Genomic DNA, 54,508 nt, shown 5'->3' with positions numbered 1-54,508 from the left:
CAGCCCTTTAAATCCCTTCCAGAGCCCTGCCCTCGCTACCCCAGGGCTTCAGCAGCAGGGCTCCAGCGGGGATTTAAAGGCCTGGGTCGGTAGCGGCGGCTGGAGTTCTGGGGCCCTTTAAATACCCGCCAGAGCCGCGCTGCCGCTACCCCAAGGCTATGGCAGCAGGGTTCAGGCAGAGATTTAAAGGGCCCCGGAGCTCCAGCAGCTGCTACTGCCCTTTAAATCCCCTCCGGAGCCCCGCCGCTGCTACTCCAGGGCTTCAGCAGCAGGGCTCCAGTGGGGATTTAAAGGGCTGGGGCAGTAGCGGCTGGAGCTCTGGGGCCCTTTAAATCCCCGCTGGAGTCCCGCCGCCACTACCCCAGGGCTTTAAATTGCTGTCTGGGAAAGCCAGTCCTGGTACGGCGCACCAGCTCTTACTGGTACACCGTACCAGTGCATACCGGCTTACTTTCACCTCTGGACATATCCCAAACAGTAACTTTATCCTGGACAGATACCTGCCATCTGTGTCTCTTTTTTACACTTTGGCCACACTTATATAGCTTGCCACGCCAGTAAAGTACCACTGAATTGAAATTATTTCAGTTATATATGTTCTGGATTTATTTGGTCTTAAACTTGAAGGGCTTTGCCTATTTCTCGGTTGGGAGTCTGATGAACAGGATGGAAATTAAGGTCAGTGTTTGGGACAGGATAGGTCAAAGATTGCTCTTCAGCTTGCAGGACTCTGTGTTTGGAATACAGACATAGTAGAGAGGCTGAAGGAAACAGTTATTCTGGCATTCTTCACATGTAATAATATGACAAGACCAATTCTTCATAAATAGACTTTATTTCTTTACATCTGTATAGCTTAATTTATTGTATAGTTTTGAATGTGTATCTCACATTATAATGAATCTGGCTTCTCTTTCCATATGCTGTTCCAAGATCAGAAAATGTTGGAATGACACACATTTTAATAGAGCAAATTAGTTGAGTAAGTGTCAGACCAGATCCCCATGTGACACTACTGTAGGGTCTAAAAGGATGAAGGAGCAGCTACCATGTCAAACAGAAACCTGTTGTTTTACAGGTAGTTCTCCTATGAACCGCTGCATCTTTGAATTTACCTAATTGTGGGTGTGTAGTAGTCACAGAAAATAGGACTTCTTGAATCTGAAAAGTTAGACTACCAACTGAGAAAGAAGTTGTACCGGTTAGTTAATTAATTAATTAATGCTGTTGAATGTTAAATCATTTCTTGCAAACAAAACCAGACTCTTTCCCACTTATACTAAAAGACAAGGTAGATAAACAGATCAACAGCACATATTAGCACTTTTCTTGTCATGGTTATGATTTTTTTAATTAAATAAAATGTTGGATAAGATCGTTATGTTCCAGTGCTAATAAATGTTAATAGAAATCTTGATCAGCTCTCAGAAGAAAGTAAGATCATTTCCAAGTTGTGTTTTTCCCAGAATATATTTAAAGATTTTGTTGTACTGTCAACCCAAAGTGCATCTATTACACCTCGATGAAGGCTACTATTTACAAAACATATAATAAACCAACACAATTATCAGGATAATCTCATTGTAATTTTCTGCATTACATGTTTATGTACCTAATAAAAATATTCCAAGGTATTAGATAATCCAATATGCAATCAAGTCAGATAACCTCAAAGCCTGAGACATAAGAGTACCACTCCTATGTATAAAAAACAGTTGTGAAAATACTCTAACGGACATTACAACCTGGCCTAGTACCTCTCTGGTCACCAGCTTAGTGCAAGTCGGTCCTATCGCAGGATGCCACCTGCTTCCAAGCCAAAATTTATGACCCCAGATTGCAATTTTGATGGCTTCTCAGTGATAGTTTTTCAATGAGGTATCTGCTACAGCAGGTGCATACTTGGGGGAGGTTTAATTAGGAGCAGTGGAGGCTTGATTCTCCTCTCCAGGAGTAACATGGAAGTCAGTGGAACTACCCCAATATAAGACTGATGTCAGGGCCTGAATTACACCTCATTGTACTCAATGGAAAACACCCACTGACTGATCAGGCCCTAAACAAGTGCAGAATCAGGCCAAGGAAATTTAGACTGAATATCAGAAAAACATACTAACAGTGAACTCAGACTGGAATAATCTCCATAGAGAAGAACTGAAAGGCCCAATCCTAGGGACATTTCAACTAGGATTCTACGGTGAAATCCTTGCTCTTATTGAAGTCTGTTGCAAAAAAGGGCCATTTACTTCAGTAGGCTCAAGATGTTACCCTACTTATTAAATATATAAAATATAGACACTTATGCCTATGAACTGACATAAGCACAATGTACCATCATGTTATAATAAAAATAATCAAGTTTCCTGGTTCCTCCCTAAAGCAGTCAAGTGAAATCAACACAGATAAATGGCCGTTAGACTTAGAAGATGGTATCACAGTGAGTTTTATCATTTGGATTAAATCTGCCCTTCAAATACTGGCTTGCAAAATATGACACTTCTCCCTTTTACAGTGTTTTAATTTTTTTCTAAATAATTTCATGCTAAAATATCAACTTGTCCCGATTTAAAACCATTTCACAATCTGGTCTCCAACTTTAAAGTCATATTTACAAAAAGCAGTGCAATATAAAATGGTTCACTCTTGAAAACCCCTCGAGTGAGTGTCTTTCCCAAGAAAAACATTCATTAAAAAATCTCATCACCTTCACTGATCCAGTGCTAATGTTACTTGGTATTTCTCATTTGCAGCAATGTAACTAAAAATCAATCTCTACTTAAAGTTTAATGTCTATGTAGTTATTCTTTCCTAGAGGACACTGGTGTTGAATAGAGAGCCAGTGAGAAAACCCCAATGATAGTTAGACTAATGATAATGGAGATGCCAACTGAACCAACTATTTGAGAACGAGAGAGAAGTGGTGAGGAAGCTAAGAGCCAGTCACGGCGAGCGTTCATGTCTATAAAGATGGCCTCCATTTGGAAGTGTGTGCCAATGATCCCACATATATGGAAAAGCTGGTGGCTGTGCCCTGCAACAGAGTCAAAAATATTTAACAAGAAATTTCTCTGGGTTTCATTAAAATACACCTATGACAGCTTAGCAAGTCTTATGTGCAAAAATTCTATTTATTTATTTTACTAATTTATATAGCTCTTATTGTGATGCTACTAAACTAAGACAATTGTCCATTTGGAAACTCACTGAATCTCTGCCTACCATAAATCAAAGTTCTGGGTATATTGCTTTATGCTGTGATTCTGCCAGAGACTACAAGCTAAGTAGGACTAGACTGGAGCTCTGCTTGGATGGGAGATCACCAAGAAACACCTGTGTGCTGCAAGAACTGGTACTGGTGAGTTAGTCTTTCTTCCAACTCAGTACTGTATAGCATGGCACTATGGTGTAGATTTTTGGATGGCAAAGGACCACTTTGTGGTCATTAAAGATTCTATGATACTTCCTGAAACAGCAGGTCATTGGAGATGGCTTCTTGCACAACTGTGCATGGTTATTCTAATCATGAGCGTGAAACAGTGAATGCATTTTCCTGATATGAACCATTTACTCTGCTCCAGATATATTATATCCCTCATGAGATGCCCAGGCTTCTGTGCTCTTAAATGCTGGAAATAAAGAATAGTAAAGACAAGAATCACAGTGTTCTGCACTCACCAATATAGTCAAAGCATCCTGGTGCAAGTCTCTCAGGCAGATGCGCAGCAAAAATGAAACAAGTGAGGAAGGCAAACACACTGTGCCTGTAGTGGACTGGGATTACGCTTTCCATGCAGCTCTCCCCAGTACACAGATATAGCTGAGATATCAAAAGGAAAAATTACACATGGGGGTACCAAGAAAAGGAAAGTTAGAGAACTACTGAAGAATACCTCTTGATTGGGGCCAGATTTGCTGCTCTGCTAAGGTCACCTGGCCTCATAAAATGGCTGGAGGTGGCTGGTGGAGTAGTTACCCCGCACACCAGAACTTTCCACTAGCAGAAAGCTTGCACAGGCAGTTCCCCTGCCTCCTGTGCTAGCCACTTCTTCACTTCCAGTGTAAGCAGAGAGTAGGGCTAGGGCAGGGGCATTCATACATTGGGGCATGAGTGGGATGGACAATGAAGTGGGTGAGGCTATATCTGAGTCTTATTCGCCACTGGTGTAAGGTCCCTAAGGGTCCTTATGCCACTGTTGTAAATTAAAGCCTTTTTCCTGGAGCTTCAGTTTAGACTGTGGCCGGGAATCAGATCAGCTCCTCAGTCAGCTCCTGTGTCCTCCCTGCTAGGTCACAGTGGAGAATCAAGTCCAGGCTGTCTATATTTAATGGCTTTCTTGTCTGTTGCATGTTTTCAAAGAACTTACCACCTATCCCTGTAGCCCTGTATACCAAGATGATGAGGCTTTGCCATCTTAGTCTCAGGACTAAGAATGACCACTTGGTCAGGCTGGATTATTGTATGCTGGGATCTGGAACACGCTGGGCAGAGCCCAGTAGTAGATATGAGAGCAGATGCAATCATCTCCATTTTATGCAAATTATGGTCCAAATACTGATGACCTGACTGATTTTGCTCAGGCAGAACTCCCACTGACATCCAAGAATTGGGCCTAGGGGCAGCTTTTGGGCTCATGGTAAATTGCCAGTATGTTTGAGTGCCCCTGTACTGAGCACAAAATAATCTGCACATCAACAGGTATTTGCTAAAAATAGCCAAACACCATTTTCTAACCCGTATAGTTTTCCTTTAAAAAAAATAGTCTGTATATTTTCCTAAATATGTGCAGTCTCATGTTAATAGGCGATAGTTACTTCACTGCAGGAAGCTAATGTATTTTATGGCATCTTAATAAAGGTTGAATGTTCAGTGCATACCCTGTAGAAGAGAGGGGTGCTGTCGAACAGGTACGGATATGCAAAAGCCAGCGTGCGAAGAGTTTTGCTGAGCGTGGGCTGCTGTATCTCAGGGAACCTACATAAAAAAGCATTTCAAATTACAAAATCAAGGCAAATAAGGATTGTGCAACTGCCAGGGATATTTTTGAAAGGAACTGTGGCTTGCAGAACGTGCTTTTTGTGCAAGTTTTTTGCACAAGCCATATTTTCATAGCTGTTGTAATCTATACTAGCATACAAAAAGCTGTCTTTAAGTCCAGAAGTGGGGCTGGAGAAATTGAAGTCAAATTACAGCCATCCTCAATTTGTTTATGCAACTAATTGTTGTAAAACATGTGGTAGACAAACAAGCCACATAAATGTCCATGTTTGTTCGAACAATGGCCTTGTTTATAATGTATCAACCAATCTTTGCATAATTCAGCTGATTAAAATTGTGGGCCTGGCCCAACCCTTCTAAAGGCAATGGAAAGACTCCCATTGCCTTTACCATGCATGGATCAGGCCTTTTGAGACAGGGCACCCACAATCATTCCACACTGATCATTCCCCATCGATTCCCCACCTCCTCAGCTCTCATGTTGTAGATAAGACAATTAACAAATTGAAAATAGCTGATATGTGCACTAATACAGGAGCATAGCAGGCCAGTCATCGTTAATAATAAGGGATGACGAATGGAGCAGAGGGATATCTTGATTCTACAGTTCAACAAACTGTTCCATGTTGGGCCTCCAGCCTGATTGCTAGTATTGTGGTGTGATGCTGTGTCATTGAGGTGACAGAGTCCAGCATAAACAGACACTAGGAGCAGTGTTGGAATTGCTGGTTCCTTGTGTGGTTTACTATAAAAATCTTCCCAATTGTTTTCTGCAGACCACAGTGGAATTAGCAGCATATTGAGGAGCCTGTAGCCATTTCCATGATCGCTGAATCACACAAATTTATTTCCCAGATTACAAGATTCTTACCATTGTGTAAAATCACACAACAGAAAACAAATCAGACAATTTTCTAAGCTCTGATTGGCTAAAATGATGTCTCTTCTAGATGTAGATTAGCATGCACCAGGCTCTTCAACACAGACTCTGAGCAGTTCTGAAAGCATGAAATCTTTTTACATCATCTTGGCACACATTTCAAAGCAGTATTAATGGCCTAAGGCAAAACACTGAGAAAGTGCTTCCTTTAAAAATTTAGCAACATATATCATACGTCAGCTGGAAAAAACAGAGTTTACTTCTTTAAATAGTTGCCAAAGTTATAGTTATTTTGACCTGAGTTTTTGTACTGCTTGATCACAGGAGCTAGATATTGAACTCAGTGTTGTCATAAAGAGAGATCTATTTATATTGGATTACAAGGCCTTGGTCACCGCTGTTGATTCATTAATCACTGATGTTGATTCATTAAGTTGAATCACAGTTTGTTTATAATACATGACATATCTCAGAATACTTATATTTTACATCCAGCCAAGATTTTGTAAATGCAATATTTCAGGGAATCCAAACATATCAGCTAAAATCCAAAATAAATCTGGCCCTTATTACCTTTCTATGATATCACGGTTATAATGGAGGTATGGCGCACCAAGCCTGTTGGTTACAATCATATGGTAAATGAGAAGGAAAGGGTATGTTTGGGTGGAGAAATATATGCTGGAATTTGTTAGCACGACAAAGAAAATTGTGGAGATGCACTTTATACTTAGTTGGTGGAAAGTCTAAACATAATTTAACAGTCCTCAGCAAATGTGCAAAGAGCTGAAAGAAGTGGTAATTGTGCCAAAAAGGAGAGTTAGAAAGAACACCTCGCCTTTCTGCAGAAAGAAACATGTTCACAGGTGACTTTCATTTACTCTGATGAAGAGCCTGAGATTCCAAACCAAGACAGAACCAGGAAGAGACACATTATTGCTCAGTGGTTCACATACTAAGTTCACAGTAAATGCAATGTATCACAATTCTATCCAGATCAGAAATCCAGTTGGAATATCAGTGATCGCAGACACTTCACTTATCCCTTAGAGTCAGATTCCTCTTTATGTCTGATATGGCAGCCACTCCACACACAGGACTCCCAGTGCAATGAGCCCAATTCATCTGGTGTCATTTATAAAGTGGGTGTAAAATGACACCATACTAATTTGGTAACATCAAGCACCCAGTTTGCATTGGTGAATGAAGATGCCAGTTGCAGGGCACCTCTCCATGTGATTTTTCTCATGGATTGAGCAGAAAAGGCCCAATGTTTACAAAGGTATTCAACCTCACAGGCAAGGCCAGTGGGAGGTTATGGGCACACATCTTCAGTAGACTGTGTTTTCACTTGATTTGAATTATGAAAGATCTGCTCCCTCACCGTTAAGAATTTTCCATACGAAAGAGCTCTACTACCGATGCAACCTCAAATGTACGCTGGAAGGAAGCGAAAAGAGTTCAGATAGGTTGTGAGTGGCCCTGCCCTAATGGGCCCGATCCTGTTCTCCTGACCTCAGTAGGAATTTTGCCACCAAGTTCAGCGCAAGTAGCATATGGCCCAGTTTCTTTTTCACAGCCATTCATTTGTAAACTTCATGTGCATTTGCATGACAATTACTGCAGTGCACAGCCCATAGCCCTGATCTGATACTCACTAATCAAGGAATGAACACAGTGTCCGTTGGTTTTATATTTGCATTTTATTTATTTTAAAACTAAAACCAAAAAAACCAACCAAAGATGAGGAGTGGACGGTACAGATGGGGATGAAACCAGATAATTTCCAACCCCAAAATTCCTGGAAGAGAAAAATGGAAGCCTCAGTTAAAACTATTATTTGCAACTCTCGTGGTACTCTGGGATATTTAGTTGTGTGAAAGTGGTTTCTCATGGCAGACTCAACTGTGTTTTTCTACCTTTCATTTCTTTTAGCATCCTAAAAAGAGAAGAGACTGGCCTTGATCCTGTAAATCCTTGAGCGGTATAGCACAAGTGGAGGCTACATGTGAGGGCAAGGAAAGTTAAGCATGGGGTGTAGTATGGCGAAAGTAAGCATCAGATCTCCTTCATGCCTGCTGCCAGTGTGGTTACATACAGTGCATTGAATGGGGGTGTCTTGATGCTAATTTGGGTCTTCTTAACTCTGCACTTCTTTCTTACGTCTTATTCTTGCGATCAAGGAGAACTAACTTAGTAGCCGCACAGCAGCTGTTCCATTGCTGCAAGGTCAAGTTCCTCACTGCTCCTTGCACCTTCTCCATGCGGCACTCTCTGCTCAGGTCATCTAAGTGCCAACTTCTCAGCTCGTTTAACGCCCCCTCCCTGCAAAACAATTCTTTGTAACTATCTGGACTTTCTGAGCAATGAACTAGAGCAGTGTCTATCAAACTTTTGTACTTGTAACCCCTTTCACACAGCAAACCTATGAGTGCGACCCCCCCCCTTATAAATTAAACACACTTTTTTTGTATTTAACACTATTATAAATCCTGGAGGCAAACTGTGGTTTGGGGGTGGAGGCTGACAGCTCACAGCCCCCCATGTAATAACCTGGTGACCCCCTGAGGGTCACAACCCCCAGTTTGAGAACCCCTGAGCTAGATACTTACTAGTGCTCTTCAGATCAGATGTGTAGCTGGCAAGCTGGCCCCCAACAAAGCTCTGACACAATTGGACTTCTGTGAAAGCCTGTTGTAGCTCTGCAGACTTTGGGTATGAAAAATGATGATGGTGAAGAAGATCCTATTGGCTTTCTTTTTACCCTCCTTATAGGGTGCTGAGCTTCAGGTGCAAGTGTAGCTTCCATACCGTCCTGCATGTCATCATGCCATCCATTCAAATACTGCTACTATTTGCCCCGCATTTTGCTGCTACTTCTTAGCAATGTACAAATCTACATTTACTTCCATTTCTGAAACATAACACCAATTCTTCAGCCCAGGTGCGCAATAATCCATGGGATTTTATGTTCTGCAAAAAAGTTTAAGTGAGATGCAACAAATCCCAGAAATACTTCTGTTTTCTTTCATATGTCCAGTCTTTATTCTAGATCCATGTGGGAATCTGAAGGGAGATTTCCAAGTATGCAAGAGATATTGAGATGTGACTGCTGCACAGATGTTGATTCAGTGGGTGAAAAGGATATGGGAAGAAGTAGAAAGTTCTCAGTGAGAGAGCAATGGAGGTATCCTGCTTCCCCTAAAAGTTAAAAATATGTTTGTTTTAAGCCATTTTTATACACTTTTACGAATACTGACTTGTCAAATGTAAAGTACATAAAAGGAAAAAATGCTTTATTACTGACTCACCAACCAACTATCCAGTATTGAAAGAAATTCCTGAGAAGCTGGTAAGAGCTGGTATGGTAGGTTTATAGAAACCCATTAACTTTTTTCTGATGACCATGATAAAGTTCCTGCCTTCATCAAGAAGTTCCATCTTCATGCTGATACACTGATTCATATTCCTATTGATCTTCATGAGGAACAGTATGAAGTGGTTAAGATGGATGGATACATAGAATCATAGAAATGTAGGTCTGGAAGGGATCTTGAGAGGTCATCTAGTCTAATCCCCTGTGCTGAGGCAGGACCAAGTAAACCTTATTCTGCTGCTCTCGCTTTCCTTTCCTTAGAATCATGAAATCTATCCTTTCATGGTCACTTTCACCCAAATTGCCTTCCACCTTCGGATTTGCTACCAATTCCTCCCTGTTGGTCAGAATCCAGTCTAAAATGGCTCTTGCCCTGGTTATTTCCTCCCCTTTCTGAAATAAAAAGTTGTCCAAAATACATTCCAAGATCTTATTGGACATTTTGTACTTTGCTGCAATATTTTTCTAACAGTTGTCTGGATAGTTAAAGTGCCCCATTACTACCAGGTCTTGTTTTTTGGATATTTCTATTATTTGTTCTAGAAGTGTCTCATCCACTTCTTCTTCCTGATCTCATGATTTATAGTAGCCCCCTACCATGATATCGCCCCTATTTTTTTCCATTTTATCTTTCCCCAGGGATTTTCAACTGGTATGCTTCTCACCTCCTTCTAGACCTCAAAACAAGTGTATATATATTCTTGATATATAATGCAACATCTCCTGCCTTTTTCCATGCTGGTCCTTCCTACACAATATTCCAGTCATGAGATTTATCCCACCAAGTCTCTGTGATGCCAATTAAGTCATAATTTAGCTTGTGTACTAATATTTGCAGTCCCTCCTGTTTATTCCCCCATACTTCTTACATTTATGTATAGGCCTGCTTGTTGTTAAAGGCTCCAAGTACCCTGAGGAATCCTACCAGGACCCAAGAATCTTTCTCCATTTTTAGTTATTGTAAAGCAAGTGAAAATAGTTGCCAACTGCTTGATGTCCCATCCGGACAGGTTAATACTGAGCTGACTGTAATCTGGAGCTGCAGGTTGTTTGATGGTAATGGCTACAGACTTCGTTTTGTTGGGATTAATAACCAGACCTATGCAAGCTACTTTGCTGTTTACAACCACCTCAATATTAACCTGTCCGAATGGGACATGGAGCAGCTGCCAGCTGTCAAATACTTGAGTAGCGTCCAAGACAATGCTGAACGATGCTTGAAAAATGTGGATGCTTGTATAGCAGCATCCATGGTTCAGGCCCTTCAGCGGCCTCTGTGGGGACCTCATGACATCAAGCTTTCTACGAACCTGCAGGTCTATAGAATGACAGTTACACCAACCTTGTTGCACGGAAATGAAACGTGGGCGCATTGGAGGGCTGAAGATCACTGGACTGATGGTTCTAATTTTCATTGTCTCAGTCAGCTGCTCCATATGAAGTGCCAAGGCAAGATCAGAAATGAAGATATTCAAAGCCAAATCCAACAATCATCTCCATCAGGACGGGAACGGTTCCAGCAGCTTTGTTGGTATGGATATATTATAAAAATGGAAGACCAATGAGTTCCGATGCATGCATGCAAATGAATGCTGCTACCCCTCCGGTGACCAGGTGGGTGCTAAACGCTTCGGTGGCATGACAAGGTTGCCAGTGTTGGACAGAAACCTCAATATACAACCAGACAACCTTAAGCACCTTGCCAAAGATCTCTCCGGATGGTGATTGCCTTACAAGAAGGCCACATCCCTTTGGGATTTGCCAAGATGATGATGAAGTGCAAATGGCCTCAGTATTAATCAACCTGAAATCATTATACAGTATTGTTGCAACGACATCTTTTATTCACTAAAATAATCTACATGCCTATGATAGTTAGTGCCCAGTACTTTTGGAGATGTGGAAATATACCTGCTTATTGGTAGATGTGGTTGTGACAGGATCCCACAGGGTACAGCCTGAGATTGTGGGATCACTGTGCTCCGTTAATTCTCTCCATCCTGGGCTCTCTCTCACAATGCCTTGATAGTGACCAGCAGCAAACCCCTCCAGGCGCTGTGATCACTCAGGACAACTGTATGTGGAGCCCCACGCCCAGCTAGATTGCATGAATGCTCCCAGAGCCACTCACGAATCACACAGAGAAAGGCACCAGAACCAGATCCCCCCAGCTCCCAGCACTGTACCCCAGGAATACACCGTCTTGCACTTCTCAAGACGAGCAATACAGATTTATTAATTGGTTCACCACTTCATCAGTGGAAAGTGGACATACACCTGAGCAGATTTGCCACACACATCATACAAACTCACTGGTAAAGATAAACAGTAAAACAAATGTATTGATTATCACAGGTAGATTTTAAACGATAGGCAAAAAGTCAGAATTAGTTACCAAAAGAAATAAAATATGACCATGCAGCCTAAACTCTCAATCCTATTAGACTGGGCAACAACTAGATTAAGCAGTTTTTCTCACCCCACTGGATATTGCAGTCCTTGTTATACAGATTTCCCCCTTGAAATCTGTGCCAATCTCCTCTGTTGGAGTCTTGTCTTCTTCTCAGTGTGTTAGTTGCTTGCAGCGTAGGTAGGGGAAGGAGAAAAGCCAAGCATATGGCCACTCTGTCGGTTTTATACCCTCAGTCCATGTGCTTGGAAAACACAAGTCCTGGCATGTCTGGGTGGGCCTTGCTGAGTCTCTAGGCAAGGCTGAGCAATTCCCCTGGTGTGGCCTCATGCAGGTGAATCATTGCATCCTAGCTCCCTTGCTGGACAACGGTTGTTGATGGCGCCACCTGGGCATTGGTCACTTTCCTTGCTGTTGCCTCTGGGGAGCTAATACCTGGTTGATTCCCCAACTTACAGCATGTTTTAGTGACCACCATACAACACAATTCTCAGAACTTCACATGCATTAATGATACACATATGGACAGAGAAATGACTTTCAGGGGGTCATAGCCTTTCCCCTGATACCTTACAAGGCCTGCTTTATATAAATGAGGAATATGGGGGTTCCAGGACACTCCCCCAAGGTAGAGAATGTCACAGTGTTTTTTCTGTGAAAGGTCATAAAAGCTATGATAGATGTGGACGGCCCAAGATTGCATTGGCCTACTACTAAGAGTGTTTTTTTTTAAAAGACAAGAGAGAGATTCATGGGTGGCTGCACTTCTAAACATGTTAGACTGCACCGCTTCCAACACTGTCATTTCTGCAGTTTGGACCAAATTTTGCTCTGTTATAACTCACATTGATTTTGAGGAAGAGTTGCACTGGCGTAACTCAGCAGAATCAGATCCTTTCGCTATAGCAATTAAGATTATGGAAGGATTCTGTGTTGTATGCAAGCAAATGAGATTTACTGCGGTCACTGAGCACTAAATTTCCTGCATGGTGCTAAATGTCTTAAAAACTCCCAGGGACTCAGTCAGACCCTTAAATTCTCTCTCATTTTCTCTCCAACGTTTTCCTGTTGGAGCAGGCTCTCTGCCCCTCTCGTGGCTCATGCACCCTTTGGGGATGCAATCGTGAGTTAGCCACTTACATAAACAAGGAAGAGGACTTTGGTGAAGAGATTCACAAAACTATGGATTTTACAGAACTGTGCACTCCTAGTGTATTTCACTGAACATCAAGCCCCTTGGGGAAAGTGATTCCATGCCACAGGGTGGCATTGCTCTTCCTCTGCAGCTGTGGGCCTGAGCCTGAAAGAAAAAAAGAAAGGAGAGAGACAGACAAAAAGAAAAGAAGAGATGGAGAGTCTGGTAGCTAACAAATTCATTGCTCGCACAGTATAAGCTGAAGCTCCGTGCTACTGCAGTTCATTTGACAGGGAAGCTCTATTTTGCGTGAATGAAGTTTGGGAAATATATAAAAGCTTCCGATAAGGGTTCAACATCAACTGCACAGAGAGATTCTCTGATTTTATTATATGTTTATTATGAATAATAGAGAAATTACCTACTCACAGGGGACAACATTGCACTGCTGATTGTGAAGCAACGGGACGGTTTGGTAGGAAGAGGAAGATGTCTCTAGAATTCAAGAATGATAACTAGGGCAAGAACTATTATCCCATCAGAGATGGCCATTAGAAATCAGTGGGCCCGATTCTCCACTCAGAGTGGTATAAATCAGGAATGATATTATTTGAGTCAATGTAATCATCCTGGTGTAAAGTTAGAGCAGAATCAGACCCAATAGCCACAATGTCTGCTTATTTGGGAACTTCTTTTTAATTTGTTAAAGAGGTGACATTTGATGGTGGCACCACAGATCCAATTGACACTTCAGCATTGCTGAGACAATAATGTTACACTGTCTTATCCGATCTAGTTAGTGCTGTACAAATTTGTACATGACATCTCTACAATTCTGCAACTGGGTGATACTGGCATTTCAATTTGTAAATTAGAAAATTTAAAATAGGTTAAAAAGCTACACTTGGACTGGTCAAATTCATTGACATTTCATAACTGTGTTAGTATGGTAATATTTGAAATTGTAAAAGCTAGAGTTAACCCATTGTCACCTGTCTTCATTTGTCTAACCAGACAACAGAAATCAAAAGTCAACCAACACAAAGGAGGAGGGAAAACAAAAGAAGAAGAAAAACAGAAAAAAAGGAAAAAGGAGGGGGGGGGGAGGTAAGACAAGTGGAGTGGTCTAAAATATCAGTTCCTAATTCTGCAGTTCACATAATACTTGGTACTAAAATTAAAATGATGGAGGCAAACCTGCAACCCTGACTTTAGTGAGTAGTCCTCTGCAAGTACCCTACTGAACTCAGTAGAGCTACTTCTATGAGTAAGTGCTGGATCAGGACGCATCTGGGACACCCAAGCTTTGCAGCATGATTTTTGGTAGACCCAGGTACTGCTACGCTATCAATTTGTTCCCCCCTGCTTCTTTTCTCTGCTACAGCAGAATCACCTCTGCTACTGTTCCATTGTGTTTTGGTGCTTTACCTTTAGGAATTCAGCTCTCCCTGTTCTGTGGCAACAGCATTTCAAACATATTTACATGCCAGCAAAGACCCCAGGTCAGAAGCGTGCTTAGAGCCACTAAAGCTGACAGGGAAGCACCCCTCAATCAGCAGAAGCTATTGTGGGTGCTTTGTGTGTTTCCTGTAATGGACACACATGCCAATAGGAAAAATTGGGATCACTACACTCCAATGAAAGGACAATTGACTAATTACGCTGAACTATTCATGCAGCTCCAAAACCAAAAAATCAATCATCAGTTGCAGAGGCAAACTGTGTCATCCTAATCGTAGATATTAACCTTCTACAAAGAAGACTTCAAAGAGGATTTCCATTATGAAGATTAAAAAGATCCTTTTTGAGATTTGGTAGGTAATTCATAACTAGAAGCTAGCTGAGTACTATGGAAGTTTTTAGAAATGTTGCTCAAATCCCAATTCCATGCCAGGATACTTTCAGTTTATAAGTCAGATTGTCAGGGAGGTTAGATTTTAATGATTTTCTCATGGTAAGCATACAGTACACATGTTTATTACCCTTTACAAAGGAGGCAATTGGATGTGAGGCCCCAATCCTGCAAACCCTTATGCATGTTCCTAACTTTATGCCCAGGTGCAGACTTCAACGGGACTATCTCTGTGCTTAAAATTAAACCCATGCTTAAGTGTTTGCAGCACAGGGGCCCAAATTTCTTCACCCCATATATCAGGCACATTGTAGTTAAAGAAAAAAAAAGTTACTTTAGGCAGACATATTAAACATAGTAAGATATCAAGCTAGCTTTCAGCAACTCTAAAAATAAAGCTTCCCCGATAAGTTATTTCACATGCTTTCTTGTGAAGCTGCTCTAGCTTCAGTATATGACATGGTTCTAAAATTAAACGTCCTTTCCCCTTCCCTTTCCCCAGTTCACACAGCGTAACATATTCCAAAGCTACATTTGTAAATAAACCTGCTTTAGCAGTCACAGTGGGATAATCAGGAGGTAACTGTACCTGGAGTAGCAGGAAAGACCAGTGCTAATGACAGTATTAAGCACAGCAATGGGTACATAATAGTGATGGAAAGTGCTATTGATCCATTCTTCTGGGAAAACATAGGTTGAGTAAGCAATCGCAGAACCTGAAAATAAAATCAGTGCCCAGGTTAGTTTTGAATGTTATTAGTGCCCTTCAGTAACCTCCCGGGTAATTTGGTGATCTTGCAGGGTTTCAAACAAGCAAACCTGTGTTATCCTGGGTTTCTTGTAGGCAGATCCTAAATATATTTCAGAGGTGATGAGCACTTGTAGATCCCTCTGCAATTAAAGAAAGCTGCAAGGAAGGACAGGATTTCAGCACCTTGGAAAATGAAACCATTGATTTTTAAATAAGCCTCCAGATTCAGGGACAAGACTATCAGAAAAAGTCCATTGTTGTTTGAAGCTGACTGATACTGGATACGTAGTGTTGTTGCAGCTGTGCTGGTCTAGAGTCAAGGTGGTTGAGGTGATATTTTATTGGACCAACTTCAGTTGCTGAGAGAGATGCCTGTCTCTTTCACCAACAGAAGTTGGTCCAGTAAAAGACATTATCTCATCTATCTTTGTCTCTCTGATAGTGGATAGTCTGCCATTGACTTGATCAGAGGTGTCTGCGAGTGGACTAGGGACCTTAATTTAACACGGGAAAGACAAAATAAGGAAAAAAAGTTTCATCATTTCAGATACTAGGTTAAACACTTCATTAATTAGAGCTTTGAAACGGGTCTGTATCGGAGAGAAACAAATTGACTTAGGACAATAGCATTCCCCAATTTATTGGCAGCCCAGACAGATAACATTCTATTCTAGCTATGTTTATACATCTTTTTCTGTTAGAAAAAATTAAGGCAAATTATGTGGCTCTGGGATGATTCTGTTCTCACTCACATTGGGTTTTATGCCTGTGCAATGCCATTGACTTCAGTGGAGTCCCTCTTGATTGACTCCAGTGTAAGCGAGAGAAGAATCTGGCCCAGAACCTGTTGTGTTTTCCTGTTGTAAAGTGATAGAATTCTAGTTTGCTTCAGCTGCTCCTTTCAGGTATTTTACAAAAAACAAAGAGCCCAACCCTGCAGCCAGTCCTAACTCAGGCATTCCTCCCCCCAGTGACTGGTAGGGCTAAGTCAGTACTGCAAGATCAGACCATTCAATGGATTTTTTTAAAAATTGCAGTGGAGATGTTCTTATGTCTCCGTTGTACTTATGTGGTTGCCAGTGTATATGCTTTCTTTAGTGTCATTCATATTTATGCTTGAATTATTTCATTAAGTGCTGAAGATAACTTTATTGTTCCAGTTGCTGTCAGCAGGACTTCCTTGTAACAGAGATGATGCATCCCACAGGGCCCATTCCTTTACAAATATAATAAATAAACCCAAAGGCAGTAACTTCATGTCAGGATATCTCTGATTTATAAGCAAGACAGCCAGGTCCCTCTGGATCCTTATGTAGATGCAGTTAGACACATCACAGAGGAGAAACTCTGACTCAGAGCAGGGTACTTTCAGCATCGCCTTGTATGACTGTGGACTGATAAGAATTACCAGCAACTTCAAAGGAGGCTGGACATGTCCCATGATAATAGATAAAGCATGCTATGTTGGCACTGCACAAATGCAGAACATAAACCAGCAGGTTAGGTCTAATTTGCCTTACTTCATTGGGGGGGGCGGGGGCGGCTATGGGGATGTGGAGCTATTTGGATCCTGCGATTTCATCCTTTTATTCCTGGCATTAGCAAAATGGCAAAATCTAAAAACGTTGGTGACACACGTTTTACAAGCCATGGGCCACTCCAAACCGAAACAGCCAGTGAAACCCACTGTAAACAAAAGCATGGGATTAATTCACAAATGGTTAGATGGCCTGCATCTCCCTTGATGGTATCTGTAAAAAAAAACCAAAACAGAGCTATTCTCACACAGCTTGCATGTACTCAGCATTCTTTCTATAGAGCCATAACAGTGTCAGGCCCCCGCTTTGGTCCCCTCTTCCTCCGAGATTAACCATTAACACACAGCACAGGTTCATGATAGAAAAAAGTCACAGTTTTACTTCAATGCTCCCAGACAGAGTGACTTTACCAAATGTTAACATGCAGGACTGTACTTCAACATTCTGTGGATGGTAGTACAAGTATCTAGCAAGCCATCTCTTTGACTTCGGCAGGTATCAGAGTTGGATTAAGTGTGCGTGTGTCTGTCTGTCTGTCTCAAGCCCTGGGTGTGTCTTCAACACAGTCACGTTGCAATAGTTAAGGACAAGAGGTCCTTCAATCTCCCCTTGCTAATCGGTGGAGCAGGATTTCATGGTGGCATGTGAAGGAAGCACTAGTGAGCTGGACCCAACAGCTCCGGAGAGATGTCATCCGCCAGGCAGGCAGCGGGATAAGTCCCCTAGCTGGCTGGCAGCAGCATGCACCAGCCAGGGCAAATGTCATGTCTTTCCAAAAGAACAACTGTCCCACTGTGTCTCCCATAGTCACCCCAGAGAACCCAGCCCTGGGAGTCAGGATTCAAGCAGCAGAGCATGAACCATCAGAGCCCGCTCAGTTCCAGCCCAGGGAGCATTTCATCCCTAATCTTGCTGTGGTTGCATAAAGGGAAAGGACCCCAATTTTGGGGTTGATGCAGGACTTGACTGGGGGGACCAAAGGTAGCTTTAAGCCACTTTTCATATGTCAATCTCTTGGTTCCTGGCATAAATATCAGCAGCCTCAGGACTTCCTGGGTTACTTCAGACAAGGCATTTAAACTCTCTGTTCTTTAGTTTCTGTAACATAGGTATGACAATACTTCCATACCTCATGAAGGTGTTGTGAGCCTTACTTCATTAATGTTCATTGATTAGAGATCCTTGAATGGAAGGTGCAATTTAAGTGCAAAGCATGAATTATTATTAACTGAAAAACACCTACAGCAGTCCCAAAATACTTAAGGCATTAAAGACGAATGAGAAAAAAAATTAGACATTGGGCAACTTTTTCAAAAGTGCCTAAATGACTTAAAAGCCTAAGTCCTATTTTCAAAAGTGAATTAGGAGCCCATGGTCCATTGACTTTTAATTAGATTTAGGCTCCTAAATGCCAAAGTCACTTTTGAAAATGGGGCTTAGGCCCAGATCTTTAAAGGTATTTAGGTACATAATTCTTACTGGTTTCAGAGTAACAGCCGTGTTAGTCTGTATTCGCAAAAAGAAAAGGATTACTTGTGGCACCTTAGAGACTAACCAATTTATTTGAGCATGAGCTTTCGTGAGCTACAGCTCACTTCATCGGATGCATACTGTGGAAATGTATGCATCCAATGAAGTGAGCTGTAGCTCACGAAAGCTCATGCTCAAATAAATTGGTTAGTCTCTAAGGTGCCACAAATAATTCTTACTGATATCAATGGGAGCTAGGGGCCTAAATACCTTTGAGGATCTGGGCCCTAAGTCACTTAGATGCTTCTGAAGATGTTGCCAATTATTCGGTTACATATTTAAAAAGACAATGTTTGGAGACTCTTACCTAAGCTGTACATACTAAGGGCACCATAATCAAAGAAATAACAAATATGTCTCGCCTGGGTGGACATCGCACTGAACGTGTGGGCACAGCTGGATGTGAACGGATAAATACAGCACGTGAGCATGTAGGCAAGAAAGGGCCAGGCATACATGTCATTCCAGATATCCAGTGAATAGGCCAAGGCAAACAACTTCCATAGGAAGTACCTGAAATACAGAGTACTGAGTTAGTACCTTGTGCGTTACTAGTCAAATCCCGCCCCATTGAAATCAGTGGCAACACTCCCACTCCTGAGGATATCACCCTCACTGATTACTGTATTTTTGTCAGAACTACGATGAATGCATTGATTATTTGAGTTCTCAATTATATTTTCCTTGTCCCTCCATTAGAATACAGTACATTTCCCACCCAGGTCCCAAAATCACCCCCCCAATCACAAAGAGCCATCTACTTAGGGTGATTTTAAACATTTGAAAATACAGCAGTTAATAAAAACCAGCTCAAGTACCAGGCAGGCAAAAAATGTGTCCATATATTTAGTGTTTCATTTGTCATCTGGAAGACACTGAGGAGACAGTCTGCTGCAGAGCTTCTTGGATGGCGATACCCAAACAGGATGCCCTGCTCTCGAAACACCTGCAAGGGGATGATTAGAAGCGCGTTGTTTAGATGGACTGTACAGTCTGTATATTTCACACTGTGTCACAGGAATTGGAGCATAAGCATGAGCATGAAATGCCCAGTCCTGCAGCAAAACTCCCACTAAACATCTCCCTGTAAAAGGAGAACTTTATCAAGCTGCAGTGCAGAATATTGGTAACTGTATTTAATTCAGAAAGCATGCTACAAAGGAAGGAGAACACACGTTAACGGTGCAGAAAAATGGGTTCATGATCTCATCTAGGAGATGGGCTCATGAGGCGAGGAACAATCGAGGTAATAGCTGCTAAACAGGGTCATAAGAACATAAGAGCAGCCATACTGGGTCAGACCAAAGGTCCATTTAGCCCAATGTCCTGTCTTCCGACAGTGGCCAGTGCCAGGTGCCCCAGAGGGAATGAACAGAACAGGCAATCATCAAGTGGTCCATCACCCAGTCCCAGCTTCTGGCAGAAGACTGAGGATCCTGGGGAAATTCTTGATTAGGACATTGAGCTCAAGTCACAGGACATCTACATATAGGAGCTGACCCTCTACTTGCAAGCCTGCAGCAGAACTTTTGGCAATGGCTGGTCCCCCAGCTGCTGACTGCTCCTAGCCTCTGTTTCCTCAGTGGCATGTGGAAGCTAGACTACAGCTCAGCTCCAGCCCAGCCCATTTCTGCAAAATTAGGTCATTCCAAAAACGGCCACTGACTTGCAGTGCCTCCATTTGGGAGCCACATTTGAGACACTTTGGGCCTGATTTTCAGAGTTGTTGAAGAAAATAGCAGCTGCTGGGTCCTCAGCAATTCTGAAAACGAGCCCACTTAGTTAGGTGCCCACATCTGGACGAAGGGATGTCGACACTGCGTCTGGGAGGGAGCCTCCCAGCCTGGGTCCCCAGAGTTGTGCTGGCAGGACTTGTGCCAGCACATTGTAAATAGCAGTAGGGCTGTTGCGGCTTTGGCTGGCGCTGGCTCTCAAACCAAATAAAATACTTTTATTTGAACTAAAAATATTTTAATCCAATAAATGGCCTTCTTGTGAAAACGAAATTTTATGCAACAAAACTCAACATTTTTCCTTTTTCACAAAAAAGATCTTGTTTTTAGTGTGAGAGAGCACGCTTACAGGTATTTAAATGAATTAAAAATATTATTGAAAATGATCATCAAAATATTTGATCAAAAACCTGGTTTTTGGTGAATGTAAGTTTTATAACCACTTTATAATGTTTTCAATTAAAAAAATTAAAAATACGCTGAAAAAAATTCTCTGGGCTGTTTTTTCAATGCCTCTCTTTCAAACTCTTCAAAAACAAAAACTTTACACAAAACAAATTCACCATTTCAAAAATTTTCCACAGAAATAAGCTCTTTCCCCAGCCAGGTTGAGGGCCACTGATTTGGACATAGGGTTTGGCCAACATGCTTTACTCAAGAGATTCACGTGTAGAGGATTAGAAGAAAGTTATCATTAAAAAGAGAAGTGGTCGCTGAGGTTTTATTAGGCTACTGAGCCCACAGATTAGCAGCCAAATCGGAGATACATTTAACCAAACCTTACTTACTTTAGGCACTTGGTTAATACTGAGTTGCCTGCGCAACTTCCAGCCCAGCATGGTGCGTTGGGCTCGGTGGTGATGATTTTGGCTCGGAATGCTTGTTAAATCTTCACCTCCTTCGAGACAGACTCCTGCGTAGTCTTCATCTATGGCCTCAGGCCAAACTCATCCTTATTTACACCTTCCTGTCTCCTCGCCCAGCTCTTGTTGCCAAGGCCCTCCAAGTGCTTTGGTGCTAGGGAGCGCAAGAGAACAAAACAAGGTGGATTGCTATAGCAAGAGTAACAAACAAGGAAAGGGCCCTGGGCCAGGTAACTGGATTCAAACCATCATTGGCAGCTCTAGCCTGTGTCACATCCCTACCCGCTGCTCTCTTTTTTTGTTTCTATACCCAGTTAGGGTGCCAGTTTGGGATTCTTGGGTTTAGTGAAGGCAGGTGTGATGTAGAAGACAAGACAGTGACATTCACCCCTGTGCGAGATCTATGCACAGCTTACATCACACGTAGGCCATCAAAATGGGCTGACGTGAAACCTATGCTTTGAGATGACCTTTTGCATGAGGGAATGTCACCCTAAAGCAGTGGTTCTTAACCTTTACTTCAGCCTGCACCCCTTTGGTTCTCAAAATATGTTCTCGCACCCCTTATCAAAAATCGTTGAAGTAGGTCAGTTCTTTAAACCTGTTTGTATATTACAGTAATTGTTAAAAAATGTGTAATGTTAATAAATACATAGGTTTGATGAAACAAAGTAGTTGTACTTAACGTCCCTGTGCTTAATTTGTGTTTTTGATGATTTACCTTCTAAAAAAATCTGGCATGTCTCGCACCCCCAGAAAGGGCATCTCGCACCCCCCAGGGGGTGCATGCACCCCAGCTTAAGAACAACTGCCCTAAAGGAATGAGTAGGTAGAGAGACTCGGAACTCAGCACCAGACGCTGCAGGCCTTACTCAGGGCTTGATCGGTCCCACTGCTTTTGAGAGCAGAGGGTACCCAGAGCGTACCCAGAGCTGGAAGACACAGCTTCGAGGCACAGAAAGGAGAATGGTGTCTCCATGGCAATGCCCTTCCTCCTAATCCCAGGAAAGCCCCTTCATGGGATGAGTTACTTCCGGGCTAGGCCCAGCATGTACTTTGTGAGACCCCAGCCCTCTGGAAACTAGCAGGGGCTCTCCAAGTAGGAAAGCAGGATGTTGTGTAACACAGATCCCCTGCAAGCGAGTGAAATCCCTGCAATATGGGCCAGTTGGCAAGCCTCTACAGTACTGGCACAGGGGCTGGAAAACAGGGTAGAGGTATTGGATCTCTGCATGGGTGACCCTTGAATACTGCGTGCAGATGTGGTCATCCCAGATATATTGGAATTGGAAAAGGTACACAAGGGCAACAAAAATGATTAGGGGTATGGAACAGCTTCCATATGAGGAGAGATTAATAAAACTGGGACTTTTCAGCTTGGGAAAAGGACGACTAAGGTGGCATATGATAGAGGTCTATAAAATCATGACTGGCGTGGAGAAAGTAAACAAGGAAGTGTTATTTATTCCTTCTCACAACACATAACATAAGATCTAGGGGTCGCCAAAAGAAATTAACAGGCAGCAGGTTTAAAACAAACAAAAGGAAGTATTTCTTCACACAACACACAGTCAACCTGTGGAACCCATTGCCAGAGGATGTTGTGAAGGCCAAGACCATAACAGGGTTCAAAAAAGAACTAGATAAATTCATGGAGGATAGGTCCATCAATGGCTATTAGCCAGGAAGGGCAGAGATGGTGTCCCCTAGCCTTTATTTGCCAGAAGCTGGGAAAGAGCGACAGGGAATGGATCTGTTCTGCCCATTCCCTCTGGGGCACCTGGCATTGGCCACTGTTGGAAGACAGGACACTGGGCTAGATGGACCTTTGCTCTGTCCAAGTATGGCTGTTCTTATACCTATGTGGACCTTGGGAGACCTGTAAGTTTGGGATAGAGCTGAGCGAATAACCAGTATTTCAGTTTTGTGGCTGAGCTGAAAAAAAAAAAAACGGGAAAAACGTGTTATGGATCACACCAAAATGAATACATTTCGGATTTCTTGGCAAAATTAAAAAATTGAAATAATTTCATTTTGTTTCATTCTGATGGGTTTTAAAACATAATTTAGGAAAATTCAAAACTGGAACATCTCGCCAAAACAAAAAATCAAAACGTTTCATTCTGGAACATTTCTGAAACTTTTTGCCCTTTTTTTTGGACTGAGACTACTGAGACTAAATCTAGCCAAATTCACAGATTGTTTTGGTCACCTCACAACTGCATTTTATTGTGGAAAAAAACTAATCATGAAAAACTTTACCAAAGTCTAGTTTGGGCCCTGCCTATTTGGTCATTGGGTCCAAACTCCCCACCGTCGATGGAAGTATTGAGAGGAAGCTCAGACGCCTACTTGTCTTGACATTCTGAGGCCTGATGCTGCCAATTAATCCACACTGAAAGCTCCCATTGGCATTGACATGTGCTCCATTCAAGGCAGGATTGGCCCCTTTGCAGAATGTCACTTATTTCCCATATTCTTCTGCAGGTGGTTCCCGTTACGAGTGGGTGTCATGGGGAATAAGCCGCATGAGTAGCATTTCCTTAACACTCCATCTAGTGGCGTCTGAGATTTCCATTTATCATCAGACACCACAAAAAAAATCACTCAGGAGAGAACTGGTGAAATGGCAAGAGGACCAGCCTTCCATGTGCAGTACCGTGCTACCACGCAGATGGTCTCTGCTGCTCAGTGATGTCCTTGGACATCAATAGACTGGGGAGGTGAGCTCTTCTTAAAGAAGTGGGGAGATGGGGGTGGAATCCAGGCAATGCTGCCAAACCTGCAGCTATTTAGAGTAATCTCAGTCATGGGAGCCCCTCCTCTTTCCAGCTGGTATCAGCCAAAATGCTAGTTTAAGTGCTTATTGCTCCCGGTCCAATGCCACAAGGTGTGGAGTACAAACTCCTCCATGCCCAGTGACAGCTCAATGGTGTGAATAACGTGCAGCCCCTGGGAAATCAGTATGTCTCCCCCTTTATCTCAACCCCTATTGGCAACTTTCCCTAACAGTAAAACTCCATCTGTCCGGTCCTCTGGCCCCAGCTGGCATTGCTGAGGAAGCTGGGAGGTGGGTGGGAGACTGTCAGATGCTGAATCATGGGCATTGGCAACTAAGGGTTAGCTTGAATGCCCTGGCAGGGAGGCCCAGATGTGTTGGAATAGCACAGTCCTGGGGGAAGAGATACAAGCTGCCGGCTTCTACAGCAACCGAAAGGGGCCACGCTGCACTCCTGAAGTCAGAAAATGCAAACGGATAAAGGGTGGGCGTTGCAACAGTCTGCAGTTGTTAGAGGCGCAAACTCAGGACTCCTAGGTTCTAATCCCAAGTTTGCCACTGACTCAGTGTGTGAGCTTGGACAAGTCCCTTCACCACGCTGAGCCTTAGTGTCTCAGCTGTAAAAAGAGGGTAACAAAACCTGCCTCACCAGGGTGCTGTGATGGTGGAAGAGCTAATGTATTTAAACCTGGAAGGACTCTGTCTGGGACGGAGGCAGGGGTGGGGAGGGGATAGCCCTTTTCCATTGTTTCATCAAACTGCCAGCCTCTAACATGTGCAGTGATGGTCAAAAGTGCTCCTCAGCCTTTCAGAATTAAGCAACATTGCTGTCAGCTTCACTTTAAACTACAACATAAACAGAGCACTGACAGTGAACGCCTATGGAAAGGTGTTCGTAGCGCCATCTACAGGAAACCACAGGGCACAGAAAAGGTTTCCCGTACTGTCCCATAACTTGCTAACTCACAGACCCATGAAGTGAGTTCATTAAAACAAACGTTCCGCTGAAACCATTTCTAAGAACACTCGGTTTTCAAACCTTCTCCTTTTTCAATTTGTTGGCTCACAGTTGGCATGTCGCTGTTACTCCTGGCATGGGAATGGTTTTCTGACAACATTTACAATCGTGTGCATTTATTCCCAAGCACCTATTTCAAGCCTACCTGCACAGTGCTAGTTTGGCAGACTAATTCCTGAGGTTTCCTCTGAGGGGGTGTGTTAGGGGCTTGTTCCTTCACCCACTTACTTCCCTGGTCCTTCTCCCATGAACAGAGAGCAACAATACCCGAAGTCCAAAGGTGCAAACAATTTGGTGTTTATTGGGGTGAACTTCCAGCAAGCATGATTCCAGTTTCCTTCCTTAGTGTCCCCCTTCCTAGCTCTGACACCACAGAGCCTTACACCTGTGTCCCTGTACCCATTCCTGCCCTTCGCCAAACATGATTCCAATTTCCCGCACCCACACACCCACACACTTCCTGATTGACTGCAGACTATATAGTAAAACTTGAGTTCTGCTTAGCTATACTTTAACCAATCATTTTCCTGAAATTTAACTAACCAATCCTAACATATTGTAACACGATTATTTAACCAATTATATCCCACCACCTTAATTAGTTTACACCCAGCAAAATTAATTATACAGCGGACAGAAACAATCACAGAACCAGACAGAGATTTTACAGACAAACAATAGCAAAGTGGGAACTATAATGACAAAACAACACAGAAGTGAGGATTTCCCATCCCAGCTATGTATAAGTGAGTTCTTGCCAGACAGGATGCTATCAAACTAAGTTTCCTTTTACATCTTCTAGACACTTCCCTTTCTCTGGAGGCAATAAGCATTATCAGGACACCATTGTATCCTAACAGCCCCATAGCACCTTCTTTCAATGTGACTAGTTTGGAACGTGAGGAGGTGACCGGTTGCTTCCCAGCTTATGGCTGCCTCTGCTGCTTAGCCAAAGGCCTTAGCCTAAGAACAGGGCCTCAGACTGTCTCAGTGAGAAAGGGCCTTAGACAGTCAGACAGTGATTTGGATTCTCTCTTTTATAGCCAAGTGATAAGAATACACCTAAATTCTTAGAGTATAGGCCTTTACAGACAGGCCTGAATATCTATATCCTAACAGAGGGTGGTCATGCCGGGAATGCATCCAGGGCCCAGGGATGCCCCTCTTTGGAGCGGCAGGTGAACGGTGAAATATCTGTGCACTGCTCACAGTCCCCCAGAGCTTTTTTTTGTCTCTGTTTCTGCAAAACCTTTTCAAACGTCTAACTGAGGCAAAAAGAAAAGGAGTACTTGTGGCACCTTAGAGACTAACCAATTTATTTGAGCATAAGCTTTCGTGAGCTACAGCTCACTTCATCGGATGCATACTGTGGAAAGTATAGAAGATCTTTTTATACACACAAAGCATGAAAAAATGGGTGTTTACCACTACAAAAGGTTTTCTCTCCCCCCACCCCACTCTCCTGCTGGTAATAGCTTATCTAAAGTGATCACTCTTCTTACAATGTAACTCAGGCAGCCTCTCGAGCCCTCACAGCTGTCTTTCCGCATTAAAGAGACTGCTCTCTTTCCTTTTTTGACCACTTCTAATAGCATGTTTCAGAGTAACAGCCGTATTAGTCTGTATTCGCAAAAAGAAAAGGAGTACTTGTGGCACCTTAGAGACTAACCGATTTATTTGAGCATAAGCTTTCGTGAGCTACAGCTCACTTCAGTATGCATCCGATGAAGTGAGCTGTAGCTCACGAAAGCTTATGCTCAAATAAATCGGTTAATCTCTAAGGTGCCACAAGTACTCCTTTTCTTTTTTCTCATAGCATGCCACTGCAGAGCCCTATTTCCATGATCTGTGCTAACCTGTTGCAGGCTGCTGGAGTTTAATTGGCAGGCTCTCTAGCTCCAGGTCCCCAGACTTCTTACAGCCTGAACATCTGTCCGACTGCGTAGTCAAAGATTGTGGAGAAGGGTCATTTAAGGGTGAGTATCCAAACGCATATTTTATCAGCTTGCCTCGCCTTTCAGTAGGCCTGTAGCCAAGTGTTACGAACAGTCACATACCAATCGCAGTGCCTGGACAATAGTTAAAACAGTATTACCCAAGTGACAGACAAACTGGCACCACAAATTTAGATTTGAAAATGGCAGTTTCATTATTTTCTGTATCAGTACACACTTCTTGTGACAGACAGCCCCATTATTCCGTCTTCCCCTTTTCTCTTGTGCAGAACATGCCAGTCACAACTTCACTAAGAGCTGAGGGGCATTAGCCCAGTACAGGATCAGACTGTAAGTGCGGGACTGATTCCGCATAGACACGCAGCACCAGCGGTAGAGAAACTCCATATCAAGCAAAGCCTTTGATATCCTTTTCCACCCTACAATTATTCTCCATCCGGAGAATTAAATACATTCCCCTTTTATTTTCCTGCAAATGCCCCACACCTTGTAATTAGAGTTTGCCTCACTCTCTCAGATCCAACCTTCCAACACTATTAAACAGAGTTTGTGGCTGTGCAACTCCCGAGCTGCACTGCATAATGGGAGAAGTGTTGTAGTCCACCATGCAAAGCTACGTCCCAGAAAAAAAGGGTTAGATGTTCGCTCATCTGTTTTAAAAGAAGAAAACGAATACAGCCCAGCAATTTAATGTGTGACATAAAAACCATCAGAAATGCTTTTGAAGTTTACACTTCATGTCTGATTTTTTCCATGATCTGTAATTACTTTACTTCTTTCAGATTTACAACAAGGGTCCTACAGGCTCAGAGTTTTGTCTTGTTTCATGCAGAGTATGGTCTGTTAAGGTCTCCTTTTTAGTTACGCATTTTTCTCACCGCAGTACAAGCGATGGGCCGAATCCTGTGGGGGAATGCTCCAGATCCCCATTGAAAGCATTCCACACCGTGCAGAATTGGGCCCTCTAGAGCTCACCTGGATTCTCAAGATCTTGAACAAGCTCTATCTGTTCCTATCCTTTGCCAGAACACCTTTGCTATGAACACAACTGAAGGGAGCCATGGGACAGAAAAAATACGAACTGTTATTTTAGTGAAACTGGAAAAGACGGGAGCTGCTCAACACATTTGTTACACGGGGCCATGGTTTACATGTTGGATCATTGATCAGCACATGACCCGTATTTTTAGTCTCAGACAAAGCCGAGTACCTGATATGCTGGGTTACCAGATTGCAAATCAGCTAACTGGGCATACAACTGACTAGCCACTGACTCTCTGTCTATGTATTTAGGTTCTTGTACTGGCATCCATCAGTGTAGTATCTAAGAGCAGCTGATAGTACATTTCAGAAACGTGTCCTGGAGGAGCAATATGCCCTCGCTCGTGAGTTACTGTGTTGTATATCAATATAAACAAATTTACATAGGATTAGAAGGGACCTCCCGGGTCACCATGTCCAGGCCTGTACTTTTCCAGGCAGCCCCATCATATAATCCCATTCTGAAATGTATCAAGCTTCATCTTCAAACTAGTTCGGTTGTTTGCCTGTATTAAGGCTAATGGGAGGCTGTTCCAAAACGTCACTCTTCCGATAGTTGGGAACCTTCTCATTTCCAGCTTTGATTTCGTCATGGCAAACCGTTTTCCCTTGTGAACAACTAGCTTGCCTGTTCGCCCTCCAAGCTGGCACTCACTGCTGACCGGAGAGAGTCAAAGTACCCAAAAAGCTATGTTGATATGAATATGTCTAATTACACGCTACTGAAACAGTGAAAATGTCTTCTGGTCTCACTGTCCAAGTGTCAGAAATATAGTCCCCTCTCTAAAGCTCAGAGTAAACTATGCACAACTCTAGAACCGATGAAAAGACTAGCAAGGACAGACAACCAACCCTATGGTCCCATTTCCCTCTGCTCCCACAGCAAGACTCCTGTGGCCTCTGGGACGATACCAGTGGTGCTAGTAGAAATCATTTTTTGCTGGTACTGCACTCATGGGAGGGACATAAGGAGGGGCACGTGACCTTCCCACATGACCCTCCATGTGACTCCTTCCCATCCCGCCTCCAGCCCAGGGCCCCCCCCCTTTGTATATATAATCATCAACATACTTAACTACTCACTCCCCCCCCCCCCCCCCAGTATGTAGTATTTAGTCTGTTTATATGGAATAGGGGAGTTGGGTGAGGAGCCATTTCAGCATATGTATGACTTATTAAAAGACACATTTTAAGTAGAACTGTATCCTAAACTGCTCTACAGTGTTGTACCCAAACACTGCATTTCAACGCGGGATTCAACTTCCTTTACAGGAACAGACTCGTGAAACACTTACCAGTCCACAAAAGTGGCCCATAGTCATGCAAATAGTCCCATTGTCTTCCATGGGACCGATCAAATGATTACGGGTTTACTGTGTTGGGTTCCAGGTTTGTAAATTGTTCTGGATGAAGCTGACAAGGCCTGAGCTGTCAGATCAGAAGGAGCGTCCTTCGACTAACGGTGGGCAGACGAGTGATACGTCTGAGCTCCGTTGCTAAGGTGAGGAACATCTTTTCAGCAAAGTTCTTGGCAGATTCCTGAGGCAGCTGGTTTAAGGCCGTCAGTGTCCCGCATTATAATCTTCACTTATAGTTCTCGCACCCACAAAGCTGGAAAACGAGGCATTTGTTTTGCTGCTCCAGTTCCAGTTCACAAAATGCAGGGAAGGGTGTGTCGACACAGCCGATGTTCGAGTGCTGCCACGGCAGTGCCTTCACGTGGCTGGGTAGTCGCGGCTCCAGTGCTGGGGGAGAGCTCTCCCGGCGCTGTAAAAAAGCCACCTCCATGAGGGGAGCAGCTCCCAGCCCTGGCGCACTGTCTACACTGGCACTTGACAGCGCTGAAACTTGCATCGCTGGAGGGGGGGAGGTGTTTTTTCACACCCCTGAGTGAGGAAAGTTTCAGAGCTGTAAGTGGCAGTGTAGACGAGCCATTAGACTAGTTTGGCTGCGAAGAAGAATTCTAGGTACGCTGGGGACCGCACGTGATTCCTGTCAGGCTGCAGAACTGGGCTGACATCAGAATCCAAACATCCTCTGGTCAGTGCAAGCAGAGGCATTCCTCTGCTGATCTGGATTTGATGTGATGCAGTATGAACGTGGATAATTCAGACCAATGGGGAGAAACAGAATCAAAAACACTGTTGAAACACCTTCCATCCTGCCCACCCCTCCCCTTTTGAGGACTCCTGACCAACACAACAGCACAATACATATGCTAACAAACTTAAAGCCTTTGTTTATGTTTGTTAGCGTATGTATTATGCTGTTAAAGCCATATAAAGAACGAATGTCCTCCCCAGCTGTGTTCTGTTCCTTTAAGGAGCAGAGTGCAGCCCCTCCCCCCTTGGAATGTACCACCCTACATTCACACCTGGAAGCTGCACTAATTTGAATAAGGGAAACATTAACAAGCAGCCAGAAAGTGGCGTATGAAGGGTGGTAAGGTGCACACGCAAGTGAGTTCTGCATGCAGTTGCGAGGATAGAGAGAGTTCTTTGTAAAAGTTACAACCTCCCTCCCCAAAGACAGAGACACAAACTTTCTCACAGTTTATCCAATTCCCTTTAACACAATTTCCCCTTGTGCAAGCCTCATGTTACTCTCCATTGAGTTCCATGGGAGCAACATGCACCAAAGGGCTTCAAGATCCTGGTCCAAATTTGGCTTTGAAGCTTGAATACAGAGAAGCCTCTCCCTGCTTATCTTGCAAACTCAGCAAAGCATCTGTCCACACATGCCAAGTAGATATTTTTACAAAATATACTACACATGGTGCACGCCCATATCTCCAAGGGCAGGAGCCAGCCATTCTTCTTCTGTTAAGTTTACACAGGAATATTTCAGCCTGACTATTTAATTTCCAGTTTTTGCAGATGAGGAGCCCTGACAGTCCCCTACAGAATCACCTCTCTTCTACAAGGGCGTGCTTCTATTCAGGAAAATATGGGCCTAGGGTAAACAGGTCTGACTGAAGCACAACCTTCCATTGTAGGGTTTCTAGAGTTATATTTATTAGCACTGGCTGCACGGCAGACACAATCAGAGTGAAAATACAACAGGGCACGCAGGATGATTTAAATTCAAGAAAAATGTTTTAGCTGTTAATTATTAACTTTTATGATTTACTCTGTACAGCACCAGAGAGAATTATTAAACTATGAAACCAGTGACTGAGGCATCCTGCATAATCACCACTAAAGGTAACATAAGAAATGCCAAACCCTTGTAGGCAGAACGGTGAGGAATTCATAACAGGTTTATTATTAATTATTATTATATCATTTATTACTTGTTTAGGGCCCAACACAGCAAAGTATTTAAACACATAAAGAAAAAGTTTTAAGTGTTTGCTTAAGTCTCACTGAAGTCACTTTCAGGCAGACGTAAGCATGGGCTAAGGTGCTTTGTTGAATCCAGGGTGATCAGATTTCTACTGCACCCCAGAAATGGCTGCATTTCAGTGGCGTATCTGTCTGCTTGTAAATGTTTTGGAATGACAGCGCAAATGCTATTATACACTTAAGATATTATTGTTACAGTATGAATGCAAGAAGGAAGCAACTTCTTAAAATAAACGAATTGTTCTGATGACATAAAATACATACTAATTTTCCATAGTTTTGTGTCCCTTTCTCTCTCAATATATATATATGAGTGGGCATGAGAAAGCTCAAACTTTTGCTTGCAGATTGCATATAGTTGGGCTTGGCAGAATTATTTTTTAAAAAATCAAAATTTGACCCATAATATTGAGGTTTATTTTTAAAGTTATTTATTGGTTTAAATTTTCACAGTTGTGCAAAACTATGGGGTTTAAGCATTTTTTTTGTTTATTTACATTTTCACAGTTGTGTGAAATTATGGGGTGGTCAGACAAAGGGGGGGTTAGACAATAATTGTTTAATGATAAATGTGGAGATTCAAAAAGTTAAAGCTTTATAATCGTTAAAATACAAATTCCCAATATCACATGTCAAAATACACAAAGTAAATATCCTTACACTAAACTCGAATAAGTACTCATGTAGCATTTTTCTTATTTTGTCTAGCTGTTAATTTTGATTATTTTCAGTGGAAATATTTTTTCGTTGGTTTCTGTGTGTTCGGTGAAATCGACATTTACCAATAAAAATCTAATCCTTCCATGCCTAGTTACAGTCCAAGTGCTGTTTGCATTTCTTATATAAAGATTCAGTATATTTCACTACAAGCAACACAAAAGACCATCAAAAATGCCGCATAAAAACCAGACGCGCTGCTGGGAAGCAAATATGCACTGTACTTACATCTCTGCCTCGGGAGCCGGGAAGCACTCACTGGTGCCCTAATAACCAGAGGAGCTGGCAGCCCCCTCAGCACCAGGATGTCAGTACTATTCTTCTTTGTACAATGGAAAATGCACAGATCAGCCCTGTGCTAGAAATGTGGTAAGTAGCAGAATTGTTTGGGGCTGAGCTGGCATGTACACAGCAGCTCAGTGAGAGTAAGTGGGCTGACAGGTTTGCAAAAGAAACAAAACCAACCTGTTGACCTCCTAAGGGTAGGGCAACAGACGCAGAGAAGCTCTGCGCAAGATATGCTTGCAGCAGCCACTTGGCCAGGCAGTACATACACATTAACGAGCTGTGGTGTGGCATGCAGCGTGCTGGCTCAGGGTAAGGAAAGGCGGTTAAGCATGCATGCTGCTCTCTGGGATTAGGAGCAAATTAATTCTGACTCACGTTTTATTGGAAATAACTGAGTCCAAAATAATATCAGATTATGTTCTGGATTAAGTTTACTAAGACCTACAGGAAGCAGAACACAGGTACACAGTGTATAAATCCACAGGCCTCTTTAGTGTCCCAAGTCCAACCTTTCTGTGCCTCAGTTTCCCCACCTCTGAAATGGAGATAAAAACACATGCCTGCCTACCTTCAATGGTCTGGAAATCTTACATCATTCGTATCAAAGAGCTTTAAGAAATCAAATACTATAGAAACAGATGGTTATATTGGGCCCAATCCTGCCACATCTATACACGAATCATACCATACTTCTCACATAGTTCCACAGATTTCAGTGGAGCTAGTTGTGGAGTAAGGGACTATTCAGTGTGAGTAAGAGAGACAGAATCTGTCCCACTGTGATCATAATTCAAACAGAGAGAACAGGGGAAAGAGCCCGGCATCTCTCAAAAACTGGTCAAACAAACAGAAATCATCCATTTTGAATTAAAATGTGCTTACGACAAACTCAGCTGCTGGGATCAACAAGAGCCTAAATTGTCCCTTTGCACAGAGGACAACATTTCCCAAGAACTGCAGGGAGGGGAACACGGGGCAGCACACGGTCACAGTTCCCTTTTGTAACATCCAAAGAGGTTACAAAACTGGGATTGCTTAAAAGTGTAATTATGGGCACGAAAGTGACTATGTGAAAATGGCACCTTCTTACTCCACAGACCGGCTCCCTGAGCTTTTGAGTCACAACAGCTTGCTCTATAGCCCAGTCAGCCACGGAAGAGCGAGCTGGATTCTGTTCTAGGGCTGCCAACTCTGTATTACAGTATCATCATCACCATGATTAATAATAATAAGCAGGAGTCACCTGCATTGGCCTGGGGTATTTCTTGCTGCTTTTCGCACAGCTCAGCAACTCCCGATCTTGTTGTACAGAGAAGAAAAAAAAAAAAAAAGGGACATCCCTTGTAATAAGGGACTGTTGGCAGCCCTAATTCTGACTCACGCACCATCCACAGAATTGTTAACTATGCACCAGCCTCAACATCCTTATCTGACAAATAGCACCGGCACACGAGCCAGAGAACCCAGCTTGCGTCTCAGAGCCTGCGTGGGGTCTGCAGAGCTGGCAGTTGGGGGATTAGGGGGGAAATAATCCAAAACATCATTTTGGGTGGAAATTACGTCTACTTGTGCTTGAGCCTCTGAGCCACAATCGATATGAGGTCTCCCATCACGGTTCCTCAGAGTGAAACCACATATTCCAGCCTCGATTCTGCTCCCATGGAAGTAAATGGCAAAACTTCCTGTGACTTTAATGGGACAGGATCAGGCCCTTAAAAAAGATAAACGTAAAATGCCAGAAAAGAGATGGATGGGGCAAAAAAGGGTGGGCAGGGTCATAGCCTCCCTCCCCACTGACTGGGGGACGGAGATAGCACACCAGAGGGGAGGAGAGTAATCAGTGCCATCGGAACAGATCATATGCCCAACGTGCCCAGGGAAACTCTGGAAGAGCGGTACCTGCCTGCAAAGCAAGGTCCCTGGTACTTCTGCAGGGACTGTGCAGTTCTGCTCCATGTAGCCCTCCATGCTCACAGCGTTGCTGGTTACAGTTCTTTTGACTAGTCAAAGTTACTGTATGCAAAACCAAAACATATTCTTCTTCTCTTTGATAAGGCCCCTATATTTACTTTAGCCCTCGCAGCCATGAGTAACATATTTCACAATATTTGACTATAACAGACTAAGAGCCTTGAATCACTGAAGTGTGATACAAGGTCATTACTCTAGTATTATTAAGTAGTTAAAAAGCTATATCGAGGCACAATGCATTATTCACAGATCACGAAGAGCAGAAATAATGGTCATTTTAAATCAGGCCTCATGAATATGCAACAATGTCCCAGGTTTTAATCACGGGGGGGGGGGGGGGGGGGAAAGAATCTTGACCTAAAATTTAAAATCTGGGCATGTTAACCCTCCCTTTTCCAGCTCCAGAATTTTAATCATGGCTTTTCCTTGGGTGAGAATTACCTAGTGCTCTTATTGCTGCTTTTAAAACCTCTCTAACCTCAGACTGAAATATATAAGCCTGCATCGCATCTGTTCTGCAATCTCTTTTCAGCGTCATTTCCTTCAGTGGGACTATAAAATTATCCACACAAGGCAGCAATTTCAAATACAATGCCAACAAAGTGCTAAGGACAGTGCAATAGACATTATTGGTATCAGCATGTACAATGCAAAAACAAAAAGCAATGTTCTTCATGGTCTTGCTGGCTCTGAATTTGTACAAGAAATCACACTGAAGATTAGCTAGCGAAGTATTCCAGACCTCTTGCTAAACACAACCTCTGTCATCTTTATAAAAAGAAAAGGAGGACTTGTGGCACCTTAGAGACTAACCAATTTATTTGAGCATAAGCTTTCATCCGGATGCATCCGATGAAGCGAGCTGTAGCTCACGAAAGCTTATGCTCAAATAAATTGGTTAGTCTCTAAGGTGCCACAAGTACTCCGGTTCTTTTTGCGGATACAGACTAACACGGCTGCTACTCTGAGACCTGTCATATTTATGACCTAGATCTAGTAAAATAATGATAAAACAGATCTATGCATACAACAAGCAGTTCACATTCGGTTCCGGGCTGGTTGTGGGGTCATGCTGGTCAGTATTTCTGAACATTCAGGCGATCACTGGAGCTTTCAGAAAACTTTTCCCGAACCCTGGAGGTTTCGCACATTCATGCCAGCAGCACGTTTTTTGGCATTTGATGTTGTCCTGCTAAAAAGTTCGTCATCCACTCAGGGAGCAGAACCAAATGTCACGTGACCAGCTGCACACTACAAATAGTCCAAATGCACGATTCACAAACAACCACCCGTTGTTACAGGTATTCATAGAAACCATTTTGCGCTAATACTTACACCTTGGCCCGGACTAGCACCAACAACTGCTGACTGCACGCACAGCTACCAGGACCGGCTCCCACATGACTCAACACTCATATCAGAAAAGGCAAAACCCTCTGATTTCCAGCTGCGTGACTACAACACGACCAGCTTTGGTATCACGGAGCAACCGAAGAAGCTTGGTCAATCACAGCAGTGAACACTCGCCTTTGCTATCAAGAATAAATGAAAAAAAAGTCCAGACACACCAAATGCTCCACCAGTCAAACATTGAGAATGGGTGTGTCTCCAAGGTGCTTATTGTTAGTTTAGCATTGGGGAAGTACATGCAGGGCGGCAGATCTGTACCCAGGAAAGGCAACTGGAGTGGGTGTGGGGAAAGAACGCAGAATCCGGCCCATATGTGGTTAATGTTGCACACGCACCCTGCGCCAAAGCCACAGAAAAGCCCGACTGCTAAGAAATCAGTGCAGGTAGTTCCACTACATGGAAAAAGTAAGCATGCAAAAGCAGATGCCAGGCTGTAAATACGGCCCTGGAAGCAACAGTGGGCCTCGTGACACAACCTGTCAGGATCCTTGCCAAGTTACACAGTCACGTAAAGCAGTTTTTTCAAAACCCTAGGAAATGAATTTTCCAACTGGAGGTGAGTCACTGGTCCCAATAGACAGACAGATGTCTCTGGATGAAGGTCAGGCGTGGGCCTCCTTTTGGTACAATCTGTAAACAGCTGATTTATTTGGATTAACAAACTCAATTAATCCCCCATGACACACACACCAACATTACACCACAACATCCTCTGGTTCTGGAACACGGTCCTGGAGAACAACAAAATGCTCTTCGGCTGCACAAAGTGGATGCATTTTTTTCCCCATTGGCCAGCAAATTGGCACAAAATACTGATTTACTAGGAAGCAAATTGATGGGTAAACACGTCAGTAGTGAACTGGACATTTGGCCCACGTCTACTCCCAGAAAAGCCAGTGGGAACGCTGCCATTAACTTCACTCAGTGGGAGCAGGATTGGGGCCCAGCTTCATAAACGCTTTATATTCTTGAGCCCCAAGTTATATCGCCGAACAATGCGGAGAGCAAAGGAAAGCTGCTGGCTTTCTGCCCACTTCTTGCGGTCAGTGGGGACTGTATACGTCAAACCCATTTCCTGTACTTCTGTCTATGTTCGGCCATGCTTTCTTCTGACCATTTCCTGACCATTCATCAGGCCTCTGGGTTTTGAAACTGGGGGCACCCCATGCCTTACAGGGAAGGGCGCAACGTCCCGGAAGCCATCATCTGTGCAATCACATTTTAATATCAGCAGACTGGACTCTCCCAGACATGGCTAAGAGAGCCCCCTAGGTAAAACATGCTCCAAGTCCTCTTCCATCTCATGCAGGTACGGGATAAATGACATTGCACAGTTACGCCGAATCTAGTCTGTGCCCTGGGATCTGATCAACATACGCACCATATTTCTGAACCGGATGATAACGACACTGAAAGGGACACGGAACAGCTGTTATCCATTCATTATTGTGGGGCAGTTCTCTGACCTGTGTCGTCCAGGAGGTCAAACTAGATGATCACAACTGTCCCTTCTGGCCTTGAAATCTGTGGGTCCATCTGCACTGCAATAAAGAAACCCCGGCACCGAGCCTCAGAGTCAACTGACTCAGGCTTCCGGGGCTCGGACTGCAGGGCTGAAAACAGCAGGGCAGACGGGAAGGCTCAGGCAGCAGCCCGGCCCCTAAGACTCTCTCTCCTTGGGGCGTCTCAGAGCCCTGGCTCCAATCCAAGTGCCTACACTATTGTCAGCCTTGCAGCCTGAGCCCAAGCGAATTGGCCCAAAGTGGTGCCGCGGGGTTTTGGGGTTTTTTTTGCTGCGTAGACAGACCCTATGAATCGATTTATCTGCTCAAGTTGTAGGTAGCTCTCTGATGCTACTTTTCCCCTATCTGAAAATTTAGGTGTAGAGTTATGCAACCTACTTCCATCTACTCTACCACGGCCAATCAAACAAGCTGGAAAGAATAAAACCAGCTGCTGTATCATGATAAACTAACTAAACACTTGCAAATGACTCCTGGCTTTTTTTCTTTTTTTTTTTTTTTTTTTTTTAAACACAATAGTTGACACAAACCCATCCAATAATTCAGGGCAGCGATTCCCAGTTACTAAAGCTGGCTCACGAATGGAGCAGCAGCAGGTTTTCATGCTGCACTGCCAAGAATTAATAGATTTATAACAGGCTGCTCGATCCAGCCCAGCTGGTAACAGAAAGAGTCCCCACTGGCTTCAGTGGGAGTTCTAGATCTAGGTGTCTGTATAGCCCTTACCGCTGTAGTAGCTGAGGAACTCAGTCATGAATGGATTGTTTTCCTTACACGTTCTTGTAAGGCAGGGAAGAATTATCCTCCTTTTCCAAAGGGGAAACTGAGGCACAAAGAAAATTAAGTGACATGCCCAACATCACACAAACTGTATGGGTAAGCTGAGAAGGGAACGCTGGTCTTCTGAGTCCCAGTCCAGTGCATTATCCACTAGACCCTCTTTTCTACCCTGGGAGCTACTGAGCCCTTTTAAAGATCCCATACCTAGGGTCTAGTCATGTGCCTGACAGTTCATATTTCCAAATCAACTGTACACACACACACACGCGTGCGCGTGTGGGGAGAGAGCGAGGTAGTATCTCATGTAACCAGAAGAGGCTGTGAAGGGCATCAAAGGCATGCCTTGTGCACTAGAAACTGGTATAACAAGTTTCGATCCAGTGGAAATTTACCAGTTAAACATAGTTTTCAGATGTTGATAAAAAAACTTTTGGCACAACCTTAGCGACAGTTTTTGCAAAAGCAATGCTGTAGTCAAATTAAGACTCAAAAGAAAACCGTGTTAGCAGGAAGTTCTAGATACTTGTAAAATAGGAACAAAAGCAAAAGAAATGGGAGTTTAGGCTCTCTTTCCTCGGGTCATTAGCCGTTTCCTCTGGGGAAACTGCAAAACTGTCCCGGGATTGCCACACTTTAAAAACCTCCCAGTGCTATGACCTTCAGGTTACAGCCCTCTGCAGAGACAATACAAATTCAGTGGCTGTGGGGAAATATAGCTTTCAACCCATGTTCTGGGGCGTCTGGGATGGCTTATTGATACTGGAATGAAATAGTATCTGTACGTCATAATTGCTCAGATAGCGTCACAGCATTATCTGGGCAATCTTTCATTATGCTTAGATCTACTATGTCAACTTGAGAGAGCGAGAGGGAGAGAGCGCGAGCGCTTTTATTCCATGAATCCGTTCACATTAACTCTGCACCTTTAAACTTAAAGACTCTTTGATGTGGTGCAGCTTCTTTTGTGCCCCATTGCTGGCAAAATCTGCCCCTATAAAGGCAACTGAACCAGCCCTGGAGGGATCGTCTCCGGTGCCAAGATGACCCTCCAGTACTGTAAATCTGGCCGAGGGTCCCTTATGCTATTCCTCCCCCTCAGGCCTGCAGAACAGGCTCCGGGCGGAGGGGCAGGGGCAGCAGCCACATGGCGAGGGCTGGGGCTGTGCAGCCCGGGAGCTGCCGACAGGGGTGCTCTGGGGTACATGGCGCTGCGCAAGGGCGGGGGCAGCGGCCAGGTGTGTGTTGCCAAGCCTCCAGGATCGTCCTGGAGTCTCCAGGAATTAAAGATGAATCTTTAATTAAAGATTATGTCATGTGATGAAATCAACAGGAATTTGTCCAACCAAAGCTGGCAATCCTAGCTGGCAGAGCGGCAGGCACTGGCTGTCACAGGCTCCCCATGGCCAGTGCGGAGCCAGCAAGGCGGGGGCAGCTCCAGCTGGACAGATCAGTCAGTTGGAGCCACATGCTGGGGGCCGGGGCCTGGGACAAAGCCCAGGAGCAGGCACCGCTCACGCCCAGCTGCGGGCCGGGAGGGAAGGGGGCTGGGAGACAAAGGGGGAAGCGCAGACACGGGCAAACACCCACAGACAGACAAAAGGGGAACCAGACAGATAGACAGAGACAGACGAGCTGGGCTGAGACAGGCAAGGACACAAACATGGCCCCCGCCCCCAGAGACTTGGGAAGAAGAAGAATTAATGATAAAAACATTCCAAAATCCCAGGGGCTGATTTCAGGGGTGCCTTCCCACCCAGAGCTGCCAGGGACTCGGCTGGGATGGTTTGTGGGGAGAAGGCAGTCTCCAGCATGAACAAGGGGGCCAGAACCTGGCCTGAAAGGCCTTTTTGGAGCATCTGCCCAGCTTCCAGAAAATAAAGCCTGGCTGGATGGTATCATTATGGTTTGGAGTTTTTTAATGGAAAAGGAGGGAAGGAAGGAAGGGTGTGGGTTTTGTTTTGTTTTGTTTTTTTTTTTTTTTTGGGGGGGGGGGGGGCCTCTGAAGAACATAGAAATTACCAGATTGTCAACTCAAGGGTCCTTTTCATCCAGAATCTAGCCGCTGCCAGTGGCCAGCACCAGATGCTTCAGAGAAAGGTACAAGTTCTGGGGCAAGCTGCCCCCAAGGAAAGTTGCCTCTAACCCACAACACAGTAGCATTTTTAAGTGCAAACATGCAGCCTCCCAATACCGAGTGGCACGTAGAACATTCGCTGTGATTTTTATAGACCCACCTGTGATCGCGTGACCTGTGCCTGACTGTTCCAGCAGCATCTAAGCTCTTTCTGTCTGCTCGTGCTGCTGTGGGAGCTGGGTCTCGCTTTACATTTGCGGGCATCAGGCTGTAAGTCGTATTTAAAAGAGCGCACACAAATTATGCAGCAGCACCGAATACACGTGCACTTGCATTAAGTGGCTGCAAACGAGAGGCCTCCACTGGGGCACATCGGACATAAGGGCACTGCCATAGCTGCTACTGCGTGAGAAGAGGAAAACACAGGCCAGAGCAACAGATCTCCAGCCACACTGTGGAATATGGGGCTGGATGGCGCTCAGACACCACGGCCGTGAGTGCGGGATCAGAGCCGGTACAGAACAGGATAGAAGGCAGCAATCAGAGTGAAAACCAGAACTGTAGCTACAAGTCGTCAGTGTAAGAAATCCCGAGGACCTCCGGGAACAGAGCAGTAGGGAGGGAAGCATCAATGAATGTCATTGACAAAAGGGGATTTTTTTTTCTGAGATGGAGCCAAACAAAAAGCAGCACAGCTGGTGCTCCCATCTCTTCAGGTGATGATGCAATTGAAAGTAGGAGACCTGGGATCCCCATTGTCTTAACATATGGCTGAAGCACTTGAGAACACAGTGAGTCCTCCCCGTCCCCCACAGTTTATCCACCAAGTACTCACCTGTTAGGGATAGTCTGTGTTTAATATATCTCCAGGCCGTGTTTTACTTACAGCCAGCTAGCAAGAGGCAGGGGCAGTTGTTCCTGTAGACAGTCTCCAAGAAAAGGAAAACTTTTACCATGGACAAACTTCTGCCCTCAGAATGACTCTACTGGGTGCTGCAAGGAAGTACGTTGAGGACACACATGGGCCTGTGTATAAATTCATATCAGCAGACACTTGGGTTACAACCACTTGAGGGTGCTGAAGTACCAAACCCATCCACGCAAACTTGTAAAGCATGGAAATAGCAGGTGGAGACTGACTACTTACCAGCTCTTAGCACCCGCACATCCTGGTAACCACAGACATTGACAGATTCCAAACCTGCGGAAGGATGTGCCTTCCATCTCCAACCTATAAACACACACAGCAAATTCCTACAGCTCCCACCGACACAAAGCCATCCTAAATTATATCAATATACATGTAACAGACAGATGTGCTTTAGGTGTTCTTTGCAGAGGTAAGGTTTCATATGCATTTTCAGTTGCTTAACTTCAGGCTGAAATTTTCCATGTTTGGTCTCTGCTTCTGGTTGGATCTTTGGGAAAAATTTGGGCCAAAACTCTTCAGCTGATTTTGAGAATGAGATTAATGAAATATATAAAAAGAACAGGAGTACTTGTGGCACCTTAGAGACTAACCAATTTATTTGAGCATAAGCTTTTGTGAGCTACAGCTGCATCCGATGAAGTGAGCTGTAGCTCACAAAAGCTTATGCTCAAATAAATTGGTTAGTCTCTAAGGTGCCACAAATACTCCTGTTCTTTTTGCAAATACAGACTAACACGGCTGCTACTCTGAAACCTACCTATAGATGTCACTGTTGCTCCTTGTATGCGTGTGTGGACTACAGGGTTATTTGCAAAAGCGCCTAACAGACTCAGGAGCACAAGACCTAGCGAAAGTCGGTCGGACATGTGCTCCCGACCCCCTTTGGCACTTTTGACAATCTCCCTTTAGATACTCGATAAACACACAAAATCTTCATTTAGTGACAGCTAGGGACACACCACACCAACGCAGACCCTGAACAGGGAAAAGTCCCCAGAATTCCTTGCTGCTTTCACATTGCCTGTAACAGCCCCGTGGATCATACCCTTCAGGGTACTTTCATGTCCACCTCCGACATAGCAATGGGTACTCCAGCTTCAGCGAACTCTGTCTCCTGCAAAACCCTAACAGCAGCCTCAGACCCTCTTCTACCAGCAAATCAGCACAGCTGCCCCTCGTTCCTTGCAACATCGTTCCATGCAGTAACACTGCTGAGGTCACCGTGGCGTGAGTTTGATGAAGGTGGTTGTGACCATCAGGGTCCAGAGGCCCCAAGGGGAGAACAGAAGGTTTAAACTCGGAAAAGCAAGCTGTTAAACCAACTGATTGCATCTGCTGTTATTTTACTGTAAGGACATATTGAGTAAGATCTTTTATAAAAGCTTGTAATGCACCAAACTTAAAAATCATTACGGGGGCCCTATACACCTGATAGTTATGAAGGGCAGGGGCTGTATATGAGGAAATTTGTAACTGCGATGCAACTTCAGCATCACCCCACAAGAGGACACTGAAGAAATCAGGCAGGGAGGGGCTACACCCCCAACCACAGGAGACTGGCTTCAAACACCATTGTCCAGCCAGAGGAACCATGGAAGGAAACGGAAACCAAGAAAGGAGGAGGTTTTCCCCACTTTGACTATCTGGAGTGAATGAAGAAAAAACAGACAAACTGCAAACCCTTTTAAATGGGAGGGGTTTGAACTGAAGACCAGACCGAATTTGGGGGCTAGTCCCAGGGCAGGAGTCTGTCCGTGGGCACTGGATCTCTCCTATAGCTAGGGGTTACATGGGGAAGCTATTTTAAGGCAGGTTTCAGAGTAACAGCCATGTTAGTCTGTATTCGCAAAAAGAAAAGGACTTGTGGCACCTTAGAGACTAACCAATTTATTTGAGCATGAGCTTTCGTGAGCTACAGCTCACTTCATCGGATGCATACTGTGGAAACTGCAGAAAACATTATATACACAGAGACCATGAAACAATACCTCCTCCCACCCCACTCTCCTGCTGGTAATAGCGTATCTAAAGTGGTCATCAAGCTGGGCCATTTCCAGCACAAATCCAGGTTTTCTCACCCTCCGCTCCCCCACACACAAACTCACTCTCCTGCTGGTAATAGCCCATCCAAAGTGACCACTCTCCTTACAACGTGCATGAAAATCAAGGTGGGCCATTTCCAGCACAAATACAGGTTTTCTCACCCCCCCCGCCCTTTTCCCAAAAAAAAAAACCACACACACAAACTCACTCTCCTGCTGGTAATAGCTTACCCAAAGTGACCACTCTCCCTACAATTTTAAGGCAACAGGTAACTGATTAGAAAAGAGATTTTATCTAATATGGAAATGTAACGCCTGAGGTTGTGTCTTTACGTTCATTGTCTGTGTGACTTGTGTTTTGGTTGCTCTCCCCAGGCTATTCAGTCTTTGAATCTGTGGTTTTACCATATGTTTAGTTTTATTGCCAGCAGGTCCCTGGTGTGCAAACGGTGTGGAGTGGGTGTGCCAAAGTGAGCTGGTAACTGGGGGGGCTGGTTTCACACCTTCAGGAGTGCTAAATCACAGGGGACTGGTCTGAGTGTCTGGTCATTAAGAATTTGGGGAGGACGGATTAGGGAAGACCCGGGCCTGGAAGGGATGTTGGTGTCAGCCTGTTTAAGCTGGTGAGAGCTAGGGTGAGACTGGTGGTCTGGCTGCTGGTGTCGAGGATCTGAACCACAGCCGCACAGCACACAGGCCCCCCCCAAGTTGCAGGGCAGGCAACAGGCCCCCTTACTGCTCTGGGTGGATCCAAAATGTCACAGTGGTAAAAACCCTTGTCATCTAACCCTGCGTGGATCCGGTCTAGACAACATGGCGGTGCAAATACCACAGGCTGCTGGCACTTTGTCCATCAGCAAGCTTCCACTGACTTCAGTGGAAGATGGATCAGGCCAATTACTAGTTCTTGTAACAGAGCTCAGAGCCCCATTGAGCGAGGCACAATACCAACACGTAATATGAAACAGATCCTGCCCTGCAGGCTCTCAGTATAAATAGACAAGGCAGACAAAGTAGGAGAAAGGGATTATGATCATCCTCCATTTTATAGCTGGATAACAGGGCACAGTAAAATTAAGTGAGATATAGAAGTATTTCATGTTTGTTTTAATTGAATCACCACACTCCATAAACTCTCCCTTGCATACACTACATGAGTACAGTAGATTTCTCCCGGGCTATTAATAGTAATTCAGTGTGTTGCTATGTATTTCTCTAATTCAACTAGTTTTTTTAAATATTGCAAATGGATTTTAATGCATTTGACTCAGCCTGTATCTAACTTCTGTCAATTTCTCCTTATTACCACTTACTTAACTGACCAGCTACTTCAAAAATATTTTTTGCCACAGAGTATCCATTCAGGTTAACCAGTTTGCTAATTTAATCCAGTAAATAACATCTGAATGGAGCTTCCAATAGAATTCAATTAGGTATAACCTCAGTGCACATCAGTTTTGATCAATTTGCCTCAATTCATGGCAACCAATTACAGTAAAGAGAGGTGAAATAAAACAACAACAACTAACTTGTTCCCCTGTTTATCAATTGATCCCTTCTCGCTGAAAAAGCCCAAGAGCCTTGTGTGACTACACCACGCATTAGCGGTTATCACTGCTGATGCTTTGACTTTGTAAGAGATTTCTTCTTCGTAGACCGCCCAGCACTTTCCAAGGTGGGGAGCGTTATCTCCAGCATCCAGAGGGGGACCACGGCGGTGCAGAGGGGAAGAAACTTGCCTGCAGTTGCGCAGTGACTCAGTGACTGACTGCAGCCAGGCTGGAGATGTAATTCCAGCTCAGGCACGTGTCCCCAGGCGAGCCTGGATCGACTTGGCACGCTAACATTAGCGATGCAGCCGCTAGCTGCCCCGAGTGCAATCCCACCCAGCACGCCAACTGTGCACTGCGCTCAGCCAGCCGCCATGGCAAGTCTTCGTCGTCAGCAGGCTAGCTTGAAGCTGGAAGTGACACCTCCAGTGTAGACCTAGCCAGAGTCAGCAACAGAACCTCTGCCTCCTGACGCCCTGTCCCCCTCGAGGTCGCATGGCCACGTTAAGTGGAGGCCGTGTGCCTTCTGAAACGCAGAGCTACTGAGAGAACAACTCTCCTCCAGGAAGGGCCCGACTCCACCAGTCCTCCCGCTCCCTGCTGCATGCAGGACTCCAGCAAAGCCCCTGGGAGTTCAGGGCACTCAGGGTTTGCAGGAGCAGCCTCAAAGTGAGGAGAAACAATGAGGCGTCCTTGTGGCACCTTAGAGACTAACAAGTTACTGTCATGCCTCCAGCACAGCTTCCTCCGTCAGAGTTGTCTCCTGCTCCAGCTCAGCTCACTGGACTGCCACGTGCTGGATCCAAAGCCCACGGAAGTTAGGAGTCTGTCCATTGACTTCAGTGGGTTTTGGATCAGAACCTCTGCCAGCTACGTTTTAACCCCCACCTAAATGAACACAATTACTGTATTGTCTCCCCATCCTTCGCTCTTCCTTCCTGTCTGTAAGTGCTAATTGCTGGGAGCCCTCACATGCCTGGCATGCTGGATTCTGGCTTAGGGTTTATGCAGAGATGGGGTAATTTTCAATGGGAGTGACCATGCCTTCTTCCTCATTTTATTCCAGGAGATTCTAGGCATAAGGAATTAATGCAGGGAGTGGAATAAGCAGCCAACATCTATGCAAACACATGCATATGTAAGTAAATGTATGCACATCTGTATTGGGTTTTTTATTTGCAAGTATAGATGGGTATGGATTCTGCCCTCAACCAAGCAGGGCATGCACCATCGTAGTCTTCTTGATGACCGTAGAAAAGATAAGCTCTTTGGAGCAGGGATTGTATTCATAGATTTTAGTACATCAACTAGCACAATGGGGCCCTGCCTCCTGATTGGAATCCTTTGAATGCTACCATAATACCAATCCGTTCATAAATCCTGATAACATCATAACCGCTGTGCTGCTTTCTCCTCCCCCAGGCTAAGTTCAGCTGTTTTGGAGAGTTAACTAGCTGGATCATTCAGCTGATAACGACGATCTATTCTCATGTTCACAGACCAGTAATAAGTGTTGCACGGCCTTGGTCCCTGTTTGAGTTCACCAGAAATGCCTGTTTTGAATCAGATGAATATCGCCACAGCATGGGCAACTTTTTGTGAACTATCCAGTTATCGTTCAAAAACCATCCTCAAACCCACCCTGAATAAGACAAAACAAGGAGGGCAGGAAGAACATGCAATTGAGTGTGGATATGGGCTACTTGAAAAGGAGACGTCGTCAAGAAAATGGAGGTTTAGATTTCACTGCTCCCATTCGCTCCTCTGAGGACTTGTTGGTGGCAACTCAAACATCCTACTAGCCACAAATCAGACAAGCTCCCGAGTTATAAATTGTGTATGAAAATGCTCTTCAGAGCCTCTTCTAAATATTCTAGCGTCATAGGGGAGTCACTAAAGGAGAAGTGAAAGGATGACTAGCTTAACATTTAATTTAGCCCTAAGCCAGTATCTTTAATAAGAACATAAGAATGGCTATACTGGGTCAGACAAAAGATCCATCCAGCCCAGTATCCAGTCTACCGACAGTGGCCAATGCCAGGTGCCTCAGAGGGAGGGAACTTAACAGGTAATGATCTAGTGATCTCTCTCCTGCCATCCATCTCCACCCTCTGACAAACAGAGGCTAGGGACACCATTCCTTACCCATCCTGGCTAATAGCCATTAATGGACTTAACCTCCGTGAATGTATCCAGTTCTTTTAAACCCTGTTATAGTCCTAGACTTCACAACCTCCTCAGGCAGGGAGTTCCACAGGCTGACTGCGCTGAGTGAAGAACTTCCTTTTATTTGTTTAAACCAGCTACCCATTAATTTCATTTGGTGGCCCCTAGTTCTTATATTATGGGAACAAGTAAATAACTCTTCCTTGTTCGCTTTCTCCACACCACTCATGACTTTATATACCTCGATCATATCCCCCCACCCTTAGTCTCCTCTTTTCCAAGCTGAAAAGTCCTAGCCTCTTTAATCTCTCCTCATATGGGACCCGTTCCAAACCCCTAATCATTTTAGTTGCCCTTTTCTGAACCTTTTCTAATGACGGTGTATCTTTTTTGAGATAAGGGGACCACTGCAGTACGCAGTATTCAAGATGTGGGCATACCATGGATTTATATAAGGGCAATAAGATATTCTCAGTCTTATTCTCTATCCCTTTTTTAATGATTCCTAACATCCCATTTGTTTTTTTGACTGCCGCTGCACACTGCGTGGACATCTTTAGAGAACTATCCACGATGACTCCAAGATCTTTCTCTTGATTAGTTTTAGCTAAATTAGCCCCCATCATATTGTATGTATAGTTGGGGTTATTTTTTCCAATGTGCATTACTTTACATTTATCCACATTAAATTTCATTTGCCATTTTGTTGCCCAATCACTTAGTTTTGTGAGATCTTTTTGAAGTTCTTCACAGCCTGCTTTGGTCTTAACCATCTTGAGCAGGTTAGTATTTTCTGCAAACTTTGCCACCTGACTGTTTACCCCTTTCTCCAGATAATTTATGAATAGGTTGAATAGGATTGGTCCTAGGACTGACCCTTGGGGAACACCCCTAGTTACCCCCTCTCCATTCTGAAAATTTACTGTTTATTCCTACCCTTTGTTCCCTGTCTTTTAACCAGTTCTCAGTCCATGAAAGGATCTTCCCTCTTATCCCATGACAACTTAATTTACATAAGAGCCTGTGGTGAGGGACCTTGTCAAAGGCTTTCTGGAAATCTAAGTACACTGTGTCCACTGGATCCCCCTTGTCCACATGTTTGTTGACCCCCTCAAAGAACTCTAATAGATTAGTAAGACATGATCTCCCCTTACAGAAACCATGTTGACTTTTGCACAACAATTTATGTTCTTCTACGTGTCTGACAATTTTCTTCTTTACTATCATTTCAACTAATTTGCCTGGTACAGACGTTAGACTTACTGGTCTGTAATTGCCAGGATCACCTCTAGAGCCCTTCTTAAATACTAGCGTTACATTAGCTATCTTCCAGTCATTGGGTACAGTAGCTGATTTAAAGGACAGGTTACAAACCATATTTAATAGTTCCGCAATCTCACATTTGAGTTCTTTCAGAACTCTTGGGTGAATGCCATTTGGTCCCTGGTGACTTGTTACTGTTAAGTTTCTCAATTAATTCCAAAACCTCCTCTAGTGATACTTCAATCTGTGACAATTCCTCAGATTTGTCACCTACAAAATAATGTACATTTAATTCTTTGCCTTATTATTCAGAGTCTAACCTGACCTACTGGGCTTCATAGAATCATGGAAATGTCAGGCTGGAAGGGACCTGGAAGAGTTAACAAGTCCAGCTGCCTGAGCTGAGGCAGGACCAAGTTAACCTAAACCATCCCTGGGGAGGTGTTTGTCCAGCCTGTTCTTAAAAGCCTCCAATAATGGGGATTCCACAACCCCCCTTGTAAGCCTATTCCAGAGCTTAATTACTCTTATAGTTGGAAAGTTTTTCCTAATATCTAACAAATCTTTCTTGTTGCATATTAAGCCGCTATTTCTTGTCTTACCTTCGGTGCACATGGAGAACAATTTGTCACTGTCCTCTTTCTAACAGCCCTTAATGTACGTGCCGGCTGTTCTCAGGTTCCCCTCAGTCTTCTTTTCTGAAGACTAAACATGCAGAGGGTTTTTTTTAGCCTTTCCTCATACATCAGATTTTCTAAACCTTGATCATTTTGGTTGCTCTCCTCTGGACTCTCTCCAGTTTATCCACATCCTTCCCAAAGTGTGACACCTAGAAACAGACACAGCGCTCCAGCTGAGGCCTCACCAGTGCTGAGTAGAGCAGGACAATCACCTCCCCTGTCTAACATACCACACTGCTGTTAATACCTCCCTAGAATAATACTAGCCTTTTTTGAAGCTGCATCAGAGGGTTGACTAATATTCAGTTTGTGATCCACCATAATATCATATGATCCTTTCTGGCAGTACCCACCACCTAGCCAGTTATTCCCCTTTCTGCAGCTGTGCACCATAAGCTCAACTTAGGGTTTGATCCAGCACCCATTAAGGTCAATGGAAAGACTCTTATTGACTTCAGTGGTGCAGGATCAATCCCTTTCACCCCAGTCCTGAAAAGACTCGTGAATGTGCTTAACTTTAATCAGAACACTTAAAGGGCTTAAACTTAACGGGGGCTATTCTCAATGCATAAAATTAAGCACGTGCATAGGTCTTTGCAGGAATGGGGCCTTGCACTGCAAACTCTACGGAGACTATAAGCTCTTTTGGACAGGGACGGACTTTGTTATGAGCACGTGCAGCACCTAGGCCCATGGAGACCTGACCCTTGAAGTGAGACTTGTAGGTGCTACCACAATACAAGTATCCAATAGGAACAATGCAGAGGATTGAGACTGTGGAATATAAAAGCAACTTTTTATTGTAAGAAGTTGTTCCCGCCCCATAAAAGGGAGTCAGCTACTAGCCCGTTAGTTGTCGTGACCCAGAACTGTTGTAAACAAAGGTAGTCACTTGTACCATAACCTGTTTTCATGTAAAAGAACCACACAAAACATTAGCAAGTCTTCTAGTTCACTATGAATTGAACGTGCAGAACTGGAAAATGTCAACAGGTAACAAAAAGCCAAGCGGTTTCTTGCTTTAGGTATTGAAATGCTGACCAAACCCCAGTAGAGCAAAACATGTGGGCAGGTGCTTTACTTCAGTGGGACTTACAGTTATATACTTAACAGCTTTCCTGCCCCTAGACCCATGTTCTGTTTATTCTGGACATGATGCCACTCTTGGGTTGGCGTAGTCCAGGGAGCACGGATAGCGTCATTGGAGTGTAGAATAGCTCCATTGAAATCAGTGATGTACACTCACCATTGTCCAATGCCTGAAGAAAGTCGTTACGTAAGGAGGCAGAATGGGCAAGTCAACAGGGCACAGGACCGAGAGCCAGGAGATTGGAGCTCTATTATTAGCTCTTCCAATGACCAGCTATGTGACACTGAGCAAATCATTTCCAAACTTTCTGGACCGCAGCTCCTCCCGAGTGTAGAACGGAGAAAATGCTACTTAGCAGAGGTTTCCCCAGGAATTGAAATTGGGGAGGGGGGTGTTCGAATTTACAGGAGGGGGTGTCAGGGCCTTTGAGGGGTGAGACTGTGAGGGTGAAGGTGGGCTGTATGGCATCATAGTAAAAACTGAAAAATGTTTCATGACCATTTTATTAGATTTAACTCACGTTTTTAAAATCATCACACAAATTAAAGTTGGCTACTCAAGCCTTCTATGAAGCACAACGTCTACATCCTTCTCGGTTTCTTGTTATAATTTTGCACAACTCTGTTAATGAACTTCTTGAATGCAATGCGTACATGTTTAGTGGCTTCTCATGTGTCCGGTACTTCCAGTCCTTCAATTGATATGCTCATTAGTTCATTCACATGATCAGGCAGAAGGCGACTTCTTTCAGAACACAAAATTTGATTCAATGATGAAAAAGAACGCTCAGCTGTAGCTGTTGTGACTGGGAGTAGCGAGAGATGAATTCCTACTTCTTTCATCCCAGGAAACAGAACACAAAGATCGGGTCGAGCCACTAGGGAGGATAAAAAAAGTTGAAGTCAAATCTTCATTCATTCGTCGTGTGATATTCCACGCTGTGTTCAAATTCTCTATTCTGTCCTGAGCACACGGCAGCCCCATTGCTGGGAGTGCCTCACTCCACTCAACTGTCGGTGTTTTATAGGACAGGCATCTGTAAAAGCTACGTAGAGGTTGAGTAGAATCTAGAAGTCGCTGTTGTAGATTAAGAATCAAGTCTGTGTACTTTTTCAGTTGTCTTAAACACTTCTTGTCTTCTTCACTTAAGGATTCAATATAAATGCCTTCATTAGTCAGCTTCTGGACTGAAGTCTTTGCTTCTTCCAGTACTTTTTCAATGGATAGCTCTCTGATTGATCCAAATGTAGCCTCTCTTTCTGGACAAAGATCTACTACTGTTGTAGCAGATGCCTGGATGGCATTGTTTCATGACCCAAGTGGTTTCAACAGTAGACTTACGTGAGAGAGAATGGCGATAGTCTTCTCTGAATGTAGTAGCAAAAGTAATCCACCAGCCTCACTACTTAGATCCATCCCATCTTGGTAGATACTTTCCAAAGCCAGTAATAATGGCTGGAGTAATTTTAAGACAACAGCCAAGGATTGCTCATGAGAAAGCCAATGGGTTTTCCCAGGTTGGACCAATTTGAACTTCAGTCCCAGTGTATCTTCTATATTTTCCAAGATATTCAGTCTTTTTGGACTCTTGCTGAAAAAAGAATATCATGAAGACATTAAATTTATAGCTTTTTTAATGTCTTTTGAAGAGTCTGCAGCTCGTACTAGCGCTAGTTGGAGTAGATGGCCTCTGCAGTGTGTATAGGAGAGATTAGGGTTACACTTTTCTCTGAGCAAAGCTTTTGCTCCACCATGTCTTCCAGAGAAGTTTGCAGCTCCATCAAATGCATAAGCAGCCATCTGTTTGGGGTCCAGTTGACAAGCATTTAACTCTTCTAAGATGTGGGTTGTCACAGATGCAGCCGATGTGTCTTCTATAACTTGAACATCTAGAAATGTATCTACTGGCCTACCACTGACATCAAGATAACGTACACAATGACTTAATACTTGATGCCCATTTGCATCAGTGCATTCATCAGCCATGTGGTGAGAGAGTTCTTCACTTTTTCAACTGTTGAGTCTTTCACTATTGCACCGCATGCTTCTAGCCAGTCAGTCGAGTTTCTTGAAGAAAGACAGTGAGCATTTGCTGGTCTTGTTCAGAACCAGGGTTCAACTTCAGGATGAACAAGTGACCATGCACTTAACATTGGCCTCCAGTTTGCAGTGTGTGGTATCTCTTGCTTAAATAGAAAGTAGGATGCCACAGCCATGTTTGTTTGCATGATCTATGTTGTGTCTCTAGCATTCTTAACAGCCTCATTAAGTACTTCAACAACAACTGCCTGGAAAGTGATTCAAGATCCTCGGAGGAAAGGTGCTATCGAAGTTCCAAGTATTGCTATAAATCATTGTTATTAACTACTTCTAAATCAAGACTGGAGGTGTCTCTGAAAGATCTGCTCTTGTTCAAACGGGAATTAATTCAGGGAAGTCCTATGACCGGTGTTATATGGGAGGTCAAATGAGATGATCCCCAGTGGTCTTGGACTCTAGGAAATCAAAATGTATATTTAAATGTGTTCATTTAAACAAAGTCTCCACTGCAATGAATGGGTTCAAACACACAAAGAAGCAGAGTGGCCTAGTGCACATGACTGGACCTCAGGAGACAAAGGATCTATCTGCCACTGACCTGCTTTGGGGTCATGGTCAAGTCACCCCTCTCCGCTGTCCTCCACGCACCCCACTGTTTGCCTGTCTTGTCTTTTTAGCTTGTAAGCTCGTCAGGGCAAGGGGACGGGCTCTGACTGTGTTGGGGGGCTGCCATCTTGGTTTGGCTCTCCAGGTGCTCCATACTCTGCATAATCGCTAATAGCGGCTGTATAGGATGCGGCTGTAGTTGGGCGCCATCTACTGGCACTTTATGAACTATTTCCTTTTATACATAGAGCTCTGTGGTAACAGCAATAAGTGGCCCACGCTCATGCCCATTGACACCAAAGAGTTTTCACCTGGATTTTAATGGGAGTAGGAGCAGACCTTTTATCCACATTGTTTTGTCTTTTCTTGGCTGTCAACAAAAGGCAGCTGAGTTGTTCTTGTTTACCAGTGTCTAAGCACCTTCTGATCCATCTGGTATGTTCCTAGCCCTGCTGTGTTGATACATGGATGCTGCTAAGCCAAGTCAGGTGCAAAGTAATTACTGTGTAGATGCTAGGTGAGTAACAAAATGTATTGTCAGGAATGTAGCAATCCTGGCTCAAATTCTGTGTAACGAGCTACCGATGCCCCGCAAGCGGAGCTAGGCGTGCGGACTAGATAAAGCCAGCACAGCCAGAATGAATGACGTGCATATGGGGCCACATTTTCCTAAGTCATCTTACACATTGCAAACTGTGCTTGCTCCCTTTGCAGAACGTATGAAAAAGGTGCTTCCCAGTAAACGGTCAGGTACTTGCAGATGGCAGCGTTTTTGTTCAGTTACAGGGAGGGACTCAGTGAAAAAAATTTCCCAGACAAAAAACACTTTCAGTTAGTCGGACACAAAGATCACAGATCGATGGGAAAGTCAGATCAGCCAGCCCAACTCCCCGTCAATACAGCACTGTCCCTGCAGGACACGGGCCAATGTTTGGGTTCAGTCTATTTTAACAGTCCCAAGTGATGGAGTGACAGTGCTGTCTTCCTCCCATCTGGGTCAACCACACTCTCTAGGTTTGGTGTTGCTGGAGTCTCCGTCGAAACACCCTCTTACACCTATCTTTCCTGTGGTGTGCCCCGACATTGTCCTTTTCCCACAACTCGGGCTCGGGATTCTCCTGCTGTAGAACCCTAAGTGGTGTGTTGTCCATAATGTCCTTGGAGGTTTCTTTAAAACTTTCCTGAGCTCCTACGATTTCACCTCACTATCTGTCCATTGGCCCTTGAGATGATCTTAATTGGTTTCCTGGTTGCACCAGTGTAGCTGTGTGCCAGAACTTACCCTGTTGGTTAATGGTTGTATCTGCACTTTGTCACCCAGCTCCAGATCTGGAAGATCTCTCACAGATCTGTTGTAGTAAAATGCTCGTCATTTTGGTTGGTTTCTCCATAGTTCGCCAAGTGAAGCACCTTATTATTCAGGCTCTGACAATCTTCCGCTTGTCATCAAGAGTGTCCACATCCTCTGGGCCGGACTAGAATTTAGGCCTTATGAGGGAATATTCCTGTGATCTAATAGTGCTACGTATGGGTCAGCCTCTGCAGTTTTCCCTTTTTTCAACATCCCAGTCCTTGCGGAACTTCCAGATCTCTCCTGAAAATAAACGGTGGTCTGTTATCGGACCACGCACTATCTGGTATCCCGTACTGCAAAAAATGTGCTTTATCTTCCGTATGACCATTCTCAATGCTGTGTCTGGTCAACAGTCTATGGCCCAGAAATTGGAAAAATAGTCTACCATGATCATGTATCCTTTGTCTCCAAAGGTAAAGAAATCCACTCCCACCTTTGCCCATGGGCTTTCTGGAACTTCATATTGTCACAGGGTCTCTTTCGGTTGACCGTCTTCCCAGGATCTGCATACATCACACGCTTCCATAAAAGTCCATAATTGCTCATTCATTCCTGGCCACTATATAGTCTCTCTGGCTTGCCTTAAGCAACCTTCCATTCCCAGATATGACGAATGAACTTTGTGCATATTCTCATTCCTAAGAGCTGCAGGAATAACTCTTCTTTCTCTCCAAAATAGAATACCATTCTACACACACAAATCATCTCTTATCTGAAAGAACGTTGTTCTCTTTTTAGGTCTTTTGTCACTGGCCAGCCTTGTAGGATCATTAGTTTTGTCATGCTCTGTACCTTTCAGCATCTCTCGCCTTCTGAGACAGA

At 44.0% G+C, this 54,508-nt stretch overlaps 1 protein-coding gene and 1 long non-coding RNA gene across 5 annotated transcripts; both read right to left on the bottom strand.

The window, feature by feature from the left end:
• Nucleotides 1-819: 819 nt before the first annotated feature.
• On the bottom strand, nt 820-32,478 carry PAQR5 (progestin and adipoQ receptor family member 5). Of its 2 annotated transcripts, XM_043524439.1 has the most exons (9): nt 32,147-32,478; nt 20,990-21,218; nt 19,287-19,414; nt 18,776-18,981; nt 15,239-15,365; nt 6,450-6,494; nt 4,876-4,972; nt 3,676-3,817; nt 820-3,031 (listed from the first exon to the last, which is right to left on the bottom strand). In XM_043524439.1, exons 2-9 carry the CDS (start codon nt 21,038-21,040, stop codon nt 2,799-2,801), a joined length of 1,029 nt encoding a protein of 342 aa, XP_043380374.1. In that variant the 5' UTR covers nt 21,041-21,218; nt 32,147-32,478; the 3' UTR covers nt 820-2,798. The 2 variants fall into 2 exon arrangements, with proteins under 2 accessions (XP_043380374.1, XP_007059570.2); XM_007059508.4 differs by lacking the exon at nt 6,450-6,494 and having other exon boundaries at nt 32,147-32,477.
• LOC122462141 lies at nt 7,132-15,192 on the bottom strand. 3 transcript variants are annotated; one of them, XR_006284517.1, is made up of 4 exons: nt 11,732-15,192; nt 9,188-10,775; nt 8,489-9,077; nt 7,132-8,201 (listed from the first exon to the last, which is right to left on the bottom strand). It is a non-coding gene; the product is annotated as an uncharacterized LOC122462141 (long non-coding RNA). The 3 variants fall into 3 exon arrangements; XR_006284518.1 differs by having other exon boundaries at nt 8,489-9,353; nt 10,595-10,775; XR_006284516.1 differs by having other exon boundaries at nt 8,489-10,775.
• Nucleotides 32,479-54,508: the final 22,030 nt, after the last annotated feature.

Source organism: Chelonia mydas, chromosome 10 (genome assembly GCF_015237465.2).
Source record: "Chelonia mydas isolate rCheMyd1 chromosome 10, rCheMyd1.pri.v2, whole genome shotgun sequence".
Lineage (NCBI taxonomy): Eukaryota > Metazoa > Chordata > Testudines > Cheloniidae > Chelonia > Chelonia mydas.
The sequence above is the reverse complement of the archived record's forward strand: the minus strand, read 5'-3'. Positions and strand labels throughout refer to the sequence as shown.

Bases quoted from the DNA above. Each gene is read 5' to 3' on its own strand.
- PAQR5 (XM_043524439.1), bottom strand. From the start codon at position 21,040: ATGCTGGGCTGGAAGTTGCGCAGGCAACTCAGTATTAACCAAGTGCCT. The intron at 18,982-19,286 runs GTACTTGAGCTG...TCTGTATTTCAG, and splicing joins ACACATTTTTTGCCTGCCTG to GTACTTCCTATGGAAGTTGT. The intron at 3,032-3,675 runs GTGAGTGCAGAA...ACTCTGTTGCAG, and splicing joins AGGATGCTTTGACTATATTG to GGCACAGCCACCAGCTTTTC.